Genomic DNA, 69,174 nt, shown 5'->3' with positions numbered 1-69,174 from the left:
ACGGACGGACGGACGGACGGACGGACGGACGGACGGACGGACGGACGGACGGACGGACGTTATGAGCTTCCCCTTTGGAGCGGGGCGGTGGGTTGCGCCACCAAGCTCTTGCTATTATACTGCCTAATGTCCTACCTAAGTTAAACAATAAAAAATTTAAAAACCCAAACCCAAACACCACGTGTTAACGGCACGTGGCGTCAATGAAGTACTACCGTCAATGAGGTACTGCAGGGTAGATTAGAACGCGGTTCTCGCGCAGGATGAAGCTGTTCCAGCGACCGTATTGGTGTCCGTCCTGAGCCGCGTTATCGCCGAGGGCGTATCCGCCTCCCAATGCTTGAAGGTTCGATGTGGAAGAGACAAAGTACCCGCCGATTGTGGTAAATTTCGCGATGAATCTTGCGGGCAGAAACACGCGCCCATTGTCGCTCATGGAGTGGGCGCGGTCGTCGAGGGGGGTCGTCGCGGTCAGCCAGCGCCGCCATAGAACGAGCTACTTCTGAGCGCAACGGGTGTAAATCACCCGCCGTGAGAGCGCTTATCGCACACCTGTAAAGCGGCGGGCGCACCTGCTAAGCGCTAAGATTCGCGGTCGGACACAAGGCTACGCCCCGCAGCGTCCCCTGCAAGCCGCCACTATGTGCAGTAATCAAGCGTGTTGGCGCGGCTCAGTGCAGAATCCAACTGTAGTTGTCAGTTGTCGGCGCCAATCTAGGGAGAAGCGGCTTCACATGCCTCTCCAGGACCTCCTATCTGCGCGCTAGCGACATTCTGGCCGCAAACGTTGAACTTGAGAGCGGCGGCTAGTCCGCCAAGCCGGTGTACCTTTGATCGTCAGGCTTCGTGTAGGCGCGTTTGGCAGGCATCGTGGATGCAGGTTCCTCGCCGTAAGGCGGCGCAACACACGAGGTTGAATTCGCGTCGCCGGCGCTCGATCACGACGCGCTGATCCACGCGAAGAACAGCCAGGATGCCGCAATCAACGACGGTGAGACCCCGAACCCGTTGGCAGATGTGTATACAGCCCACCCATCGGACTCTCGACAGTGGACGTCCACCGTCGCATCATCGCCCTGCTCACGGTACGTTGAATTAAGCACACACACGCGGATAGTGGCGCGTATGTGGGCGATATTGGTCGTGGCGCGTTGGGCAGCTTGCATGCCGTCGCATGAAACGGCAGCAGAAGGTGACAGACGGCACAGAGATACGCAGCTAGGTTGGCGGCGGTGCATTTTACAAAGGACCGGCGCAACGCTTAACTAGCCAAAGCGCATATATATATATATATATATATATATATATATATATATATATATATATATATATATATATATATATATATATATATATATATATATATATATATATGAACGCACAGCCGATGCTGCTCTGGTGCCGTTTGTTCACCCGCTAAACTGCTCTAGCGTGACTCATACCCAAAGCGCCGAAGCTGCTATGTAAGCACCTGCCGCCGCAACCGATACCCGCACGGGCTGCACAACCCGCAGTATAAACATGTGTGACTCCATTTGTGACATCGCATCAATGATCTCGTGCTCAATTTTCTGCCTATGCGATGCAAAACCGCAGGACGTCGCAGACTCCTTGAATGCACCATCCATCTATGTCAGCGAGTGTAACGTGACGTTCAGGAATCGCTTCAGAAGCAAAGAAACCACGCAAACGTTTCATCATATCTCGAACCCCTCTTGAGAAAGGACCTGCGTGTTGGCGCGATCACGCTTGTCGGCATACACACCCTCATCGTGGCCCAAAGAGATCATGCCAGGGTCCCACGTGTCATTTATCTCCCGCTCCTCGCTGTATGGCTGGCGCTCAACGCATTCGCCAAAATGATCATGAAGCGGATACGCAACTCACGAGTCTCGGAAAGGTTAAGGACATACTCAACTCCTTCAGAAGTGACATCGGAGCCTCGGTGCACGTCAAATTAGAGCAGAAGAGGTTCGAATTCGGCCCGCCCAAATCGGTGCTCATACCCGTCTACCGAAATGGAGAGTGGAAGCAGCTACCCACTAACGTAAGGGTCTCAGGCGACGTATTCAAGATGAAAACGGGAGAGGTATTCCTCTGTACTCAGCTGTCATATACCGGGGGTAACGTCGCACTTGGAGACGAGATATTCAAGTTCGGAAGCTTTTGCGCAAGCGTAGGGGAACCGAAACCGAACGTGGAGATTATAGGCAGAACGTTCGTTGCTCAGAGCGATGCGATGCCTCCCCAACTTAAGGCCTTCTTTGGCTGCAAGATGCACGGCAATCCGTTCGTTGACCGCGCCAGCGAACGGAACGTCTTCGAGCCACCCTTCGAAACCAACGCAGAAACGTGCAAAAACTCGGTATATGGGACCTGACCGACAGCACCCACTTCTCCAAATTGCACGTTAACAATGTTGCAATACCAATCTACCTCATACTCACCGCACTCGTCGCACTCGCACACGGGTGGTCAGACGGGGTCAGCGAGTGGAAGAGCTTACTGTTCGTTGTCTCCACGTTCCTCATTTGTTTCGTGTTGCCAGGTTTTGAAGAGCTTGTACAACTGGCAGATATCTGGGGCAACGTCAAACCAACTGGCACAACAAAAAGAGGCTCACCATTGATATTTGCCCACAGCTATCGAGCTCAAGCTCATCCACATTTATCGGCGACTCAAAGACCGGATCAGTTGACAGTGATATGGACGCCAACCAGGTACCGCTGGTCAACCATCTCAAGGAACTTAGTAAGGTGCTCAGGCGCGGCTTAGATAGTGCTGGTAGTCTGCTGCACGTAATCTCATCAGTCACGCTACTATGCTTTGTAGACGACGTTGGGCTACTCACAGAGGTATGTGCAACGCTACAGGAAATCGCAATTATCAAGGAAAATGATATCGAACATGCCGCCGGGTCCCATCAGGTCGGCAGGGGCTTCACCTGTGGAAAATATGAATGGAACGAACCCTTTCCGGGGAAAGCAATCAACAGTAAGTGATGACGCAGCTGATGCCAACGTCAAAGAAGAAGACAGCTACGGAGAAGCTGCCACCTGTGGAATAGCAAGCACGGGTTCAAAATACAAAATGTGGCAACTGCGAGGAAAATATTAGAGCCGACAGAGCCAGGTCGATCTTGGCTGGAGTATTCTTGTGAAAAAAAACCGTTTATTCAGTGGCTTTCAGTATGCTCTCATGGGTGACAATTCTTATATTGGTGCCGTTCAAGCTGGCCTTACCTCAGACCTAAACTTGGGGCTTTACATGAGGATTAAGGCCAGCCGATGAAATAAGAAAACTCAGGCGATATTTCGCAGTCAGTCAGTAAGCATAGATCTTACGTAGGATGTAGCTGTATGCTGGAACTGAACAGCAGCGGCGCGAGCCAACGGCTGTTCAACAGCGCCGCAATGAAGTTCCAGAAATGGCCGGACCATCTACATTTTCTTTATATGGGATATCACAGAACAATTTTGCACCGGAAGTAACTGCGGCTTGTTGGCGTTGCGAAGCGGGATTTCAATGCCCTAGTAATTTGGCTTGTGTGCGTCAATGACTTGGCAACCTTTTGATGTCTTGATTAGACTGCCTCTCATAATTTGCATGAATGCGACGAAGAAAAGCCTGTGCCAGAAGCCAATGATTCCTGTTTGCGTTTGGCTGAGTTTCGTTTACGGCAAAACTGCTGTTTCACATAGAGCCGACCTATAAAAAACCAGGAATAAGTAATTTATCCGTGTTGTTTCCGCATTTTAGTAATACGTAGCAGATAGGTAAGCGACATCATTTTAACCAACACCTAAGCTGCAATTAAAGCATTGTTTAATCCCCAATTTGAATATAGTGTCGCATACCATTTGCCGATAATATTCAGGTGGCCATTGGCGGAGGTCAAGGTCAAGCAAACACCTATGCATGACAAGAACGAAGCCAGGGCGGTGAATATCGAGGAATCCAAGTCCCTCTTGGAAAATATTATTGTGAATTACCTGAATCAATTTGAATTCTCAATTATCATCTCAATTGCGTTAAGCTTAACCGTCAGAGCCTGATATCGAGAAAAATTAAGGGCGCTTGTGATACACACATTCCACATGCTGCACGCCGCATGCATTATTTTTTAATGAAAAATACCAGTGGGCGAGTAAAAAATAAGAACGCCAATAAACCTGTGTGAGGAAGGAAGCATGGCACCCAAAAAAAAAAACCACGACAGGAACTGACTCCGAAACAAACAACCACAGCATACCTCAAAACTCATATCTGTTCAATTTACGTATTCTTTTGTCTCTCTTTGTTCGTTTGTATGTCTGAAAACACCATTTCATTTGCACGGAGAATTTGTTTTATGACCTGTTCGCTGAATTACTCATTGTGTTATCCTGCTTTATTTTTTAAATTTTTTTCTCCCTATATATGTGATGCTAGCCCGTTCTCTCTAATGCATTGTATGTATGACCTGGGTACAATAAATAAATAAATAAATATAGTCTTCCTATTCGAACCAGAACAACTCAGAAGGGCGAATACCAGCAAACGGTAGTAACATGGCGAGGTTGCTTGGTGGCTATGATGTTGGGTTCTAAGCATGAGGTCATGGGATCGAATCCCGACATCGGCGGCCGCATTTAGATGGCGACGCCACGCGAGAACACACATGTACTTAGATTGAGGCGCACGTTAAAGAACCCCAGGTGGTCCAAATTATTTCGGAGCCCCCCCCCCCCCCCACTACGGCGTGCCTCAAAATCAAATTATGTGCTTGGCACGCAAAACCCCTTATTTTACAATTAACTGGTAGCCTAAAAAGGTGTCTAGTGTGTACTAAGCAAAAAGAAGCAATAGATTAGATGCATTTGCATGCATAAATATTTCACAACATGAGCGACTAGACTATTTCGCATTTAAAATAATTTTCGCGAGAGAAACATTGCAGGTTTCATTTGCTAACAAACACTTCCATCACTGAAGCGCCCAGGTAAATCACACTTCCACACTCGTAGGTCCTGAGGCTGACATTCAGTTTTAGATCGGCTGAAACATTTCCCAAAGCTGTCCCAAGAACATTGTGCACTAAGATCACCTAAATATTTTTCTACACCGTCAGAAAGGTGTCAGTACATGAATATTGTACGCGTGGCAACGCCAAAACATCTTTACAGATAGCATTTGGCAGACTTGAAATTATCGACGTATGTATAGCCTAACCAAATACATTGTGCAGTACTCTCGTATGAATTATTAATAGATTACGCAGATGTATTAACCGCATTCAATTGTAGCAGTACAGTTGTAGAAATACAGGCTCCTCCGTAGAGCAAACTGCTTGATAGGTATCGCAAAGGACCATTGTACAAATTGTGACAAATGCACACGATACAGATGCAGGAAACGGCATTATTTCCTAGGGTACGTTAGTTTTCTTTAAAAATTTCGCAGAGGATCTATGCAACACAAAGCACAAGCACATCAACGCGCAATATGCCACGCGATGTGCGAGCACAACGTAAATTGCGCAGAGCACATAAACATCATCGCAGGCACAGCATCTGAATAAACACTGTGCAGTGCATTGTGCTGTTGTACGGGGTGATATTTTCTGACATCGTAGAGTGGCAGATATTCCCAGTGGTGCATACCTATTCACCAAAGTTGGCGTTGAATACGTTCATTGAAGAGCGGCACACATCTACTGGCACATACCCTGTGACCCCAAGTTGGCATCGAAGAGTTTCATTGCAGACTAACTAGCACGGACCGAGTGACACATTCCCAATACTCCAAGTCGGCGTCAAAGATGTTCGTTGAAGAGCGACACATAAGTACACATTTCCACATACTCAGTCACCCAAGTTGGCCCAAAGGTTAGTTTCGAGCCGTGTTGCCTCAGCACCGCTGCCCGATGTGCTACGCATTCCGCCAATGACTACCCAGGTATAGACGGGAAAACGGCTAGATACAAATGTGCATAGAAACATAGATAGCTGTGGAAAGTCAGTGAAGTCCCCTAAGAATGCTAACGCATTACAAGTTTATAAAGCAGGCTCCAAATATGTGCATGGTTATTCAACCAGCAAGATGCACAAATTTTACTCTTATTCCCAAGATCAACAATACCTGCCAGTACCTCTTTCCATGTCGAGGAGTCGCAATCACATGAAGCCAACAGACAATGAAACTAAAAATTAGATGGGTAGACTGCTTGCTTTTATTTGAAATTTAAAAATGATGAAGTAAAGGAAATGTGAAAGTGGACAAGAAAAATTGGAGGACGCTTAAGCTTCGCCTTCAAGAGTGGAACGCGACAGCGTTCCCGTCGACCCGCCAAGGAGTGTAAGACAATGGGCTACAGGGCAGCCATCACTTACGAGGCGCCCCGCATCGGACGCGGTGAGCGTCGAGCCATATGGTCGAGCAACGCGACGTTCGGCGCAGCAACGAAATGTGTGCCTGAGCAAGCGGAACGAACCGAAGAACTCGGTGTCTCGGAGGGGGAAATGATGCACGCCAGCCAAACGTCGTGATCGGCACGGGCAGAGAGATAGACAGATAGTGATCTAAAGAAAGGAAGGACGCTTGATTCTGCGGAGGGAGCAAGGCGAAGCGTTGTCAGGGGAGAGAGAGTCCGGGCAACGACCCCCCTCGCACCGGTCCTTCCACAGCTCCAATGCGCGCGTGGCGCGCCATCTGTCGAGGCAGCGCCCTACATGGAGAGGAGGGGGTCTTCTGTGTTTGCCGCAAGATGGCTCTGCGTGTGCGGAAAGCGCAGAAGAAATGCTGCGGAAACGCACTTCGCTACTCGTGTAATTGCGACTTCTGTAAGTTACATGTTCATAATTACCGATATACACTGCAGTATAACTTTCCACGGCTCGTTTCGAAGGTAACACCGCATTCAGTAGAGGCGCGTTTGTACCGCTTGGAAGCATCAAACTCGTGGCTGAGTGGTAGCGTCTCCGTCTCACACTCCGGAGACCCTGGTTCGATTCCCACTCAGCCCATCTTGGAAGTTGCTTTTTATTTATGAAGTGCCTGCCGTGATTTATCGCACACGGTCAACGTCACGGACGCCGACACCAGACGCCGACGACACCGGCTTTTCTGCGACACGAGCTCCTTAAAGGGAAGCTGAAAGGTTTACCAGAAAAAATGAGTGAACATCCGTACATAATGGTTTTCAACCCTCCGAATTCGAATATCGTATCCAAATTGAGCGAAAGAAAGCGCAAATATATTTTATTTTGACGAAAAGTGCAGCAGCGGACACGCCCAGCTCGTGCGTCTCGTTTCTGCCTGTGACGTCAACTCTGCGTCGTGACGTCAACTCTGCCGCTGCCGACCGCTGCCGCTACACATGAAGCGCGGTGCCAGGTAGTTTGGTGCTGTTTTCTGAGACGGTAATGGAAAATTTAGAGAGGCTGCGTCTTTCTGAGGAGTTCGGCGTTACTCCCTACATGTACGAGCCGATTGCGAAGAGCCGGCCTCTCGAAGAAGCAAACGATGCTGGTGCGAGCAGTGCTTTAGACGCGAACGAAAGCAAAGCCTTGTGATCTCCTCGTGTTGGAAATGCTCTTTAGTGAGTGTGTTTTTTCCAAAGCGATCTAGTGATCTCGGCGATCTTTCGGTGATCTAGTGAGCTAGTTTCCGGTCAAACAACTGTAGTGTTGTGTTCCTGCATGCCTCCTCGTGGAACGTAAGCGGGGATGCGATCGTCGGCATTTGTGCGCTGTCCAAAGCTGTCGGCAATCTACAAAGACGGTTTAAACGCGCGAAAAGCTTCCCGGTTCATGCGGTACGTGTAGCGACCTTCATCTGTTGACTACCACTCACGTTGACTACCACTCACGTTGATTACCACTCACGTTGACTACCACGCACGTTGACTACCACTCTACATACACGCAGACGCACCAACAAAGGAATGCAGGGTCGATCGAAGCAGATACACGATGGCACGCACGCAGAAACAAGCGCGGTCAGGCACGGTCGCGGACGCTGCGAAGGAACGAAGCAGAGTTGACGTCACAACACCGCGGTTTCCGGTCTCCGCTCCGCTCGCTCACTCAAAGGGGGGCGGAGCTACAGCGCAATTTCAACCGACGATTACGTCGCTCCTAATTGAAAAAAAAAACCCAAATTTTACCGACATGGTTTATAAGGTTCCCGCATCCGTATATGAGCGTCTTATTGAATTCGACAGACTCTTCAGCTTCCCTTTAACGCTATCGCGTTAAAACTGCCTACCGCTGTTGGGATCCAAGCCCACGCTTTCGCATTACTTGTGCGATGCCCTTACCAATTGAGCTTCTGCGGCGCCATTTTTTCATCTGCTTTCTTGGCCATGATATGTGTACTAGCCGTAGCTGGTACAGTTCAAAACTAGTGGTCTTACGGTAGAAAACACCCTTTCTACCGTACGCTAAGCGCAAAGCGAAGATGTGGGTTCGGATCGCACCAGCGGCAAGGCGTTTCTCGCACACTTTCATTTTTAGTTTTCCTTAGCACATCTATGTTTAAATTATAGCAAGTAATTTAACGTATGCTTTCCTGGTTCCTTGGACTGTTGGCTTTGTATTATTGTAACTTGCAAACATCGGGCATGGATAAGCTTCTTGAATTCGTTGCCACATAGATGTAGCGATATGATCTCCAAGCACGTTACACTCTTAAAAAAGTTCGCACCTCCTATAGGGCTTATCTCGTCCCACAAATAATAATCACCATCGTTCTTACCGCCATTTCCTTTAATGCTGTGCGCCCGGTACTTCCATGTCACGAACGGCATGCGCGCTATTAGCGTGACGTAGCATTTTAGACAGGAAAGTAGCGAGCGCGGAATTTTCTAGAAAGGAAACGCAAGCAAAGCAGATGACGATTACTGTTGTGGGACAAAATAAGCCCCAAAGGGAGCAAACTTCTTTGAGAGCGCACCCCCGATTCCTTTGTTGTAACCAACTACAACATGTTGGTTACATGCATAGGTAGCATAGCAATGAATAAATGTCGTTAAATACAAGGTTTTCATGTCTTGGTAACGACTTGGAAGTGATTGCAAAGACACAAAAGTGTCGTAAAAGCAATAAAGATTGCTTTTACGGAACTGACTTCGCAAATAAAATTACCTTTTGTAATTTTAATTTCATTGAGTTTTACTGCGGACAATATTGCATAGGGGTCAGCAGTAAGAATACATGTTTCCAGGTGCAAACAGCAATACTGTTACGAGAAGGACGGAGCGACTACAGCATAGGAAACTCAAGCGTGCTACTTTGGTGCGCCAAATTCAGTACAACTGCACTTCGCCTAAAGCTCTAGGGAGCGCATACGATTGTGTATCTCTGAAGCGTTCTTCGTGACTTCTGCAAACGATGTGTCACATTCTACCAGCTGCCACTACCACGGTGGCGGCAGCTTCGCTGGAGTCATCAGGTGCTGTTCAAGCACTGAGACACCTATTTCTTCACTGAGTTACGACACATGAAATTACAAAGGAAGCTTCGTTGTAGGTCAGTGACGGAAGAGCAGTACATGTGGTAATGGCGGAATAGGAAGGATGCGCACAGTTTGAAGTTATTTTCAGGAAATATTGTGAAACTGGAATATGAGCTTTGAAGACGCAGTAGACTACACATATATGATTCCACGTAAAGGATTTGTACAAGGCTTATCCTAAAGTCTCCTGTCGCGAGGCGTCAAGACGTGAGCCGATGGGGCGTCTATAAAAGTTCAAAAAGGCATTTTGTGTCAATGCCCCATGTTGAATGTAATAGAAATTTCAATAACTTCATTGTCTTCAGGCGTTTAGCTTTCAAGTATTTATTGTGGGGAATGAATGTCAGTTTTGAGACTAAAATGATGCCGAAAAAGTTGTGTGCTTACAGATAGTGTACTTCCACAGAGTCCAATAGCAGGCTCTCGTACAATTCCTCTCTTATTTGTGAAAAAAAAAAATGCATGCACTTTTCTGCAGACTCAGCCCAAAACCATTTTTATCAGATTATTTAGCCACAATTTGTAGCTCAAACTGGACGCATAATTTCACCATGAAAAGTGTATCATTGACCCGCCGTATTGTGGAACGCCAGTTTCTCGGCTGATAGACGTGGACAACACCTGGTCATTCTTTACACGGAAGGTACGGTTCGACAAGTAGCTTTCGGTTGCATTAACAGGGTGTCCAATCAACAAGTTGGATAAGTATGGGAGAGGCCTTTGCCCTGCAGTGGACGTAGCCAGGCTGATGATTATGATGATAATAATTACCCCAAACCGAAAACCGTACCTGAATTCTAGCCGCAACTGATCCCGAACCCATATTCTCAGAATGTACGTAAACCCGAACCGAAAAAATAAGCTGTTACAGTTTCGGCAGGAAACGGTTCAACCACACAGGGCACAAACGGGCGCTCAATGAATCAGCGATTTATCAAAACAACTTTTTTAGTCGCTGCACGCCACGAGCAGATCGTTACGACTAACTAGTTGGGTTATGTGCGAGAATTGGCGTGTGTGTGTGTGTGTGTTGGCAACTGTACGACCACCTAGCTAGAGATGCTTGCACTCAACCATATGCGGCCAGTGTTCCGCCGCTGAAATTTTTTTTTTTTTCAAGGGCAATGTAGATTCACCGTTTCTGATCAATATCCCAATCCGGCCGTTAAACCAGCTCGCTATAATTACGGCTACATTTAAAACGCGGACGCGAGCACACACACAAAGCAAGAAAGAAGGTGTGATGTAGAAGAGAAAAAACCAAAACCAACCAGTTCGTCAGCACGTTTTCTTGTAAAAACACCTCGGTCGTTAATAAATGTCCTCACATTATATTCTAGGTTCTTACGTGGCAAAACCACGATATGATTATGAGGCACGCCGTAGTTCGGGACTCGGGATTAATCTTCGCCACCTAGGGTTCTTTATAGCGCGCGTTAAAGAACCCCAGGTTTTGTTGCCTGTTGGCGTCAAAAACGCAAACAGGCGTTTTTTGCATTTCGCCCTCATCGAAATGCGGCCCCACGGCCGGAATTCGATCCCGCACCCCCGGGCTTAGCAGCGAAACGCCCAAGTGCACCATACGCCACCACGGCGGATGTACTCACCGTTTCAATGCGCGTTAACCACTGTGAACGGCACAAGATTTTTTTGTTCTTAGGAGCTTTCAGACGGTTCAACTATCGTTTGGCGCACACAAGCAGAGTATACCACGCTCTTAAATTTCTGCAAATCATTCCGGGGCACGATATGCGCGATCTAATTTTTTTCTTCTTTATCTGCGCCTAGTAAGCGGCGCAAGCCTATGCGTCGCGTGCAGTTGTCTAAGAGAGATCGTCGCACAATATTTTAGACAAGGAAGAATTCTTTCTGGCGCGCAAAACGTGGAAGGGAGTGGTCACAGCACGCACAAACAGTGCAATTTATTGCTCAGATGGCGGGTATATAAGCGCAATGACGGGAAAGGATAGGGAAAAAGAAAGGAATGGGTGAAAGTGCGTATGGACATGTACAAGACCATGCATCATCTCTAAAAATAGTGATATTCATTGTCTAGTAAGTTAACAGGCTGCGCTCTTCAACATTTCTTCCTGCCACCCGAGCAAGAACCGTCCACAAAAACTGTGTGGAGAGCTCTTGTGGGCAGCTGTGTTTAGCACCCCCTGTCGTTGCTCATAGCTTAGAGGCATCGATGTCCTCAGCTGCTTTTATATTTAAAGACGCAGCAGAAACCCGAGCAATGTATCACTCGCTGTTTTTTTTTCTTACTAGAAGTTTCGAGTTGCAATTTACGTAATACAATGCTATCCTGCGCATTACCATATGCCAGTTTGCTCACCACCAATGCAGTAGTAATTACTTGAAAGCAAAGGAAAAGTGAAGTGACGACACTGCTGGCGAGGTGCGGCAGCTAAGCCCACCCCATGCAGACACAGGCAATCGCACTACTTCGCTATGCGACGGGTAAACATGAAAATTTCTCCGTATCGAATCTTAAGCTGCCCATTGCAGAGAAAGTACGCCTGCTCATTCGTATCAAGCCGTCTCACCTGCTTTACCAACAGCTCGCCTTCGAAGAAAAACAACAACATCGCTAAGATCGCAGCGCTGGCTCTCGTTCCAAGCACGATGCGGGCAGCTGGGATAAACGTTTCGCGCCGCCGCCATCAGTGCGACTCTAGCGACGGCGGCAGCGCGAGCAGTTCATCCAATTGCGGCGCGCGTCGTGCTTAGACCGAGTGCACCCAGCACCCTAATTAGATTGCGACAATCCGTGCTTATAAACCCAGGCGCTTATACTATAGGGTTGTGCAAGTGTTCCAACACGCATTGAATAGTTTTTTGCCAGTCTATTCCTACTTGATTCGAGAATCCACTATCAAAGTAGGCAACTCTGTCTGCTGCAATGCCAAGAGGGACAGCAACAGTCCTTGCTGTGTGCAAGGAGAAAAACCGCTGCAAATGGAGACTCGCTCGAATTACTCTGCTTTAGCAGGAGACTTGTGCATATACGATCGAGTTTCTGAACAAATACTCTTGAGCAGCTCACTTATGAACAGCAGCAGCCAGCCGCTGGCAAGCATGTCTCGTCTTGGGCAGCCCATGTATTTGCGGTTTCGATTTAGACAGACCCATTTATTATTTGAGCTACCTCACCATGTTTGGATTCCTTCAAAATCATGCGCGGCACTTTAGCATTGCACTCAGCTTTCTAAATGAGCGTTAAACTCTACTAAAAGCGTTTGGCAGCGCCCTTTTCTTTTTCATTACTTTTATTGGTCATCGCTAACCTATATGATACTGCATCATCGTGTACCTGCACGAAATAATGTAAGCAAGTTTTTTGTTGCTCAACACAATCCACAGAATGTTTCATTTCACTTTTATTTGAAATTACAAATGTTCAATGTTCGATTCGATTTTCAACGGTCATTTTTCTCAAGCACTTGGAACGTCCATGTTATCTTTATTCCAGGAATAAATTCGCAATACATAAATAAATAAAATATAAAATTAACATAAAAGGGAATAGATTAATATCTCTTTTTTAAGCAACAATTTAAAGAAGTACAAGTTGCCAAGGTGAAATTGCGGCATGCAATCTTTCAAATAAATATATATATATATATATATATATATATATATATATATATATATATATATATATATATATATATATATATATCGCTCAGCACGGTGCATCGGCGTCGCGTTCGGGGTGTGGAAGGACCGTGTGGGTGGAAGACAGGATCACGTCCATACGGGCGACTAGTTGGTGGAGAGAAGTGGACGGCCCAAGACCTCCGCGACCTGCTTTGTCTTTGGGAAATTCTGGAACTTCGTCAGCAAGTAATGAAGCCACAGCTAGTTGGTAAGCGGCCGAAAGGCTTCCCAATTATCGCTGCGAGAAAAACAAGAAGCAACAGAGCGTGTAAGGTGCATGTCATATATTCATTTACTAAACTTGAAAATGGTAGGTCTGCAAATAAGTTTAAGTGCAGCACAAAAAAAAGATAAAAAAAGAGAAGGCGGCAGGCAGACTAATAAACACACCGACGTGGACTACCTTCAAGTTAGCGCGTTTGCCTTCTGCTTTTACAGTTCGTGTTTATTTGCGCTATATATATTCCTTGCATCGCCATTTATCACTTTTCTGACGCCTGAGAGGATGCAAGTTAAAATTTTTATTTTTATTTATTTCAGTGCCTATCAGTACAATTTCCTTTCTTTTTTGAGTCATTTTCATCAGTGTTTCAGCCCATGCAAAAGTGAAATGAAGGAGCCGGAAATGAAATGCTTTCAATCTACCTACCGAGCTAAACGTTATACATTCATTCATTGATGGAGCTACCGACCTAATAATCAAATTCGCTGATCGACGTCCATGCCTGTTAAAATTTGTGCTATGATGGTTGAAGGGCGCCACGGTGTTATCCATGGCCAAAAAATGAAGCACATGCTGTTGCGCTTATTGAGAACGGGTTGACGATTCAAGCAAAACCAAAGAAAAGCGCAGTTCCGGTGGTGCTTTATCTGTGCTTAGTGTGTTCTCACAACCATATGTACTCGCACAATTATGCAACCTGGGCACGACCGTACACGCTATGCATCCGGGTCGTGTAACTGCGGCTGTCTACGACGAGCGCGAATCGAGATCAAGTCGCGATGGGACAGCGAACGCGGAGACCGCCGCAACTAACGTTAATCAAGTTGCGCGCCTTTCTTTTTGTCCACTTCTACGCGAGCCCGACATGCGTGTGAACACCTTACGGCGGCATATACAGGGCTAACGTTGGCCAAGCTCTTAAATACAAAATGTAGAATATACAAGGACGCAACCAGTGACGTACTGCAACAAGGCGATTCTTTTTTTTCATAACTATTGATAACTACGTTATAATTAACGAACCTTTTTTACTGAACTGAGGGCGCGAATTTTTATAGAAAAGCAATAATTGCGTTTTAAGGAACACCCGATTCGGTTGTTTTCAGTGCGCTATGTCTCCCGTAATTATTTTTTAATAAAGGTATTTTTTCGCGTTATAAAGAAAACGCACGAAATACGAAAATAGCCGGACGATTACACGTCCACGCACCGCAGCACCAGCGGTGCCAGGCTTTGCCCGGAGGAATTAACTCTGCTCAATGCCTGGCTTGCCTGCCACGTGAAAGTGGCGAGGCACCGGTATTGGCGTTGGCCACCGCGAACTGCAAGTTGCCTTTTCAGTGCGCAGCGGCAATGACCAGAGTTCATTGACCTGTCTTGGTGGATCAGCACGTGTCCTTCCACCCCTCCATGCTATGGTGGCCACAATATTCATGCCCCTTAAGCTGATGAGAACACTATCATCGAGCAGAGAACGATGGTCGCCTGCAAAAAGATTGGATTCCGGCTTCGGCGTGACTTCAACATCTCGGGAGATTTAACAGGGTTCTTCAATGTGCACCTAAATTTAAGTACGCGGGTGTTTTCGCATTTCGCCACCATCGGATTCGATCCCGCGACCCCATACTTAACAGCCCAACACGTGTGCTTTTATGTTGCTATGATATCGGCGAAGTGGTTTGTTTGCTGCGAAACCTCAGTGATGGCGGTGAGTAAAACCCAGGCCCTGACGATGAGATACACAATGATATTCCGAGCACTTTTAAAGAAATTAAAGACGCCCAACTTGGCCCGCAGACTAGGATTGAAGGCATTCAACTGAGGTTTTCCGACATTGAAAACTCGCTTGACTCTCTTAAACAGCGCCAAGCGAAAATTCAGACTTGCGACAGTTCTATCAATGCCATGCAAAAAGGACTTTCACGCATGACCGAGAAAGTAAAAAATAGGGGACCTTGCAACAACGTTAAGTTCGGGCTAAAGGAAGAGGGAAGCGAAACCGCCACTCGTCGCGAAAGTTTCGAACGATATGTTACGGGGATGCTCAGGGCCCTATGAGAACGGCGTGTTCATTGGATCTGTCAAAGGCCGAGCAACGTCGGCGAAGTTTTTCACGAAATGGCGAAAGTAAGAACACAGGCCGACGAAGCAGAGCGTGGCACGGGAAACTGCGTACGGCGTGAACTTTTTCCGGATCTGGTTGGACACCGGATGCGTCAACGAGGTGTCCCAGCACGGTAATCTGATGGCGCCCGAGTTGACACTTCGTGAAGTTCAGTTGGAGGCCGGCTTTTCGGAAGACCGCAAGAATGGCAGCTAGTCGGCTACGGTGGCTGCCGAACGTGGGAGAAAAAACAATAACGTCGCCAAGGTAACAGAGACAGGTGGTCCATATGTAGCCTCGCAGGAGAGAGTCCATCATACGTTCAAATATCGCAGGAGCATTGCACAGGCCAAAGGACATTGAACCGATTTGAACTGGCATGATAAAGGCCATCTTCTCGCGGTACATTTCATCAACTGAAACCTGCCAGTAGCCGTATCGAAGATCGATGGATGAGAAGTATTTAGCTCTGTGCAAGCAGACCAAGGCATCATCAATGCGTGATAGCGGGTAGAAGTGTTTTCGAATGATCTCGTTTAAATGGCGATAATCGATGCAAAAACGCCAGGTACCATTTTTTTTTTTTGTTTCACGAGGATGACATGCGAAGCACAAGGGCTGGCTGATGGCTCGATGACGGCATTGCGGAGCATTTTGTCCAGTTCCGATTGGATGACTCGACGTTCAGAATGCAATACACGATAGGGATGCCGACGAATAGGATTCGTGGCTCCATGGTAGTGTTGATACGGTGATGAACAACGGATGTTTGTCCTAAAGTCTTGTCGCCGAAATCAAAGGTGTCAAGGTACGATTCAAGGGGGAGACGTATGTCCATGGCCTGTGCAGAGGTGAGATCAGGTGCAATCATCTTCGCCAAGTCATCCGTTAGGGAAACAGAGCTGTGAGCTGCCATTGTTGCTAAGAAACCGCTCTCGACATTCAGAATTGCAATGCCAAATTCGGAAGTATTAGAAATGCTGGCCAAGAACATGCCGGCTGGAAGCACTTGAGGGCACAGGCCGAAATTCAGAAGTGGAAGAACGACATTGTTAGTAGTAATAGTCACCAGCGTATGTGGAAGAGCAACATTCCGGTTTAAAAGCACGTCTTTACCGTCGGGAATCTGTGGCTGTGCGCTCAAAGCCACGCGAGTGACTGCCTCAGGTGACAGACGCACATCTTGAAGTGAACACAAGTGCAGTGAAGCGGTGCTCGCAGCATCGGCGACTTGAAGCAGTTCCAACTGATGAACGCCGGTTGCTGAGAGCTGAAGTCCATGAGAGTTGAATGATGGGATAAAAAGTCCAATCCAAGGATAATGTCGTGAGGGCAGTTGTCGATCATAGCAAAGAGAACAGAAGTAGGGCAGCCGGCTATACTTATGCGCGCAGTACACATTCCATGTACAACCAGCACGCCGCCGTCGGCCACACGAAGCACTCTGGGAGCTGCTGGGGTGAGGCCCTTCTTTAAACATCTACGTAGGCTAGCACTCATCACATATACGTGGGCCCCAATGTCGACGAGTGCTTGGACATGTAAGCCGTCTATTTTAACGTCAATTACACTTCTCATTGTGGGCACAGACAGAGGATTTGCTGCAGTAGCGGGCAATGCAGCATCACCTCTGAGGGCTGCATTTGTTAGTTTTCCGAAAGGGTGCGGCCAAAAGCCACAGGGGATGAAAGGCGATGCAGCTGCGGCGAATGGGAAGATGGGCGACATGTTTACGGTGAACGAGACTGATGTCCGCACAGTGATGGTGAGCGACTGTACCACGTGTTCCTAGCAGAGTTGTCAGTGCTGTTAGACTTTGCGATGATCGAAACATTGCGGGCATTTCCATTAAAACGGCTCAGGTTGATCGGCGTGCGAGGTGTCGAGGGCCACGAGTTGCGACAGTATCTGGCGACATGACCAATGCGGCGACAGGTGAAACATATCGGCTGGTCGTCCGCGGTTCTCCACTTATTGGAGTTGCGATAACGCGGAGCGAAGCGCCAGGGCGGAGCGAAAATAGTAGGAGGGCGTTCGTTGGCTCTGGGGTTGGTGACAGCACAGACAGAATGTAGGCCAAAGTTTTCAAGTTTCTGTTGAACAATGGCTTGCACGAGGGTAATTGAAAAAGGGGTAGCCTCAAGGCCATACAAACAGAAAGCTGCGGGCGCCATCGCATGCAGTTCACGTCGAACGATTTGCACCACGTCCTCTGATGGCGATGCCTGCTGCTGTGCAGGCTGATCTTCACACGTCGACGCTGCGGCAGTATTGGGAAGTTTGGTGAATGGGGGCATGAGGCGTCGGCTTTCGGCCTCCTCTAACTGTCAGCACTCCGATCATAGCATCAACTGTAGAGCAGCTTTTGCACGTGGGCAGATTAAAGGCGTCGTCAGCAATTCCCTTGAGCACATGCCCCACCTTCTCAGCTTCAGTCATGTCGTGATCAGCTTTACGACAAAGTGCCAGCACGTCCTGGATATACCAAACAAAGGACTCCGTAGGGGATTGGGCACGAGAGGCCAGTTCTTGCTTTGCGGCAATTTCACAGCCCACAGGTTTGCAAAAAACTGTTAACTTCTCTTTGCATTGATCCCAACTGGTCAGCTCCTCTACATGGTTTTCGAACCACACCTTTGCCGTACCTCTTAGGTAGAACAACAGGTTAGCTAGCATAAGCGTAGGGTCCCATCTGGTGATTCCACTCTTGCGTTCAACGTCGGCACCATCAGTCCCGCAGAAAGTTCCGAGATCCTTCGGTTGCACAACCACAACCGAAGGGGACAGCGACATAGTAGGCGATGGTGACGTTGGAGGCGGCAACGACGTTGATCCCGAGTGGTCACAGTCATTCATGGCGAGGACAGTGACGAGACGTCCACTGCGGAGCTCCTTTTCCAGCCGTGGTACCCCGCACCTCCCACCAATGTGTTACGGGGATGTTGGGAGTATAAGACTGTATTTACAATGTATATACAAGCAGAGTCAATGGGGTTAAAATGGCTGACTAGTAACAAGACGCAGCAGCCAGTGTCTCGCGATCTTCCTCTCACTCTTTCATCCTTGAGTACCGGTAGCACGTTTGTCCAGCAATCGGTGTATTATAGTTGCCGTCGACCACTTAACATGCTATGCAGACGGCGGCACTCCCAGTTGCTACAGCGTGGGAAATCGCCACTTTTATACTGCGCCGTTCTATGCTTGGTCATGGAGGGCTTCGTGAACTCTTCAGTGACCAAGGCTGTGCCTTCCTGTCTGAAGTCGTTGAAATATTGCTTGCTGAATGCGCTATTCATCGCACATGCACTGCCTATCGCCTGTCAGCCAATGGTGCCACGGAACACTTTAATCGCACCCTTGGTGAAATGCTCACTATGTACATTGCATCCAACCACTCCCATTGGGATGTAGTTCTTCCGTTCGTCACCTATGCCTACAATACCGCGACGCAGGCCACTACCGGTTTCTGCCCCTTCTATTTTCTTTATGGCCGTGATCCTTCTCATACAATCAATACCATTCTGCCCTACCGACGAGACCCATGAGAATGCTTGCCAATCTTGGACGCCACAAGACAAGCTGAAGAATCTTTTGTCAGTTGGCCCGTCACTTCACATGATCAGAAATGCCGAAATCAAAACACAATGCCCGCAACTCGACTCCAACTTTCCTACCAGGAACCCTCATTTGGTTGCTCGTACTGACCCGCACACCAGGACCTGCTTCAAAACTTCTTCCTAAATACGACGGACCATACCGCATTCTGCAGTGAACTCCCGTCAACTACCTCAGAGAGCCCCTCGCACCATGGTCTGGCATGCATCATCGTACTGCGAAGTCGTTCACGTTCAACGGCTCAAGCCCTATCGTGATTCTGCGGCCTCATCTTCAGACTAAGAAGAATGCCTGGACGTAGGCAGCAGGATTGCCAACAGCATCACGTGCCACAGATACTCAAGCTTAGAGATTGTACTCGATGTAGTGCTCTACCCGTCATCGGCCCGTCATGTAATAAAATACTTTATAATATGTTGTGAATTTCTTAATGTTTAAGAGGGTTTAGCAAAAGTCCTAGTTGCGCAGCAGTATAATTGAAAGCCATGTGTAATACATAAATTTTGTCCGCTTTATATATGTACTGTCAGATGCTGTGTACTAACTGACTTTTTTTCATTGCTGAGTTGATTGATATTTTGGATAGTTTTGATTTCTGAAAATTTCCCATTCTCAAAAAGATTTTACTCAGAAATTGCTGGAAGAAATCGAAATTTCTCTTCCAAAGGTTGCTAGATTTAAACTTTTTCTTTGGTGCAGTGGTTGTGGAGAAAAACTATTTCTCTGTTCCAATGTATTTAGGTAGGAGCCCTGTCAAGTTTTCCTTTTAATGGCAGTATGATGTAAAAAAATACAATATGGCTGTCTCGCCTGCACATAAATATTGAACTTCTATTATTTGGTTAGGAGTCCAAATAGTGCACAAGTCGGTAAATATTCCAAAGCTGAATAGCATATAAAACAGGAGGAAGGGTGGGCTTCTAGACAATCTAAAGCCTTCCACCAGAAATTCCAGGCTGGTCCCTGCTGCCTTTCGAGGGAAAAAGCCGAACAGGGTACTTAAAAGGTGAATACACCACTCACAATGATATGGTTAAATCGTGTGCGTCCAGTGGTTTGAGAAATGAAAGGCGTGTCTCACCAGCACAGACGTAATGCCAATAGAGTGCAACTGTCAAAACACTGTTTTGACGAATAGGAAGAAACAAGCGGCGCAAGTGCATAAGCCTACACAAATGCTGCAAATTTGTACTATATCAGCACAAGTGCTCCAGATTCAGCCTCACTGCAACTGCCATGATGACCTTTGTATATCAATATGAAGAATATGCCCACTACTGTGAAGAGATGATGAGCAATTATGTTGAGAGTTTGAGGGTGTGCTTCTGAAAAAAACTGAAAGGCAAGCAACTTTACTATTTGGTGTATGGTAACAGATTGTTATGCTCATTTCCTTGTCTCACTTTGCACAGCGAATATGACACCCTCAAATTAATGTTCAGGTCGTGAGGTACAAAAGCTTCCCTATCTCTAGAGATGCTTACCTAAGCTGTTGTCGCAGCTACCTGAAACCTGTGCAAAGCTTCAGAACAGATGCTTTCACAGTGCAAAACCCCCCATAGCGATACAGTCACATGAAAGCTATAATTTTATGGTGGCAATTGTTTGAAAGGGGATCGAGTTGCAGAGGATGCAGGGCTGAAACCATTTTCACCAGAAAAATGCATTTTCTAGTTTAGTTTATTCTGGGATCTTGGACATATAAAGAAGCTCGTTAGCTAGTTTGGTTGCAATCTGCATTGCAGAAATGAAGAAAATGAACTGTTCTTGTGGCTCTGTTCATGGATCGCTGTTGAGAGTGCCTATAAACGCTGTAATCAAGACCTGGCTACAGAGTGGGCAAGAATCCAAACACTGAGTGAATGCCCACATTAGAAAGATTGTTTTTCGTGTGTTTTTAATCGCAGGAAACCTTCAATTGAGAGTTCCATTATCGGTTAAAAATGTAATGTGCGAATTATGTTTGCACGATATTGCAAGTACTACAGCAAAAGCTATGGCATTATGTTTACCAACCACTTTAAGTAATTGAATCTCTAGAATTCGTTGTAATTAAAGGAAGCTCACCGAATGGAGTGCTTATGTGCAGTGCATGTGCTGCACACTGTCACTGAGCTAACTCGTCACTGAGCTAACATGTGACGAGTTGCAGAAGTGTGGCTTTAGGGCAGCATGGTGTGTGCTGCCATGAAGCCGCAGCTGAAGGCAAAACTTGCAACTTGCACCCTAACTTTGCAGTAGATTCTACTGTATTGCACAGCCACGGGCAATGTGTTGCAGCCATGGGAGAGAAGCATCACATGCCGATCACTTTGACGCCAGTGGCCACCTCGCAGAAGCTGTTGTTATAAAGGTGATGCCACGACCTTGGAGATTAAACCACGCGCTACCTGATCATGAATGCCTCGGGAGCACTATCAACAAGCTAAGCAGGCTTAGCAGTCATTGGCACACCGACTTCAACTGATGCCTTGCTGCTATTGGTGTCGTAAAGTTTCACACAGTAATTACTAAAAAAATTATGAGGTTTTACATGCAAAAACCACGATGTGATTATGAGGCGTGCCAGAGCGGGGGACTCCGGAAATTTTGACTACCTGGAGTTCTTTAATGTGCACCTAAATATAAGTAAGTAGGTGTTTTTGCATTTTGTCCCCATCGAAACACGGTTGCCGTGGCTGGGATACGATCCCACAACCTCGTGCTTAGCAGCCCAACACCATAGCCACTACGTAACCATGATGGGCTACAATTATTACTAGAAGGAACTGTGGTGCTAGCTATTGTGTGAGGGAGCTTCAGGTGAGGCTCGTTCAAGTTCAGCCATCATGGGAATGATGGGTAGTAGGGTAGCACATTAATTTGCCTGAACTTCGTCCTGGCTTCAAATGGATTCATGAATTTGTAAACATAAGTCATTTTCAAGAGTGTATCTCGTGGTAAATAATTAAACAGTAATAACATCCAATGACAGTAGCTGAACACAGGACCTGTTGCACAGAAGCCAGATATTGATATCATTACACCACAGACCCATGCTTCGACAGTGGCATAAAACAGCCATATGAATTCCTTGCGGGCAAGCCACGCACATTCAGGCATTTAGCACGTTTTGATTTGCTCACCTCAACCAGCCAAACAGCTGCAATTAGTATCCTGTGTGTGTTCAGTCTTCTGCCCTTAGAAAAGTAAAAATCGATCTCAAATTTACGACAAGGGAAGCAGATAAAGCATAATAAATGAAGCCCCAAGAACGTCCGAATCTACAAGCACAAAGAACAGAAAAATCCATGTACTATTCACAATTCCCATGGTGGCTGAATGTTTGCAGTGCCAGAGTTCCATCTAGTAATTGAATAAATGTCTGACTGACATCACCACATGTCATGGGGGAGTAAAGTGTGGCACCTAGACCTACAAACAGTCAAGTATATGGTTGGTTACTCCATTCCCTCCCCCTCCCCCCCCAAAAAAAAGAATGCTGCATAAATGAGAAAATGTCATGTTAGATTTGGTAAGGTTCAATGACATGAACAGTGTGTCAGACCAAGCTGTGATTGAATTTAGGTAATTCTGAAGGGTCATGTCATCATTGTTCGTGACAGGACAGTAAAGAATGCAATCACTTGTGAATAGTCCCACTTTTTTCAACATCATTTAGCAGATGTATAGTAGACTTCCGTTGATTCAACTCTGGTTAATTCGATCCCTACAAAGATCAGCCATGTTATGCGGAGAAGTATAGCAAGAGTGAAAAGGGGGCCACAGTCATAGGACATGGTACACACTCCTCAAGTATACAGGTGCACACTCCATTTCTGGTGACAGTATGAGCACCCTGATGCCCAATTAGCACACAGGCAGCCGTTCGAAATTGTGAGGTTGCAGTCCCGATTGCATCCCTCGATTTGCCTCCCATGTGTCTCCAATACAAGACCATTAATGGGGCCTTGTACGAGTTCCAATTATACGCATGCACACAGAGAAGTGGAGAACACCACCTGCGTCTTAAAAAAATTGGAAAGAACAAGGGGGTAAGACAAAAAAACAAAGTCGAGAGGACGTTTCCAACAAGCAGGGGTTAGTCCGAAATTCTAAAGGCTTGTTGGTAAAGTTATTAGGCGTCTCTGTGCTCGTAATGCATACCTAACCTGGCGAGATAAAAAATCTGGACTTTATTTGCGCCAACGGGGGTGGGGGAGGAGCATTCACTGTGTTTCAATTTCCGGTGCACCGCACACACATGGCCTAGCCAACACTAATCATACACACAAGCAGCAGCAACAAGATGCACCTCGGAGGAAGGCATGCATGAAATGCAGGAGCTACATTGGCTCTGGCTTTAGTCGGCTTACTGGGCACCGTAGTCAGCTGTTTAGTCGATGATACCAATGGTGCTAGTGCGGCCGTTGTTGGCGATGCTGGCGATTACAATGTGGCTGTAGATTGCATGGTGCCAGTTTCGCAAAAACCATTATTGCACAAACAGAGACCACTTTTTGGCAGTGATCGTACAATCGGAAAGTTCATTAAAAAATCTGGAGTCTCCCGGGCAAATTGGGAGGGTTGGCAGGTATGCATAATGTGACCAGACAGCATGGCATATGTATAAATTAAGGAACACATGCTATGTGCTATAAGTGTGGCACCTATTCTCGCTTAGTGTTTCACTGCAGAGCACATATGTACTGTGGCGAAGCTAAGTAATACTGGCAAACAGCGAGTCAATGTTTCTTCTGCCATTTGCTTCATTTGAACAGCCAGATAGTTCAACCAGTCTCACCAGGACCGTATCAACAAAAGACTACGAACTATTTTCCCACCTCCACACACACACAATAAAATGTGCAGTATTCCCTGCTGCCATGGAAATTCCAAGCCAAGATTAAAGGTAAACAAGCATGTTCAGGTTTCCTCAGGATGACAAGCTGCAAAGAAAGTGGATATGCTAAATACTACGAGTAAACTTCATTCCTCACCACTCAAAGTTGAGTAATATCAAACCCCTTTTAATCATTGTTGGCGCACTTGCTTTTCATTATTTATCATGTATGAAGAGCATTTATTCAGTACTCAAAATAACCTCTAGCTAACAATATATATTGTGTGTCTTGCAGAAAGCTGTTACTTGCATGCAGGTAACAGTCTTTAGTATGCCCGCAAGCAAAATATTTTCTACGAAGACATTCAGAAAACAGTCAGCAAGGTGCACAATAACTACACCATTTCCCTGTGTTAGTAAAAAAACGAATGGCAACTCTTCCAATTATAACACCTGTGATGATGGGCATACGTATGAACTTGTTCTCAAACATGCTGTGGTTAAAATCTACGGCAATGTGACCCAATCTATGGCAATGTGACCGGCGCCGATGTTTGCCTTAGCGGCTCTGCATACGGAGTCTAGTGGAGGCTCAGAAGCTCACAATGCCCGTGTTGCATTTATATAAATATGCACGCAATATTTACGATATCATCTGCTAAAGACAAAAATGATCATGTCGTCCTCATACTTCGGTTGTATTATTTCTTTTTTTAAAGAAATGTTCACTAAAATATTTTATACATCAAAAAATGTGTGAATACACAACTTAGAGAAGTTACTGCAACCGTAGATTCACGTATTTCGTGCAGCACAGCACTAAACCATTGGCATGCGCTCACCGCTACCTGGTGACATCAAGGTGGCACTGCTCATGCCTTAAGAGTGCACGAACCACCCCTAAGGCTTGGCGACATTTAGAAGGCAGAGCATTGTGGGCATGCCCTGCTCCGTCGTAGGCTTCGCAGTGCAAAGCATTGAAGGAGTCGAAGCACTAAGAAGTCTGATTGCCAATAACTCTGCTTCTGCCAAACGCATTGAAGTGCTTTTTGAGACGAAGAATTAAAGCGAAGCTTTCGTTGAGCCTTCCTTCAACTTTCCCACTGCTGCAGCTGTGGCTGCTGCTGTTTGGCACACCGCATCGGGAGGGGGAGGGGGGGGGAGGTTCAGTGTGTGTTTATGCATGACAGGAGCAAGACAGAGAGGAAAGGCCGCCTGACAAACTCGTTAGGACCCTACTGCATCGAATGTGCACAATGCCCCCTGGAGTTCCCTGGGCGTCGCCACATTAGCCTCCCGACAACTGTAATTATCCATTACTCCCCTGAAAAGCATCCCAGAAACTGCAGTTCTCCCCTTTCTACTAACACGCGAGTCCACCAGTCCACAAGGGACATAGATATAACTGTAGAGAGGAGCGGGCAGTTTCCATAGAAGGGATGGGGGAAGGGGAGGATGAGGAAACGGTCCTGTGAGAAGGAAAGAAAATGCTGCTAGTATAACATGACAGCAGTTGCGGGGAAGCTGTATAAACTTAAGTTCAAGGTACAGTAGAGTAAGTTTCTATTTCTGAAAGATAAGCACCACGCAAATATGTCAAGCAGACAACTTACGCAGGGCATGCAGAAGCAGAGCCACATTAATTAAACTGCACCGCAAGGTCCAGGCAACATTACGGAAGGGGTCGCACGTCAAATCAACACTTCTGAGCCCGCCGAGGTAGCTCTGCGGCTATAGCATTTATAGAGGTGGCAGATTTGCTGCCGACTGTGGCAGCCACATTTCGACGGGGGCAAAATAGAAAACGCACGTGCACTTCGATTTTGGGACACGTTAAAGAACATCACGGTGTCAAAATTCAGAAGCCGCCACTACGGCATGCCTAATGTAAATAATGGCTTGTATTAAAATATAGGGGATAGTCTTCTTGTAATGAGTTGCTTTTATCCATTAGTGCTTTGACAGCTTATAAAACTCATTGAAAATCGTCCCCCCCCCCCCCCCTTGTGTGCAATTCTTACTAAGAAGTACTTGACTAGCACTCTGATCTCTTCCATTTTAACATGCCCATGTAAATGCCTTTAGTTATGAATGTTCAACACAGTACAAATACTGTACAAAAGACCACACATTTTCAACCTCTTATTCATCTTGATCACACTCTCGCATCCACGTTGCACATGTGTGCTTCCTGGATGGAGCTGTTGTACAGGACGAGAGACCTGCTGCCCGTACATCAGAAGTATCAGGAAAAACTGCACAATACTGTCTCTTCCTGGAAATGCCTTAAGACAGCAGATTTTCCATGCCAGAGAAGATGCATTTGTCTCCGACAACGACAAGATCGTCTGGCTGTAAGTTAGGTGTCCTATGGTGAGGAGTGTGCAGAAACGGAAGACATTCTTTCTGCCTCCGAAGTAGCTCTTCCCGATGTTGAGCTCACAGTTGAAGTTGCAGTGTGCTGACACTGAGAGTAAGTTTTCTCACTCTGTTGGCATAATGACGAGACGCTCACTGACTAAAAAGTGCCAAGGCATCAGGACTTTTGTGGATGCAACGTCATCCTCAAAATAACTGAACGGACGGCAAGCACAGGGAGTAGCTCATACCTGAAGCTGCTCCATCCCAGGCAACACTTTAGTGCATTCTTAACTGTACTGATTACACACTCCCAACAGCTTCCCCACCGTGGTGCACATTCAATGAAGTGCCATTGGATTCGGTGAGCGCTGGCGTAGTCCTGCATGTTGTTTTTGAAACAGGAGAACTGTTGCTCGGCACTGCATGAAACGCTTTTACGTTGTCCAAGTGCATGACAGCAGAAATCCCATCACATGCTGCGAAGTAACTGAAGGCAAGTAAAAATGCTTGCACTGTTAAGTCTGGTTAACTACAGGTGTACTGCTCTTGTCACAGCACAAGAAAAGACATTGATGTATACTTTTGCATTCAAGGGTGTTTCAGTACAGCAGTAGATTGGCCCACAGAAAATTCCTACCACTTCTAGTGGTGCTGCAATTGCCGGTATTGTCAGTGGCATGTAGCTCTGCAGGTCGATGAAGGTGAGCTTGGTTGGAGATGTCCTAGGGTCGCAAATATGACAGTGGTCAGGGTTGTGACGTCCACTATACAATAGCAGTCATGTTGCAACAACCCGAACCAGGGTGGCTGTACATAGCGGTATTAATGGCAAAGCTGCCATTCTTGTGGTACTTGCTGTGGTAGCTTGCCTTGTTCTTTGTTGAAGGTCTCAGAATGCCTTGACTCAATATTCTGATGTTGGGGCTACAGTTCCGAGCATTGTTCACCAGTGTGGTGTTGTCTGTGCGCCACCATGGTGGTAAGAGGTGCAAAAGTTAGGGAGATTTTCTCAGCTGTGGTTGCAGCGGTGCTAGGGCAGGCTCCCAGTTGCTCTGACTGTGCAGTAAGTAGCGCAAGCAGGCACACGCGCATGGGTCATCGTCCAAGTCGATTTCTACGACACGGCTGGTCACAGACACCTGTTCCACGCACATTGACTGGCGACAGGTTTGGCATTGCAGAAAATAAAATATTTGATGGCGGTTGAGCAACTTGCAGTTCTAACCAGTCGTCGTTGGGGATTAGTTGACCCTGTGCCATGCCTCGGTCTTGACACTTCTGTGGCTCCATGCGCTGCATGTTTCATTGAAAATGTGTTGTATTTTTCAATTAAACCTGTGCGGATATAACATCAACACTGTTCAGAAGTGGGATTCACTTACAAATTGGACTGAGGTTCGTCTGTAGACATGATGCAAGAAGGTTTGGATAATCGTGGAGTTGGCAGGGCTTAGTGCAACCTATGGGAAAAGAAGAAGAAAAGTGACATCCAATTTGTATGCTGTGTGACACTTGCAAGGTGAACACTCCGATGTTCTCTGAACAGTTGAAAGATGTCCAGCATGGAGGCTTCACTCAAATAGAACAGAAAACTGTTTGAATTAATAGAAAAGAAGCATACTTTCTACATGATGTCTGATCTAATAAAGGCCGCTGCAGACTTCAACAGCGAAGACACCACGCAAAAGACAGACGGTTGTCTAAAATGTGTTGACACAACAGCGCTGTTGCATGGCTGGCCAGATAGCTTCAGGTTGGAGATGGCTAAGCTCCACACAAAAGGACCAGTTCAATTTTGGCTGCAAGCTCCTGTTGAAAACCTGAAGTCATTGAGCGAGTTCAAGATTGAATTTAGGAAGGCCTTTGTTGGCAAGACCAGCACAGCCGAGAAATAGAAGCAAATGTGCACCCAGATGAAATGTGAATTCACAACAACATATTTCACGAAGACAAGTTGACTATGCCTGTGCATGCGGACACGAAGGAACAGATCTGCATAGGTCCACGCACGGCCAGAGACACCTCTTGCACAAATATGATGCCGATCCCTTGGCTGATTTACAATGAAATGAAAGAATACAAGCCAGGGTCCAGAAGGCATTGCAAAGGGACAAGCCAGACAATTTGAATGCCACGAAGCCTCATTTCAAGCAATCATGCTCAAGACCTTGGGCTAGTTCACGCTTACCACAGCAACCAGCTACTGAGCCCATGAAAACCTGAGCAACATTCATGCAGGATTGCCATGCGAAGGAAACAACACTAAATAGCAAACAGACCAAACTAGTGGGAACAAAGCTGCTGAAAGCCATCAGCAAGATAGAGGAAACACAAACTGCGACAGGCGTCGAATTTATCCAAGAGACTGCACAACAACAAACACTGTTGGTAACAGCGTAGAAGAGGACCACCAGCAAGAGTGATGGTGGGCTAGCTAAGTTTCTCAACATAGTGACAGTCAATGGCTCTCTCAAAATATCGTTGAGCTATCCAGGAAGCTCAGACTGCAATATGCACCATCCAGCTGTTTTGAGGCAGCAGCAATTATGAGGCTGTGCACTCCACTGGAACTAAGAAAGGCTGACACAGAATGATGACATTATGTGCAAACGAGTGAAAGTGATAGTTGTTGACAAGATATTGCTTGTTGCCATGTTGGTTGACAGTACATGGAGAGATCAAGATCGCAATGTACCTCCACATAGGGAATGAACTGAGGATTCGTTAAGGCAGATGAACTACCCTGTTGCAATATCAACTAGGCTCAGAACAAAACGGCTGAGGAACCGCTATCATTTTAAAGGAAGAGCTGTACTGCAGAAGATGCGTGTTGGATGAAGGAGGCAACTGGCTACTGAAGATGGGAGACATCAAGCATAGCGGGGCTGATACAGGAGTACTGCTTTGCATTGAAGGCTGATAGGTTAAAGTACTGTAGAGATTAAAGTAATTACAAGCATGAAGACCAAAAGCTGATGAAGGGCAGTTTTTTCGCATGGCAAACTGTTGCATGAGGACAACTTAGTTTCTCTAAAAGAAGCACCTCAGCAGAAACGCATTGACAACAGCATGATGAACACTGGGAAAGACATCAATGTAGAACAAAGAGAGGTACTGCTGAAACAGATGAATGAGTACGTACCAGGATTGCTTTGTATTGAATCTATCAGAGCTTGGTTGTACCAATGAACTCGAAATGTCCATTACAGAGGAACCAGTGAGTAGCAGATCATACAAGTCAAATGCAGCGGAAAGTGAAGCAATCCAAGAGATTGTCAAGGAATGCAAGGCTACTGGCATTGCAACAGAGAACAAACCTATGCTAGTCCTGTTCTGCTAGTTGGCGAGAAAAATGGAGAAAGACGTCGAGTGGTAGACTATCAACAGCTCAACAGTGTTAGTGCGCCAGAATAATTGATGACCAGCTGCAACAATTCTCAGGCGCAGGAATGTTATACGTGTTGGACTATGCAAACATCTACCTCCAAATTCCTCGGAGAGGAATCAAACAGGACTGCAATCATAATTCCAGATGAAACTGGGCACTTTGAGCATACGGTATTTGGACTAAGAAATCCTCGAGGTACACTTCAGCAACTCATTAACAAGGTTTTCGGTTCTTCATGGCACACAGTGGCACTGTGATACATGGATGACTTGTTGATCCCGGATAACAACTGGGAAAACCTAGATCACTTTAACCTCGTGCTCACGTACTGCGAGTTGCCAAGTTGACCCTTATGCTGTGTGTCAACAGGTGTTTGAGCGTTTGCACCGGCGTTCGACCACTAACCAGGTGGACGGCCTGGGTGTACCAACTGCTGTCCTCGCGAAGTGCCGGCTGCACTGTGCAGTGATCCAATGTCGGCGCAGCAAATTCTCTTGTGTAACTGTTGAGCCCCGGTGAATTTGGCTTTGTATTTGTCGTCAATCATGAGCTTTTCGATCTTGGCGATGATTTCAGTGAAGAACGGTCCTTGTCATGGAGTGAGAACTTGCAAGTCAGTAGACGTCGCTTTGGTCTCCTGCAAGGCTTCCATTGTGGCGGCGACGACAAGGGTAGCGGCGCTTCGAACTAACCTTTCTTTGCGCGGGGTGCAGCCATCGTTTTTTGTCGCCGATGCAAGCACTGCATAAACGCCTGTTGGAAATTACGGTTGCAAAGTTGCACTGCATAATTTCTAACAGGACACACAAGTTGAAAACGCAACACACGCTTGTGTGTGAGATGGTCTTCTGTTTGTGTGTCCTGTCAAATATACAGCACAACTTCGCCTTCATGACTAACAAGCAACAAGCCTAAAACAGAGAGATTTAGATTATGGGGTGCAAGCCACTGGGCACAATGAAAAATCCAAAGCAAACTCAATAGAATGCGAAGGACCCACAATGGAATTTACGTCCCTAAATCGATAAGGTAAGCGCGAAAATCTCTTATCAAACATTAACACACCACTGTCTTCCGTTTTCGTGGTGCATAAGCTGCCAGCCCGCAATTTTATCCACAAAAGCTCAAAAAGGAAAAACGCGTCTCACCAGCGCCTCAACCTGCATTACCATCTTCGCGATCACAAATCAAAATAACGAATTTCGCTGCCGCAACAATGCATTGAGCAAGAATGTCCGAGTACCTTTCTCAGAAAAGTAAAAAAACAAGTGTGTGTATGCGTCACCTCCGGTAAAAACAAGTCCGCCTCCTTTCACCTTACGCATGCGCAGCGACCTCGGAGCACTCGGGGGCGATGTTCAGGTGCCACACGGGCCCAATGTTGAAAGCAATCTGGGATGAGTATGGAGTCTAGGTGATCTGAGGGCTCATAGCTTCGCGTGCACTGCGTTCTCACCACGTAGTTCACACTGAAGCCAAGAGGCAGCACGATGGTTAATTCACTCGCTGCTGCTGCCACAGCTGCTCCTCCCGTCAGCATTTTGACAGCGAGTGTTCTCGCTCATCGTTTAGGCGAGTTTCTATTTGTCTGTATGTGCGTGGCACCATGCTTGTTAATTTAGTTAGTAAGGGAATGTTTAAGAGTTTATACGGCTGATACAACAACCATCCTTACTTCGGATAGCTGTCTACTAAATTACAATTGCAATTGATGCTTCGCCTTTCGGGGAAACTGCAACTTTCTTATTAAAAAATCTGGTGCACTTTAGTCGTATTTTTTTAGCTACGTTTCCATCTCTACATGCAGTTTCTGCTTTGAACACACGAAAACTGCATGCGTGTTAGATACTGGCATGTGTTTGGTTGTTTTTTCTCCTTCTTTAATTTGACCAGCTGGGTAATTCTATACATTTTGTTGGTCCCGTCAAGGTCTAACAGAAGTCTACTGTATTCTGTTTAAACTTTATTTCTACAATTTCTCGCTTAATGTAACTCTTACCTATGCAAGAGCCTTTAACCATAGGCTTCTTTGCTGATATCCATTACGGCATCAGCCACACAGGCCCATCAGAGGCGAGTGAATGACTGCCAAGCTGCTCCAGTGCTAAGCATTCTATTTCATAACCGATAATTGCAATAAATGGGTTGCATGAATAAATCAATGGCGGGATGGCAGAGCTTATGCGAGAAAACTAACGGCTGGAAGGCCCAGTGCTCCTCCCCACCACCTTCCTCCACTGGGCTGCTGATTGCGTTCACTCGTTTAACACCTTCCTAGATGCTCCAATCCCATGTAACAAGCCGTGGCTGTCAGCGTTAAAAAACGGCACTGCTATAATAACTGCGAAGAGGTGCCATGGGTGGCAAGCAATATGTGAGCACCGCAGAAGCATTGCTTCGGAGGCCCTAGAGGGGGCCTTTTAAAAAATGCGAGACGGTTGCTGCAGTAGCCTGTGAGCTTGAGAAATCCTGAAGAAGCACTGAAGAGAGATTGCCACCCCAAGCATCTCGCCACACACTTTTCATTGACTTGCACGAGAAAACTATGTCCGCCAGCCCTGCACCCTTTATGCGACGCTTGCCGACAGCTTTCTCCTGGGTATCCAGGTGCTCCACGTAGTGCAGGAAAAGGTTCCTCACAGAAATCAAGCCCCGGAGGTACTGAATTATCTGCCAGGCCCCATTTTCTCGTTTTCAAGGATTTCATATTTCACTACCTTTCAGCTCGGACATCCAGTAGCCAGACTTCACCATTATAAACTGTAATGTGTCCTCGGGGCATTGTAGTAAGCAGATTACTTCACCATGGAAAACATACAAAAGTTGACGGTGCAGCAGCTTCTCATTGTTATAATCAATACATTGTTAAAACCGATATCATTATAAGTAGGTTCAACTGTACAACTTTATGAATAACATTCATTTGGGCTACATGGCGCATAATTAAACTAGGAAAGAACAGCGCCAAGAGCACTTGTCCTGTGTCATTCTGCCGTTCACGATAGTCTTAGTTGGCACTGTTCTTTCCTAGTTCAACTTAACGAATTTTTACCTGAGCAATGCTCAAGAAGCCTCTTTGCTTCTAACATTACATTAGTTGTTCCAATGAAGAAATGCATGGCTGTAATGCTCCATCACCATGTAAAATTTAACAATTCTGAGGTTTTACATACGACAACCATGATCTGATTATGAGGCACACCGTAGTGGGGAACTCTGAAAATTTGGAGCACTTGGAGTTTTTTAATGTGCCATTTCTGACACTGGTGTTTTTGCATTTTGCCCCCATCAAAATGCGGCTGCCACAGCTGGGATTCGATCCTGCAACATCGTGCTTAGCAGCGCAACACCATAGCCACCAAGCAACCGCGGCGGGTCACCACCATGTTATGGCGCAGTCTAAAAAAACTACTTTTCTGCATAATCACTTTAATTGAAATTAGGCCCGCAAGGAAGCTCGAAATGAGCCAATGAGCTATGCTTTTGGATGGAGTGCAGAAGAGAACATCAGCTAACTCTAGAGCTTCCAAGGATTACGCCGGTGAGCTGTAAGTTGCCTCTATATTCATCTCCGAGCTCAAGCCTACCTGATGCATAGTCCCACTGCATGCCTCTATAGAAACGGAAGTCAAAACACAAAAATTTGAGGGCATCGCACTGGTACCGCCTGCTTGTTCCATTGTCAAGGGGTACATGTTTGGAGTTGCTTCTGACTCATGCTTATGATGGGCCAAGGAACTACAAATTTTGCAATGCCACCAATAACCCAAACTGCCACATAGGATGAATTTGCTTGCTTGCAGCACAAAGTGACAATAATTACTGAGCTGTGCACAGTAGCATTGGGACACACTGCAGTGGAATTTGCTTAGAGTAAAGGGCTGCTGAGCCTGCACCTTTTTATTAAAGCCATGTAAGACATAAGGAAGACAAAATAGAACAAGACAGGCCGGAGCAAACATAGCACTGCACTAGCTTACACATTCAACACACCTAAACTAATAAATGTAGACAGCATCGACAATGAAAACACAATGACAACAAAACAGAACATCTGAAGTCAGCATCTTATATAAGAGAGCCCTGTGCAGCAGTTTTTTTTACCAACTGTCATTGCAGCAGGCAAGCTCAGTTCTTCAGGTCTACGAACTGCTAGTTATCTTTCCTGGTAAGGGGAATGCCTTAATCAGGCAATGCAACATCTCCTGGCCCTCTTGATTTGTGATCCACGAACTGAAATGAACCGTCTTAATGGCATTGATGTGAAGCATTTCCAGTGTCGTCATCCTGTTTCAGTTTTTAGGTCAATGTAGTGCTGTAGAGATGCAACAGAAGTGCAATCAGAATATCCATTCTCTTTCATTCTGTCTGCATCAGAAACACTAATCACAACAATAACGAAGGCGGACAAAGACGAGAATGTCACTGTGCACTTAAAGTGCACGCTATTAGAGTACGTGCCAAATGAACATGAAAAGTGCTTCCGGAACACAGGAGCCAATGCATATTATACATTAAATGAGAACAATTCCTGAATCCCATTGCTAACTGACCCAATCAAGAGAGAGAAATTTAGTTACAGAAAGGCAGAGAGGTCGGCCTGAGCTATAACTTGCTCTTGCCTGCTACTCTACACTGGGGAAGAGGGACAGGGAGGGAAGGGCTGATGAATGATGATGGTATAAGGAAGAGATGCGTATATACGAATTCACAGAGTTGTGGACTCTCTAAAGCCATGCGTCCAGCCCAGTGGTTTGGAGAAAAGCTATAGCGGCTCTTGTTACCAGGGCTGCGCTGTTTGCATTAGGCCAAGGACCTAAAATAAACTCGTCTGTTAGCAGTCTCTCGTGGATCTTTGCAATAGAAGAGACAAGTTGCTGTCGTTCATGCGCGTAGGCGGGACACACAAAATGTGGACTACATTCTATATTGTGGGCGCATCTCTGCTGGCGAGCGGCAAAAGAAGTATTGCCAGTGGAGACAATAAAGGCAAAATATTTCACCTTTTTAAATGCTGTGCCAGAGAAGCGGTAATACTAACTCTTTCCCCATCTGCTTTTATACCAATGTAGGTGCCTGACGATAGTCTCACATTCACCCACCAACTGAAGTGACATATGATACAGATTGTAAACTGTCATGCTCTTAGTGTGGGAAGTCCCTAAAAGTTACCAGGTGGCGCCGTTGCTCATTTTAAGATGTAACCTAGACTGACTAAAAATTACCAATTACCTAGCTTTGGCCGAACATTTTCCAAAATCTACAACTCTCTTTCAGAATTGCTCGACCACCCATATTTCATTTCAATGTTTTCCAGCCAAACAACCTCTGCACATAGTAAAAGTCCCTCATTAGCTATTCCAGACTGTATCTTCATGCCTTCATATTCTTCAGTTTAAACTTGAGGGCAGATGCAGTACATTCAAGAAGCCAAGATATTTACCATCCTACTGTGGCAGCATTAGGTTTATTCATTATTCAATGTTCTGTTAGTGAAATTCTGTTAACGTCAACACTCCAGGAAACCAGGTTATTACACGTTCACTAGCACACTGACATCACATATTCAGCCTTGGTGAAAGCAACCAAAGCGATTAATAGGACCCCGCAAAGTCAGAAACAAACCTAGTGCAGTGTTTATACAATAACTGAAAAGCCATTTTATCAAACATATTATAGTGTGGGGTTTAACGTACTGAAAGTGGCGCAGTGGGTTACAAGCGACACTGTAGTGGAGAGCTCGGGATTAAATTTTGAATGGCAGGTATTGAATGCACAAATACAAGTACATGAGGGTCTTTATATTTCATCCCTGTGAAAGTGAACTCAATGGAAGATGTTGCCAGAAAATTATGCTCATTCATGTCTTGATAGGAGAGTTTGGGCCTTTTCATAACACCAAGACAAAGGTGGATGAGTGGCTGTTATGATCGGATGGCAGGGGCAGCGACCTGCAGGCCTCCCCTGCTTTCCCGGGACAAAGCAGCTTTGTGAAGCTCACAATACGTCCCACCAGCATTGCCCAGATGACGAGGCCCAACATAAACTGCGATGGGTCAACAAAGAAGCTCCGTTCAAGGTGACAACGACCACCGGATTCTCTGAACGTGATAACCACCAGCAAGGCCATCACCAGACAATTACTTTAAAAGCGGACGCCTGTGATGCAAGGTGTGTCTGCTAACGTGTCCAGACATGCTCTGCCAGAAAAATTAGTCTGGTCTGACCTGTAGCTCATGCTACAAGAACGATGTACTGCGCTCCATGCTCCGGCCAGTATGAGTACCCCTTGTTCTGTAAATAAGCTTGACTCTCCTATGTAAATTACTCCCCGTTCCATTCCTCTAACCTCTCGACCTCATCACTAAAGATGAAACCCTTGTCAAGAAAGCTCGGACAACAGCGTAGGCCTGCTCAGCTTCCATGTGATGCCCAGTAGCGCAGGCCGGCTATCCGTTACGAGACGCACCAGTGGAGTAGGCAAGAGAGCGATCCTCAGTTCACGCCAGGCTCCGAGGCCACAACTCCGAAATCCTACATTGTACAACTTAATAAAAATTCGATATCTTACTAAAGTAGCCTGCATTATAATCTATGCCTGCCCAAACTTTTGGTATGGCCACTACTGAGAGGCCACCGAACAACTGCTAGCTTACCTGTTGCATTCCTGGTGGTGCTGGACTTCACCTTGGCAGCCTTACGTCTTTTTGATCTGTAGCACAGCACAAAAGACAGGTTTCACTCAACAAGTACTATGAGACAACCTAAAAACATGTCATCATCTAGTTTGCAAAGTTGACTTGCAGCAATTATACTGACTATTGCTTGAATTGCAAGTACGAATCCCTTTACTGTGACTAAAAGTTCGGCAGCATGTTACATTCCTGTAACATGTGAAGATGAAAGCCTTATGCATGCTTGGTAATGCCCTAAGTTATACAACTGGAGGAGTCCGACTTCTTGCAAGACATGACGAGGCGCAGCGTGAAGTAAACATGTGGCAGGCCATTGTCTGTAAGCTTCAGCCACCTCTTTACGTTGCCGTCCCACATTGCTGCGTTGCTGCTTTCAACGTTCGGCTTCTTCCGCTTGTTTTCGACATTTCTCCTTTACGTTGCATCCTCTCAGTAGGGGAAAGCAGTACTTGTGCTCGAACGCCTTGCTCCCGCTGCTTCACATGTCACACCTCGTTTCTCGCTTCTCGAGCATATTCAGCTGTAGCGTATACTTCTGAGGGGGGTATGCAATGCATTATTGATGGCTCGAATGCTTGTTTTCAGCTGGTTCTTTATTGAAATGTGTGCTGTTCTGCTTGTTGTATGGATGGTTTCAATGAATGTATGCACTGTTCGCGTCACTTTGCCGAGTGCTTGTCGCCTCTGCCTTCAGGGAGGTATAAGCCATTGCATCGTTTGCTTGCTTTCGTGTGTATGAGCCATTAAAAATTGGGGGATTTTACGTGCCAAAACCACGATCCGATTATGAGACGTGCGATAGTGGGGCACTCCAGAATAACTTGGACTGCCTGGGGTTCTTAAATGTGCACCTTAATCAAAGTATACACAGCCGTTTTCACATTTTGCCCCCATCGAAATGTGGTCGCCGTGGGTATAAGCCAATGCTGGCAATGGTATTTTTGGTACCACTCGATTAGATGCCACGTTTTTAGTCATGAGCCATTGCAACGAGCCACGTAAGGCTTTCACCTTAAAAATGACCTAGAACAGAATTAGGAGTTAGCATATGAATGGATACATGCATAAAACAATTTTATCCCCTTGAAGTGCTCTGGCCACATTTGTGGACACTTGATTTCAAGCACCTCCTAGGTAAAAATGCACAACAATAACGCAATTTGGAATGTTTTGGGAAACACCCCCTAGGTTTGTCAAAATGAACCAGTAGTGGCAACTTAACAAAGCATACAAATTGTTTTGGAAACACCACAGGAAAATGGGCACTGCAACATTCTAGAGTGTTCATGTTTAAATAGTAAAATAGGGCTCTGTGAATAGAAAATAACGGCTTATATTCATGTCATGAATGTAGCACCATCACACGTAACACCTAAAGTTGGTGTCCACGTTTGCAGACAAAGGGGCCTCAAACGCACAGCGCTGCTGAATTTGCTCTCAAATGTGCAGTCTTTTCCCGTGCTTGCAGGTTCAAAATGATTCATTTTGCCTGCTTTACACAATGTAGAGTGTAATGTGCATGTGTTACTAAATGAAGTACAAATGTCAGAAATAACATCACCAGTAAAGACGAGCAAAATGAAAACAAGGTGAAAGCGGGAGCCATCATTTTGACAAGTGGACTTGTCTTTTTGAAGGCAACATATGCTTTCCTCGGCACAGTGTGTGTGTGTGTGTATATATATATATACATATTATAAAGGGGAGAGAGGGTAAAGCGGGTGGGTTAAGCAACGAGCTAAGGTGTGTTAACAGCGAAGGTGTAGAGTTGAGAATAAAGGAGTACTGTGCACAAGGCCAGTGACACGGCCGTCTGTCAGTCACACGTCAACGGCTGTGTGTAATTCAGCCTGTGAATGGCGTGCACAGCACTCCTCAATTACCTGCTTCACTGGTGGTCAGAGGCTATCCTGTCTGTGAAAGAGAAAGTAGGAGTGGCAAAAAAGCCGGTGGTCTTAAAAAAAAATTATATAGAAAAATGGAATAAATAAAAGGAAAGGCGAAGAAAACAAAGAAGAAACAGAGCAGCCAAACGAAGTTGTTGACTACAGCTTGAAATTTAGCATAGCGAATAGATTGTTAAGTTCCCTTTGAAACGTTTATGCCTATTGGTTGCAATGTGTTCAGCTTATGGCTAAGGTACGATTCTCTGCATTTTCTTTCTTGTTCAGAATGGAAATTCGGCTGTAAAATGTAGAGTTTAAGTTCTTCAAAGTGACGACCTGATTGGTTGAAATGCTTGGGGACGGCTCTGGGAAGCTTTTTAGCTGTATCCACGCAATGTCCGTTTAATCTGACATTCATTGATTGTCTGACATTCATTGATTGATTGTTTCGCCTATATATTGTTTCTTACAGTAAAGGACACTTGTGAAGGTTTCCTTACTTGCATGCAATACATTTTCTTTTTCTGGCTTGAGGCACCGTGCTGATAAATGGGGACACCACAGAAAACTTAAAAATCAATTTTTTTTTCTACCTTTTGAAGGCCATTTACCTGAAGTGCAGAGAGCACAAACTGGCACTAGTGCCTGGAGGGGTTATACAAAGCAAAAAGAAATCGTTTACATTCACATTGTCGACGTCAGGGCAATGGATATTGAACCAGGTAAGCAGCAGCATTTTGTAGTGGCACTAATAAATGCATGCAGCAGTTCACTCCACTCCTTTGTTCACATACACATGTATGCACTGAACTTGCACCACTGCAGCTGTAGCCTGTTAGGCCTAACCAAACCTAAGGTGTGCATCAATACATTCTGCTTATTAGCTTGCAGCTGCATGGCTATCAGCAGTAAATACAAACAAAAGGCAGCGAAAATGAGCTTCCAATACCAATATATTATGTTTGTGACAAAAAACTTGCGTTTGGCAATAGCACGCCCCTTCCACAACCCTAATGTACTTACAAACTGTGTTCGTAAATATTGGCACTCATTCAATTTGTGCACAAAAATGATACATGGGGATACTGGAGGTCTGTTCAGTTCGACTGTAGGCAGTGCTGGACTAATGCTCCTTTCATTGGTGCAAGCATGGCATCCTCTGCCTGCTGCAAATAAAGTACAGGCCCAGTTCGTGAACTTCCTGCACCGCTGTGCATGTCAGTGCCAATGCAATGCAGCGTTGAAGCAGCATATAATTTCTCCAGTGCCACAATAGCAGATGACACTGAAAGAAATATGACAGTTACTGAATGGCACGCTGGCAGAGATTGTGCCACTAATATGCAACAGCAGCAGCAATGCCCACGAGAGAAGCTGGTATTTGTATGCGGTTTCCAATGTGTGAGATAGACCGAAAAGGCACGTGAACTTTAAAGGTGCCCTGAACGACTGTACTTAGAAGTGGAGAAAGGCACCTGAAGTGAAAATAGGCTGTCTCAGAAATACTTTGCCGCAAAACGTACTTTGGTGCGTGCAGCAGAAGCGGAGCTATTGGCAATCAAACACAGTCCCTACTGTGCTCCCATTACTTTTCAATAGAGACTTGCAGCGCGTCCGGTATTCCGGCAAGCGCGGGCGATTTGCCGGTTTAGGGGGGGCGTAAACGTGAGCGGCCAGATTGGTGGCGCCAGCTCATGACGCAAAGCTCAACCACACAAACACAAAGCTAATTACTATATTCTGCCTAGCTGCTGGTGTATATATTTGACAACAGCGTAATCGTGTTCCCAATTACGCTGTTGCCAAGAATTTGCACCAGTAGCGAAGCAGGATACAGTGGGTTACTGCAGTTTTAGCTCTGTGTTTGTCTGGTTGAACTCTACCTTACCAGGCGGCTGCACCGCTCTGGCCACTCACGTTTACGCCCCCACAAATCCGGCAATCCGCCCAAAGCGCTCCCGTTTACCGGAATAGCAGACAGGCTAAAAGTCTCTAATGTCTTGCACTGCGAAGCCTATGGCGAAATGGGGCGTGCCCACGATGCTCCGCATTGTAATTTCACGGTGATGTGGCGCACAGTTCAAATCTTATTTTGGATGTTATAGTAGGTGCTACGACTTTCGATTTTGGTGCCTGCGATGTGCTAAAGTGAGTCAAATGCGGTTATCCTCAGCGAGCCACAGTGCACTTAGCCAGTGAACTGATGGTGGTACCTCGCAACGGTCGTGCTATCTACGCTACGTAATAGACCGCAGCTACCAATAGCAGCCGCATACGGGAATCTGCTTTATTACCAAATAAAGCGTCCAGAAGAGAATGAAAAGTGGGCTTTTGTTGAAAAGAGAGCATCTGAGAGAAAGGTGACCTCGCACTCTGATTGCGAGCTCCACGCGTTGTGTACGACAGCAAAACTTGACCGAGATATTCACAGCAGCAAATGCTACCCGCAGACTATGTTAGTTCACCAAGCCTCAGGACTCCTTTATATGAAAGTAATAGCCACTCATGTCTTCACAATAGTGAGGTATCCGATTTCTGTTCTCTCAGCAGCATACATGCCAGCACTGCAACTAGACCATCATACTCATTTTCGTCGCTGGATACCCGATGATGATGCGTGGTGTTTCATGACGCAAGCCCCAGGTATGGCCAAAGAGCGCCATGACAAGTGGTAATGTTAACGATGTATTGTGAATGGCGTGGACAATGAATTCCTCATGGTACAGTATGTGTGACATGGCTGTAAAAGGGCCTCAAACCTGTCGCTGTAAGGGACAAAATATATAGGTGACAAAATAATGACACTGACTAGGTAGTGATGTGGGCTATGGCAATGGGGTTTCGTTAAAAACATGATGCAACAAACCATAACGACACTTTAGCTTCAAGAAAGCCCTTGAGTACAAGGGCTGTTATACGTACTCTAAAGATTACCTTGCCGAATGATTTTCAGAGTATTTGTTTCAGCTAAAGACTAAGGACTAATTTCAGATTAAAAAGCGGTTCATTGCCAAGAAAAAATGTTGGGTGAAGAGGTATATTTTCGCGATATGCAGAAGTGAAATACTTTTTCCTCTGCGCTTCTATTGGAGAGCGTTAAAGAAGAACGTGCAGGACTGTACAATTTTTGCTGTACTTACTACAAGTCGGAGAATACCCCTCAGTCAAGAGGAAAGAGTGAGTGCCGTAAGTATCTATACTATCTACACTACACAGTGATGTGGCCTCCGAGATTGCACAGTTACACCATTGCGATCTCGGAGGCCATGCCTAGGAGCCGCACTTAAGTCACGCATCACTTTCAGTGAGCGGTAATTGCAGCATTTATTTCAGTTTCAGTAACAAAATTGCTTTTTTTTTTGCGAGCTTCTCTCGATGCTCCCCCCTATACTTTAAAAGACGGATTTTGGATGAAGGCTTCTCTATTTGGACAGAAGCTTAAACTAGGCTCTTTATGTGGTGCAGAATTTTGTTGCAGTTGGCCATTAAGGGTATAACGCCAAAAAAAGCAACTCTGCAGCCAGTTGACTCCTTTACCAAGACAAAAAAAGTCACAAAAGTTTATATGTGAAGATGATCATCTTTTTCCTTCGACTTTTTGGAATTATGCAGCTAGAATTTGTTCTTTGTGGACCAACTGACAATCAGCAATGTTACTTGGAGGTATTAAGGTGATTATCTCTTTCAGTGTTGGGGTTATTGTAGGTGACGCAACCCCAGCTTCACTGAAAGCAATGAAACGTAATACCCAACCACCAAATTACCGATCGAAAAAAGTCATAGGAAAGCTAATCTAAGAAAAATATAATCCCTGAAAAATCTTGTACTGTGAAAGTGTAAATCAAAAAGGGAGAAACACCTGCTGAAACCTATGCATAGGCACACAACTTTGCACTAGAGACGATAAAGTGACTCTGAAGTGAAAGAAACAGTGAGGTTCCTGTGCAGAAATTGTGAAAGAACAGTTACCTAGTGTTCACAAATGGACATGCAGTGCAAATGAACATAGTGGTTTTCAGATTCACCTCGGTGCTCAGCATTCTCGTCTATTTAATGAAAACTTTCAGGCATGCATGGGGCTGGAAAGATTAGGAAACTGGATGTAAACACCATTGACAAAGCTGTGCAATGCAATGCATGCAATAGATATCCTAAGCTGCAAGCCCACAAGAAGTACACATCCCTTTTTGACATGACACAAGGCTTGTTTCAACAATGCTTTTAGACTTTTCCACTAGACTCAACCAGACAGCAGGGATGTGGTTGTACAGGGCTTTCAGGCAATTTCAGGCATGCATGGGGCTGGAAAGATTAGGAAACTGGATGTAAACACCATTGACAAAGCTGTGCAATGCAATGCATGCAATAGATATCCTAAGCTGCAAGCCCACAAGAAGTACACATCCCTTTTTGACATGACACAAGGCTTGTTTCAACAATGCTTTTAGACTTTTCCACTAGACTCAACCAGACAGCAGGGATGTGGTTGTACAGGGCTCAGCAATTCAAATGCAATTCTTGAAGCGCATGGCTGCTGGAGCTTTTTATGCCTGCAGTGGGTGCTGAGGACACCGTGCCACATGCTGATTGACTGTGGCATATGATGAAAGCAAGATCCTTTGTTAGGCATTTTAACTTCATTTGGCCGTATGATCCCGCAGCCCTCACCTTTGGCGCTAAAAGCACGAGCCGCCATGCAGTCCAATTATCGAGTTTCCATTGCTGAGCACAGTACATGCAGACGCTGCAGCTGATTCTTCAGTATTATGTAAAATTGTGCCAAGAAGATTGCGCATCGTGTGAAATTGGTATCAGTAATTGATCTGGTGCACTGAAGCTGAAGACCTGTCTATCTAAAAAAGCTAGTTGCACTTGGAGGTCAACATAGAATGGAAAAATGTGATGAAAAGTGTTGCCAGGCCAGTAGAGCCTGTAAATGCATTGTCTCAATCGGGATGTCTGGACAGTAGAAACTGTTTTAGATGTGCATGGAGACAACTGAAATTGCATGCCATGGAGCTACTCTTGCCATCAGCATGAAATGCATCAGGAAAACTGACCAACGATGTACCAAATTAAATTTAATTATGGGGTTTCACATGCTAAAATAAAGAACTGATTATGAGGCATGCTGCAGTGGGGGACTCCGGAAATTTGGACAACCTGGGGTTCTTTAACATGCACCTAAATCTAAGTACACAGGTGTTTTCGTATTTCGTCCCCATGGAAATGCGGCCGTCGTGGCCGGGAGACTGACGATGCACTAAGCACCAAGAGCAGTAAATTGGGCATCTGCACAACCGCTTACAATGAGCCCTTCCAGCAAGAGATTATAATGCATGTTTGTTTGTGCTTGAGAGGCAGAAGAAACATATGAAGTAAATGAAGAACACAGTCAACATGGCAATGAAAGGGGCCAGTTGTTTCTATGCTGTGGAGAATCGCGCAGAGCTCAAAGTCGTTGCGGTGATCAGGGCTGGGCTAAGATACTTTGCAATTGTATGATATGATACAAGATACTCGGGCAACAAGTATTTGAGATACATGTACAAGATACTACCACAATTGTATCCCATATGATACTTTCCATTGGTACCTTAAGATACTTCGATACATTCATAAGTTTCTTATTATAGATTGATATAATGTTGCAGCAAATGTGTATGCACAAAAATGTTTGCTTCGAAATTTTTCAACTCCGACAAACCTTGTTGCATCAGAATGAAATGTCTGTTAGTATCTCTACATTTGTGTTTATTGCTCAAAGTTTAATATTTTCATTCCAAAACAATCTACAATTTATTGTGGTTACTTTAGCTGCTTAGCAACAAACCTGTTTATACGCTGCGCTGTCAGATTTTTGCTCATTACTATTGCAGTTGATAGGAGTCACTGCTCTGCTTGCCGACCACCTAGCGGGTTGCCATCTAATTGCAAGAACATTAATAAGAACCCTCTGCACTGTATCCAAATAATGCTATCGAGGTTTACTTTGTCCGTAAACGTATTGCCGTTTACACATGTAACATAGTCCAAGAAGTAGCTTTGGCGCTTGCGAGCAACAATCACGTACAAAAAATAGCCGCCTTATACACAAGTCTTCTGGAAGCAGCACCATCCACATTTTGGTTCACAACAGTCAAACTTACATCCATGAGATCCTTCAAATCGCCGATGTGTGAAAGCTACTTGATGCAAGGCAACCCCATTCTTACATTCTTCATAACAAAGCACCCCGCAAGAGAAACTTCATAACTACACTACAGCAGCATCAATATTTGCGCAAAAGAAGCTGCACGCATTGACATACATAGTACAGTATGGTGGCTATCAACAAGTGCTACGGCACTGATGCAACTAAAAACAAGAAAACAAAAGGTCGGGTGCTCGCAGACGTTCGCACGCTTGTTTTTGTCGAGATGAGAGTGCCACCACGCAACTCCGCTCCACCAATACAGACGTGCAAACATAGTCCCCTTCCCCCCATAGACTGCTCTGGTGGAAACGTAAATGAATGTCACTGCCTTTAGTGTTTTGTGGTAATTTAGTGGTAACTGTATCAGGGGACGTATTCTGCGATAATCCAATTTGGCCACATTATCGCCTTGACCACGCCGTGGCCATCAGGCATGCCACGATTGGCTGCTTGAGCAAAATAGGATGAGCTGATTGGCTGGATGAACACTACGTCACCCGACTTTGCTCATCCAACCATTTAGCACAGGCCTAAAGATGACACTGTCACCGAAAGTGATCATCACAGAATGCGTCCCCAGCTTGAGAAATGGAGTTCAGGCAACGTCTATAGTTTCGCATGGTGATGTTGCAATAGTAATATCTTGTATCTTAAGAAACAGGGTACATTCATTAACGTATCGGAAATACGATACTGATACAGGTCTTGCCAGACTTATCATGATACTGCCCAGCACTGCATGGCGGTGATAGAAAGCTGTGATATGGCAGCATAAAAAATAAAACAATGCGAATTTAACAAGCAAGCAGTACTGCAAAGAAACAATGTGTTTCACATGATGGCAGCATTTTTGTGAACTCTAATGGGTGGTGATAGACACAGAAGTAGAGTTTGTCTGCAGATGTTTCTTTAAAGCAAATCCTTCTTTGTCCCTTGTCCACACTTTGCGGGTGCCGGCTGTTGCTGTCTTGCCAACTACCCAACAACTTGGGTCACTGGGTATTTGCATGAATAAACAACTTAGTCCAATGGGTATGCACAACTTGGCATGTGCCACCAGCCATGTTTCCAAATAGATACGCTTCCAAATAGACAACGTAGGTCACCCAGTGCGTACCCGAACTGACATACCGAACAAGAGACAAAAAGTGAGGAAGCTGGCAACAAGAGCAGGGTGTGGAGAAACAAGGGAACAAAATTAGAGCATGCACCGAGCGAGGAGCGTTGAGCTGCCGAGCAGTGGAGTTCGCAACAAAAAAATTTTTAATCAGCTACAAAGAAACTGAAGTGGTCGGCACCACAAGCAGCCGAGTGCGAAGGAAGGAGTAAACTAAATGTTATTTGCACTTGCTTGGCTAATGCTACAGAGGAACTCACGTCACCATAGTCCCGCCCCCTGTTTCAGGACGCTGTACGTGGGCTGTAGCAATCTACTGATACGAGAGGCTGTACGGGTGCTAGCAGAAGTATTTGGAACACCGGAGCTGAGAGTGATGTGCCTCCCAATGGCCTCAAGCAGCCTCAAAGCGAAACAAGAAATCGAATCACGCTTGCGCGCAGGCAGGCGATTGAGAAGTTCAATCACAATGCCCCCTTGAGACTGCAAGACGGCACTGGGACGCAGTTTGGCCGCAGCTCGCGTGTTCCAAATATTCTTGTCCGCACCTGTACCAAAGAAATAACCATGCCCAGCGCTAAGAAGAAGCTAATGAAATTCTCTAACCTTCATTGTCGTTGTGCTCGTCCTCAGCAGTTCCATTTGCTTGGGGCTCATCGGCGCAGCTGATAGCACGCGCCTTCGCGCTTCTGCTGGCAGCGTTCGCCGGTCGTGAAAAAAGCCTTCCGGGAAGGTTGTAGGCTTTGGAGGTGGAACCACGGTGTAAGAAGTATAATCGTACACCGTGGGTAGAACTCATGAGCCCCGAATGCGACCGTAGGGCATCGCATTTCCAAGCGCATGCGATGCGACGCCTTAGCACAGAACACATAGGCCGTAGGTCGTGGCTTACAAAATCGCGCTCATGGGGTTTAGCCTTAAAGGCTAATAAACCCCATGAGCGCGATTTTGTGCGCGACAGCGACGAGCGACGGGTTCGCGCGACGGATCGGGCCGTCGCTTGAACACATCGCTCGGTCTTGTCGCGCGACCGCTCGGTTTTGCAAATTAGAATCCGTCGCTCGTCGCCCGGAAGTGCTATGAGCGACTAGCCAGTAGTAGACAGCCGGAACAGGATGTACATTAGTGACGTACTACCGGTTTGCTTTTGCGCGCTTTTCGGTACACGAAACAACGAGCTGAGCAGACAGCCTCCCTGAGTCGAGCGTACTGTGCGTACTGCAGCATCCACGTTCAGCATGGCGAACGGGGACAACAAGAACGAATTCAGTGAGCGTCTGATAGACGCTGTTGAGCGAGAGCGCTGCCTGTGGGATTTGCAGCATAAAGACTACAAGTCCCGTGGCGTATGCGAGGCAGCGTGGCGGCGTGTAGCAGCGGAACTCGGAGCGGCCGGTGAGTTGTGCTTTGTCGCTGTGTACATTGTGTGCTTGGCTTCGAATTTGACTAACCCTTCTGCTGAATTCTATGCTGCTGATCCAGCCCTTTCATAAAACGTGGGCGAAGCGCTGCTTGATCACCACATTTAACCAAGCGCGAAAAAGAATAGCGAGGGAAAAGGCACCACTGCGAAATTGCGGCCCTGTAATTGCTAAAAAGAAGTGCGACCATGTGACAACCGCAGGCATGCATGTATAGAGCGAATGCTGCATTCATCGTGGCATGTGCGCGAACTGCGCACATGCCATGTACTCATTCTTTTTATACGCAGTTTCTGTCGTGAGAGCCCGGTGGAAAAACTTGCGGGACACTTTCCGCCGTGTCCTCAAAGGTCGCAACGAGGCAAAGAGCGGCGCGGCCGCAGACGACAGCCTCGACGAGGACAAACAGTGGATGTTTTTCGTGGGGCTCCTTTTTCTCAAGGACAGCATGATAGGAAGACCGTAAGTTCATAATAGAAAGTTGCAGTACATATAGTGGTATTTTTTCTCTGCCATCATGCCAGCATTACAACGAATGTTGTGCCTGACAGCAAAAATATGTGCATGTATAAACCAGCTAATTATGAACAAAAAAGTTCACAGAAATAAAAGAAATGCACAGACAATCATATTTACAGTGACCTTGTGTGTGGAATTTTTAACAAGTCACACATGACAACTGAGCTTTTTCTGATGAAAGCAGTGCTTAGTAGACCTTAATAAAACATACCACATTGTTTTCTCCAGGACATAGGGAAACCTCACGGCTCCACCTGCACAGGATTGGCAAAGTGCCAGTGCAAATGGCCACGAGTCAGCGCAACAAATTTTTACTGCAATGTACGTACAGGGATGAGGCTAATGACGAGGTCAGTGCACGTGACGAAACAGAGCCTTGTTGAGGTGTGTGTTGAAGTGCCGAAGCCGCAGCCTCCAAAAAAAAAAAATAAGAAAGATAAATATGATGAACAAATTGATAACATCAGCAAAATTCTGGAGGAGGAGTACGATGAAATTGATCACTTTGCTGCATTCCTGGCAGCAAAAATGAAGCGTGTACCTCAGAGGCTGCATGAGGACATGCAGATGGAGTTAATGCGAGTTGTTAATAAGTACATTAATAGCGCTTGAAATTTAATTTCAAGTTTTCTTTTTCATTGCATACTTCACTGTTTAGCCAAGGAAAGTATCCTTTTTAGTACACAATTCTCACAGTTTTTTCTTTTTTTCAGTTTTCTCAGCCTCGGGTTCTTTAACATGTACCTAAATCCAAGTGCGTGAAGTTTTTGCATTCCACCCCCCTTATAACATGCGGCCAGTGCAAACGGTAATCAAAGCCGCAACATCATGCTTAGCAGCACAACTCCACGACCACTAAGTAACTACAGCAAGTTGCGATATCTATATATATATATATATTAGAGCCATTGCCTAACATTTCCATGCCAAAAATTGTCATCAGTGAATCTGGTATTCTTGCCCTGTTGAATAACCTCAACATTACTACTAGTTCTGATCACCTTGGTTTCAATAATAAGAAACTTAAAAACGCTTCTCTAAACATTTTTCAAATGTTATCAGCCCTGTTTTCACAATCATTATCATCTGACATTATTCCTCATGACTGGCGAATAGCCAAAGTAATACCAATTTTAAACCGGGTGATCGCTCTGTTACACTTAACTGTCGTCCTATCTCATGAACTAGCAACATATGTAAACTTCTTGAGCACATCATACATACACAAGTCATCAACTACCTAGAAGACCATGATATCATTTTCAAATACCAGCACGGTTTTCGCAGGGGTTATTCATGTGACACTCAACTCGCTGGATTTACTAACTCTATATTTTCCGAAGTTAACGAAGGATTCCAAGTTGACGCAGTGTTTCTTGACTTCTCTAAAGCTTTTGATCGCATTCCTCATCACAGGCTTCTAATCAAATTACCACACTTGATTCACCCAAACGTTCTTGCATGGATTAAAGATTTCCTCTCCAACCGACAATTCATCTGTGCTAATGGCTGTAACTCTTCTTCTGTTCCTTTAACATCTGGAGTCCCCCAGGGCAGTGTACTTGGTCCCCTACTTTTCTTAATTTTTATTAATGATCTATCCAAGTGTGTCTCATCTCGAATTCAATTGATTGTGTTATATATCGTAATATTAGTAATGACGCTGACCGACTTTCCCTACAAACTGATCTTGATGTGGTGACCGCTTGGTGCTCCTCGTGGCTAATGTCTTCAAATACATCTAAAACCAAGCTAATGTCATTTACCAACCATTTCACTCGACTTCCTACCACCTACTTTCTCAATAATGCTAGCGTAGAACTTGTGCCAAGTTACAAGTCTCTTGGCTTTCATCTTCAATCTGATTTCACTTGGCATTACCATATTAACACCGTCTTAGCATCAGCTAATTGAGCACTCGGTCTTCTTAAGGGTAACATCAACCATGCACATTCACACTTAAAAAAACTTGCTTATATCACGCTGATGTGCCCAAAAATTGAATATGCTTGTGCCATACGAGATCCCGATCAAGCATACATTATCAACAACATTGAATCTCTGTAAAACCGTGCTGTTCGCTTCATCTTTTCCGATTATTCACGCTTCACCAGCGCCACATCATTAAAACAACGTACCAAGTTGGAACCACTATCACGTCAACGCCGTCAACCTAACCGTATTTCATAAACTTTATCACCATACCACGCCTGACGATGACTTCTTTTCACCACCCCCTGCAATCCTCCCACGCCGTGACCACGCTAACAAAGTAAAACGCAAAACGTGCCGCTCATCGCTCTACACAAAATCATTTATTCCTCGCACAATAATAGAATAACCTACCATCACGCATAGCTACTGAAGTTAACTTACCATCTTTCCAAACCTTGTTGCAAGAAAGTGGTTAGCGGTAGCAGATGAGTTATTACTTAATGTTATATGTACATATTAACATATTGTGGAAAAAAGTTCTTGTGATTTCATGAATTAGTACATATACCCCTTGTTCATATCTATTTCGTGTTCCTTGTGTGTGTGTCTATTTCATGTAGTTTTATTTCGTATATCTCATGTCTGTGTTCCCCCCCCCCCCCCTATGTAGTACCCTCGCATGAGGGCCCTTAGGGGTAATGTAAATACAAAAATAAATAATCCTTGCAAGCACTGCATAAACAGAGGTGACAATGGACATCCCTGCCTAAGCCCTCGCCGAATCATTACAGGCTCCAAAACCTGCTTTTCCCATTGTGTAATCACCCGGTAACGTTTATAGATATCTTTTGAGAAATTGGTTACTCCATCTTGCACTCCTAATGTTTCCAGAATGCCCCACAAGCCCTCTTGAAGTACACTGTCATAGGCTCTCTTAATATCCAAAAAACCCTGCTATAGCAGTCTGTGTTCCTTTTCAGCTATTTCAATGCACTGTGTCGGGGTGAACAGATTGTCTTCTAGCCTCCTATGCTTCCAGAACCCATTTTGTAGCTCTCCAAGCACCCCTTCGTTCTCTACCCATGCCTGCAGTCTGTCCTTTATAATCTGCATAACCACCCTGTAAATCACTGACGTCACTGTGATAGGTCGGTAGTTATTTATGTCAGGTTTGTTCCCCTTTCCCTTATATATCATTCTCATCCTACTTAGCCTCCATTGGTCAGGTACTTTACCATCCATTAACATCTTGCTCACCACTTCCCTTAATGCTTTCTTAGAGTTCAGCCCCAATTTCTTTATTAACATAATTGGAATACCATCCGGGCCTGCCGATGTGCTACTTGATACCCTCTTCTCAGCTCTTTCCCACTCTCTTTGTCCAAGAGAAAGCAGTGGATTGACCGGGCTATCCCTCTCCGACATACTGCGTATAACAGTTCTCTGTTCTGTCAATTTTTCCCTCATCATGGTTCCTATATGCTCCATAGCCTCCTCTCCTTCTAACCGAGCGAGCTGTTATTATATACCTCTGCTCTAGGCTTGTCCTATTACCCAAGGAGTTCAGATGTTGCCAGAATTTCCTAGCTGCCTGTTTATCTTTTTTACTGCTTACTTCTGACAGCCATTGGGACCCTTCTGTCTTAATTTTCTTGTTGATCAAATAGGATGCTTCCCTTCTGCATTTTATGTAGTTTTGCCATTTTCTCTCTACTTGTGCTTCAGGTTCTCCCCTACTTTTGGAATACCTGTGTTACCTGGAGGCTTCCTGATGTTTTTTTATGGCCTTCTTAACCTCTTCATCCCACCAGCTCTTCAGTTTTCGTATCCCTTGCCCTGTTCTCCTGACTCGCACCTTACCTAGCGCAAGCTCAAATAGTCTCGTTAACTTTGGGTCAGTCCAATCAGTTTCAGTACCCTCTGATATTTCCTCTTCAGTCTGTTTGGCTGCTACTTCCACTGGCTCTTCTGAGTCAAAACTCCCATCTGGCTGTTCCTCGTGCCTCGTTCCTGGTTTAGTTTACCTCCTAAAACTCAACTTGATACGTTTGTAGTCGCTACCTATACTTGTGGAGCCCTGTTCATCTATATTCATGGCTCCTAATCTATTGTACATCCTATGTGACTGTAACGCATAATCTACTGCCGAGTGTCGACCCCCTGCCTCCCCTGTTATGATCCCATTACACTTCTCAGTAGAGTTACAGACAACTAAGTTATGCCTCTCACACATATCTAGCATCATGTTACGTGTGAAGTCTGTGTACCCATCCATATCTTCAACATGCTCATTCATGTCTCCTATAACAATTATCTCATAACCTTTTCCTAGTTCATTCATGTCTGCTGCTATAAAGTCCAACATTTTTTTTTGTTTTCCTCTTTAGCATATGATCCTGTCCAAAGGTATACAAAGCCTAGAAGTGTTTTCTCCCCCACTACTTTTCCTTTCAGCCATAAATGCTCCTTGCTTTCCTGGTTGACCCTTGGCCAATTTGTATTTTTATGGATGAGTGCTCCGCTTCCTCCGTGCTTTCTGCTACCCTGCGCTCTGTTGCAGTATTCCCATGCATAATCAGGGTTACTGGGCGGTTGTTCCATGTCCCTAAGATGTGTCTCTACAAACCCATAAACCATTAAGTTCCCCTGCCTTAGTTCGCGACTCTCGCGAGAACGTACACTCTCGCGCATAGAGTATCTCACTATATACCTAGAGCGAAATCTGGCGCCACCGTCTATGGAAGCTTCTTAAAGGGCACCGTGCTGTCATGGGAGTAACAATTTATGTGTCTCTTAGGCTTGTGTTGGCTGGTGTTGTAAGAGGCTTCGTCTAAAACGTTGATATGGCTACAAAAACCAAGATTTATAGAACAATTTCTGCGCAAAAGGCCTGAAATCATCATCATCAGCCTGGTTACGCCCACTGCAGAGCAAAGGCCTCTCCCATACTTCTCCAACAACCCCGGTCACATACTAATTGTGGCCATGTCATCCCTGCAAACTTCTTAATCTCATGCGCCCACCTAAGGGCTGAAATATTTCATTATAAATATTATGTAGATTTTCTATGCTTACCGACAATTCGAAATGAAGACAACACGAGAAGTTAGTACAACAAAAATTTGACCTACGCTTTGCTGGAGTACGACTTATGGTTTCTCTTCCAGATTTAGCCATGCGCCAGTAAAGTTTTTTGCCACTTAATAATTATACCTCCTGTTCCTTGTGTTTGTCATACTATTAATCAGCATTTGAAATAATGCAAAGTAGTTGATTTGATACGATGTATTGTTTGTGCAAGAAGAAATTTGCGTTTCTGTCGTCTGCTTCAGTATGTGCCCGCGCAAAGTGCCGGTACTTGAACCGCCGTAACGATGTCCTGGCGTTGCGCTTACTTGTTCTGCTTACAAAAGTACGACCCTGGAAGTGGAAAGGTGTCGTACCACAGGTGAGGGACAGAGGATACCTCATTGGGCAGCTTGCCTCAGACATCAAAAAGAAAACAGAGCAAAATGCTCAATGTGATGAAGGAGCGAAAGTGTTAATCACTCATTGTTCCCGTGTCATTAGTTTACGCAGTTTTATTTTTGTTAAGTAAGTCAAGGTGTTCCTGTTGCATTAACGAAACTTTAAACAAATATTTTCCCACGCAATCAGAAGCGCTACAAGATAAATGTCAGACAGAAAATCAAGCATTCTTCGAAACAATTTGCCGAATGTTGAGCAAAGTCACTCCCTTAACCAGCATTCGCAGAACCCGTGGGTCGGCCCAGGATTGCATTATCTTCAAGATCGGCCCACGCTTGGGGAGTGCTTAATGCCTACTTCACCTCCGCCGCGGGTTGGCCCGGCATTGCACTGTCTCCGGGATCGGCCCACGTAGGCAATTTTTTTCTTGCCACAACACGAAAATTTCCTTGGACGATAGAGGTACAACTTCGCTGTAAAAGCAGCGAAGAGGAAGGAGAATCACAGTGCATAACATCTGTTCTGTTGTGGCTTTATTTGGATTTTTTTTTCCTTGCTTTAACTTGTGCAGGCTCCCTCTAGAAAACCCAGCTCTCTTGCACAAGTGGCTTGAAGCAATGGGACAACCAGATTTCAAACCTTCAAGTCACCACCTGCTGTGCTCCACACACTTCAAGCCAGCTGACTTCAGGAGCAGCCTGCGTAAACGCCTGCTGCTTGAAGGCGCTGTTCCATCGCAGTTTGAACATCCAAGCGCCACTGAAAGCACACATGTATGCTCACATATGTAATAATTTTATTGAAACCCAGGAGCAGGCATTTTAGATTAACAATACTGGCCTAATTTTAATGTTACACAATTATTGCAAAGCAACATAAGGATAGAAGTATGTGTGTAACATGTGTAAAGACATGAAGAATGGCATAAACAAAACGATGCAGAATGCTCATCATTTTCAATATCATAATTTCCATGGCAAGGGTGGTAGCCTGAGCTCGTTGACAGGTTAGTATGTTCACAGCATAGACGAAATGGACACAATATGAATGCCACTTTTGCCAAATGGGAAAGAGGACTCATTCAGAGAGACTGTACAGTGCTGAAAGCAAAGCAGCCAGGTGGAAGTGGGACATCATTTAGGAAAGATGTTTTTTTCTGGCAGGGACATAATGTGCCCGGACAGCATACCCATTCTTTTTACCTATCTATCCTTCAGTGATCAGCCACGTAAGATTTTCTTCACGCCTGGATAGAATGAGGCATTCTTGAAACGGGGGCTTGTATCCACATGTCACAGTGGAGGGGCAGCCATTCAGCACGCACCTATGTTTGTGAATTGTTGCAATGTATACCAGTTCTGTCATTTCAACAGGGAAAAAAAATGCATAAGTTCACCATCTGACATGTGCTGTGCATGTCAGAAAAAAGAATTATATTTCCTGAATAATGTGCAGCTAACTTGCACACCCATGGCTTGAAGCAGTGTTTCTGAATGGATATGCTTGTGTGTTCCAATTAAACTATCTATTGTTGTGGTAAGATTCTGGTACTGCACGTCTGTGTTCGTGCTAACAACATTAAAGTGTATTGGTATGGTTTTGATGTAGCCTTTGTGTCTAGTGTAAAGTATGTTCATGAATTTGAAGGTAGAATGTGTAATGTGTCTAGGCTGCAACGTGCTCCCTTGCACACATAACGTCAGTTTTATCATCCCTTCTAGGATGTGCCACTGTCCAGCAGTCGTGCAGTCCTGGCCAAGCAACCGTTCCCAACAAGCACTGACCATTCACCAAAGCTATCAAGCAGTGCTCCAGCTACAGCATCCAGCACTTTGGACCATGAGTGCTGCTCGCGCGATTGTCTGGAAACCAAAGCGAAGAGGTTGGGAGACATGCTGACAACCGCTAGAAAAAAGATAAAGGCACTTGGAATGAGGACAGCTCGAGTCAAAGAGAAAAATGAGAGCCTGCAGGGTATCATAGCAAACATGAAAGAAAGGAACATTCTCTCAGATGAAGCAGAAAGGAAACTGAAAGAATTTGGAAACCTGCCGTTATAAACTATACAGAGCTGGAGTAAAAATGCCAGACAAAAGCCTCGTGGGAGAAGGTACAGTGATGAGCTGAAGAAGTTTGCATCAACAGTGCATTACTGCTCTCCACGAGCATACGAGTACCTGAGCACATTGTTTCCCATGCCAAGTGTACAGGCCATCAGGAAGTGGCTCAGGGTCCTGCAAGGGTGGCCGGGCTTCGCTGCTGAAGTTTTGGAAGACTTGCAGGTTTGTCACAATAATGATGCCCCAAGGGAGCGCCTGTGTAGCATTGTGCTCGATGGTATGAGTATACAGAAAGCTTGCGAGCTTGACACTGCAACTGGCTGCCTCATTGCATTTGTTTAGCTGGGTCATAGCCAAGAGCCCAGTGATGCAGATGATGTGCCATTGGCCACTGACGCACTTGTCTTCATAGTGGTCGGACTTGCAGCACCCTGGAAGAAGCCATTTGGTTATGTTCTGACTGCTGGTCTCTCTGGAGAGGTGCTCAAGAACCTGTTAATTGAAGCAATCCACTGCATCAGTGAATGTGCGCTGCAAGTTGTGGCTGTTGAATGCGACGGCCTTGCTGCCAATGTGACTATGGCTAAGCTACTTGGCTGCCGTGTGCACAAGCAGTCATTCGAGGCACTCAAGGCTTTTTTCCCACATCCAAGCAACGCAGAGGACATCATCTTCATGATTTTTGATGCCTGCCATGGGCTAACGCTTCTGCGGAACCTGCTTGGCGACAAAGGTGCTCTCTTGAGCAGCACCTACGGGGTAAGAAATGTCACTTTTCACATATGTGCTGTAAAAAAATGCACTCATCGATGAAAGGCTCCATTTCACTGATAAATCTTACCCGCCGTGATTGCTTAGTGGCTATGGTGTTGGGCTGCTAAGCGCGAAGTCACGGGATCAAATCTCGGTCGCGGCAGCCGCATTTCGATGGGGGCGAAATGCAAAAACACCTGTGTACTTAGATTTAGGTGCAGATTCAAGAATCCCAGGCGGTCCAAATTTCCAGGGTTCCCTACAACGGCGTGCCTGATAATCAGAAGGTGGTTTTGGCACGTAAAACCCCATAATGTGATAAATCTTGTTTTTTCCGTGCCTGTTGTGTTTAAATGAGGTTTATGCAGGTTCAAAATTTCTATCTTGGGAGCGGCATAATCCATGCTGCATTGACACTGCGGTTTCTCTTAACACATGCTTTTCAAAAATCTCCTGGCTCGGCATTCATGCTTTTTAAAATGCAGCTAGTTTTTTTATTAGTAGTTTAGGAACTACTCTACTCACAGTAAGTAACCATAATGACATACACAGGCAAGCCATTATTTTATATCTTTTAGACAAACAACTAATTTTTCTGAAGTGTTGGCTATTCTGCTATTGCTGGCTGTAGTTATAGACTTTATTAATACCTAACTAGTTTCTTATGTTAAATTCAAAAGCCATTTAGACAAATTACCTCATAGACAGATGCGGTGCAGTTTTAAAAACTACTAAGCAGTAGTTGTGTACACTCAGTTTGTCCAATATTACTATTAGTCTTTTTTCACTGTTCATCACTGTTGAAGCGCTGATAACTCGTTGAGACAACCAACGGGATACCTCCTTAAACTGTTTAGTAACCTAGCGCAGCATCAAGAAAGTGGGTGATAATGATCGTTAGGGGCGGAGGATTTTTGCTGGCGTCACTAAAGGCCTCCCTTCCTACTCTCGGGAACCAGAGGCTGAGGCAGCATCCCACTTTTGGAGCAGCACTGAAGGGAACAAGTGTAGTAACACCACAATGCTTGTTGGGAGCTTAATTGCATATTGCATATGGTTGCTTACCTAGTTCTGCAAATATTAGACAATGTTAAAAAGAACGAAGTGCACTTGGTGCCAATGCTACAAACAAGGTGGTAGGTTGTATGTAACTGTACAGCACAATTATAGAAGGAACTCCAAATGTGATAGGATTCACACAATGATGATACCAACAGCATCAAGTCTGGCTTTCAATTAAGTCTATCGATTTCAATATGCACAGGAGACAACATATCAGAAGAGACACATGGATTTCTAATAATAAATACACTGGCACCAAACAAAACACTCAAGTGGGTGAAGACAAAAAGGCACTGTACTATCAGAATAAGGATGAGCTTTTATTATGCATCAGATATGTTACATCTACATGGTATTTACAGTTATCTATCACTTGCAGCATCTGTGGTCCCAATAAACTAGCAATAAGAACATGTCAATGGTACTTAATTACAGAATTACACAAGTCACACAAAAACAAGAAGCTTGTGTTAAAACATGTTAATAGTGCTGGGTTCATTAAGGTTAGGTGGCAACAAAATCCAAAACTTACAGAAAACTTAGCAGAAGAGTTCCTGCTGTTAGTCTTGGCCGTAGGAAGCAAACAGTTACTATAGGAAGCAAGTTGCATGCATCCAGAATGGGGAAGGTGCCTTTCCTGTAATAATTTAAGATGGACCTTTTCATTGTAGAATCTGTTCACCGAGTGAGCATTTGTGGAGCTTTTTGCACAGATATACTGTGAATATGTAGATGTAAGCAGACATATTTAGTTGTAGAGTAATGTCTTAGGGTTAGCAAAGAAGCAATTGCATTGCTGCGTCCTTTTATATCACAAAGAGTGCCGTGGAAGCATGTCGAGGTGCTGCGAGAGCTGCAGGAGAAGGAAGGCCTGCGCGCAGCTAACAAGCTGTCAAAGACGCACAGTATTTACTACCAACAGGTGAGGCAACCCTAAAATAATGCATGTATAACTTCTGCCGATCTTCCTTCCCCGCCTCCAACAGGTCATGAAAGTGCAGTTGGCAGCGCAGACGTTCAGCAGCTCCGTCAGCAAGGCGCTGGAGTTTGCTTCTTTGCTGAAGCTGCCAGGCTTTGGCAACAGCATGGGCACTGCCAACTTCATAACCATGGTGGACCGGTAAGGGTACTAATGAAGCATTTTCCATGCATGCTATGTCCATTTCAGTAAATATGCTGTCCTAACATTAGCTAGAGTGAATGTGCTAGGCAAGCATTTCATACAAATCGCATGTGGATTTCTAATGGCATAGGTTCTGGTTTTCACAAGCTATACAACGTTTTATGAAGCGATGCATGCAGCTCATTACAGAAATAACTCCTTAGGTGCTATTTTCTCTCGATATGAAAACCTGGCTTATGCACACGGCCAAACATAGAAATATTAATAGCTGAAACAATGGTGCAGTAGGCCATGTAAGCGTAGCGTGCAACACCAAGCAAGGCCTTGAGTATATAATGCTGCCTTCAGTGGGGGGGGGCTTCAGCTTTCATGCGAGTGCATGCTAGAATAATATCACGTGACCGTTTCTATGAAATTAATGTTAGCATTTAACTGCGCTAGCAGTTTTTTTCATGAACTACAATTTCAAACATGGTGTCACAACATAAGCACACTTATAGGCACAGAAAAGAGAGGCCAGGTTCGAAGTGTAAGTAGAGATGAAATGTGGAAGGCTTTGCAAGATAAGTTGGGGAGAAGAGAATGGAACAACAGTGGACTCGATGGACCAGCTGAGATACTGTACATAAAATACTAGTAATCATGAACATGCACACTGCGAAATTTCAAATGCACCAGAAATCTAAAGGGACACTTACTTAGTACTACACCATTATCAATAATGTTGGTTGTCCATAATTTGAAAAAAGAGAAAAAAAAATAATGACACATTAATTTGCTGTCTGTATTACACAGAAAAATCACTATGATGATAAGAAAGAAGCAGAGAGACATGCTAAGTAAGATGCACAGTGCTGACCAAGGCAATATGTATTAAATGAAAAGATGTTTCAGTTCCCTCATGAGAGCCTTGTACACAATCACTGGCTGTTCACAATGACTCGCTTATGACCTTGTTAAAGATGACCTAGTCAATGTGAACAAGGCACCCGTGGGAGAGTCGAAGCGAATCTTGTTTCAGTACATATTGCCTTGGTCGTCACTGTGCTTATTATGTAGCGTTCTGTCTCCCTGCTTCTGTCTTATCACCATAGTGATTGTTATGTGTACAGACAGCAAACTGATGCGTCATTAGTAGTATACTTTAATTATGGACAGCCAACATTACTGATGGATAAGAAAAGTATTAAACAACCAATGTAAGTTGGAAATGTGTTGTCCTATTGCTTGAAGGAGGATAGCACATGTACCTCTTAATTTTATGTACATTTATTGTTACTTTATTTATGTTGCAGCATGACCGAATTTTACTGATGGTTTCCTTGCTTCTATGTATCCATTCCCTCACTCAATAACAGGCATTTGATATAATGTCCACTTCATCATTAATGTTGCAACATTAATCAGATTAAGCTCAGGACCTGGGCATTTCTTAAACAAATGTAATGCACAACTTGGTGACTCATTAGAAACAATAAGTGTCTACTGACACATGTCTGAAGTTAGTGCCTTGGCATCACCCATTAGACACATCCCAGCATTCATGTGTCTGCACTGTCTCTGTCTCCCTGAAAGGTTGTGCCAGTTCTTTTCCCCTGAGGTATCTATACCAACTTGCCGAAATGTCAGCCATTTTTTACAGAACTGAGAAGACATGTTGGGCCGATACAGAAAAAGGGCAATGTAAGGTGTCTTGTAGAAGCTGAATTCCTGTAGCAGTATGTTCTCATGATGCTGAAAACAACACTGTCTTGAATAATGCCAGCATGCCATAAGGTAATCATTAAGAATGTTGCTCATATTTTGTCAGCCATTTCAATGTGAAACAAATGGTAGCTAGCAATAGAATTTGGATGGATTGCAATTGTTAGGTCTGCTGGTCCACTGCAGTCATAGTCATAGACGTATTCCTGCTAATAATTATCAAAAACACTGCGTGGGTTTACCTGCAAGTGCTGTATGATTGAAATTATCCACCTCTGATGCGTACGAAATTCATCATTCCCCTGTAAGCATTTGTATGAAACCTTGTAAAAGAATGGAAAACAGTTTTTAAACCATGCACCAACCATGCATTAACAGAAAAGAAAATGTGCACATTTATGTTTACGCCTTTCCATGCAAGTAGCTATAAATGTACATTGTCAGCGAAGCACACAAATGTATACTCATACATATACACATAATGCACTGGAATGTGTACGAATAAGAAGGAAAGTGAGGGCCCAATTCTTATGTCTTATAGTAAGAAGCGAACAAAGACGCCAAGGACTGCATATGGGAAATTACATGTACTTAATTGAATTAAAGAAATGATTTCATGGAAATGAAAAGGGTGTTCCACATCCCCCATCAAGGCTGTGAGGTGTGGCACTGGCTAACACTCCCAGCTTTTGTTCTAGTAGATAAACATAAATACCCTAGAAAATGGACGGCAAAACGTCGCCATAGTAGCTGAGTTGGTAATAGTATTGCAGGCGCAATATTGAGATGTGGATTCGTGCACCACTTGCAGCCAGTTCTTTTTTTTTTTTTCCACTTTCATTTCCATTAATTTATCATTTCTTTTATTTCATCAATAAGTACATGTAATTTCCCCTATGCTGCAGTTGGTCTCCTTGTTTGTTGGCTTCTCGTGTCATATGAATGTCTGTGTAACCCTGAGATTTATTCATGAGAAAAACTACTCATGTGCTGTGTATGCTGCATTACAGGTGTAAGCACATGCAATGTTTCTATTGTTTTCAGTATATGGAGATATCATCCAAGCAATAAGTGCAGCAACAATGTTTCATTTAAATGATTAGAAAAGTGCTTCATTTTGATGCTTATAAAAAAAAATTATGAACAAATAAAAAGAGCAGCAATCTTATCCTTTCAAGGACTTGTTTGTGTTTCGTACCTGAGCCTGGTGCTTATATGTCTGTTAGGGACACCACAACAGCAAGTGCATTTTTGCAAACTAACCCGTACAGGTAAAATATGTTGTAGGCATCATGGACACTTTACTTTGCTGACAATGTGCATGTGTAGGAAGCATCTTTCAGAAATTGCTGGGTCGCGTAATCTGGTGCTACAGTTACCATTTCCTTTCCAGTGCATTCGACCTGCTGAGCTCCAGCAATCCTGTCGCCACTGGCTTCAAGGCTCCACTGCGGCCATCAGCGTTCGCTTCTGCGACTGGCCAATGAAAGGATCGTCGCCCAGGATGGCAGGCGAATGTCTGTGATTGCACTGGCATTCACACTCAAGGGTGTCTACCAGCTGGCAGAAAGGCTCTTTGGTGCTGACCTGTGCAAGTAAGTGCATAGGTAGATGTAGCGCACAGGTGGCAACATAAGGTGGTAAAAAGACAAAAAGTTTGCCATGACGTGAAATAACGAAAAATAATTTCAAGACAGACTGAACATTTCAAACTGTCTTACGACGCGTTAAGGGTGTTCCGTGTACTGTTTTCAAGAAAGCGGAGGCTGCTTAACACGTGCAGAATGCAAATGCTCCGAGTATCTCGAAGTAACGGCAAACAACATTACATTGGCCCTGTCCAGCTACGTGGCATTTGCATCTTCTTAAATTTTGGTGCATGGTAGTTGGGACACTATATTTTGTGCACTCATACAGCAACTCATCTTGGGTCCCTTTACAGCCGTGTTACACTTATCCTTAGAATGTAACAGTTCCATTGCAGCTGATAACCACTTTAATGGTGCTGTTTGGTGATATGCACCTCTTGTGCCACAAAAGCACTGCATATTTATTTACACAGAAAAGATTTTACAAATGCTGTCATAGCCACTCGTAACAAATGGAAGATGGTACCAGATTTTATTCGATATACCAAGCATTTTATTGTATTTCAGGTTGACTATTCTCGCTTCTTGTTTAGTGTGAATTCCGACATCATTTTTAATGGTGCACTCACAAGCAACAGAAAAAGCCAATTGACCTGCTAGGTGCAAAAGGCAATCATTATAAAAAATGTGTTAGTAATGATTACTCTCAGTTGAAGACACCACATTGCTATATATTGCCATTTGAGAGGAAATTAATGTTTCATGAAAACATAAGGAGCACACTTACAAAACAACCCAGTCATATTTGCCTCATGTATACGTATTGCACACATGGGACCTGCTATAATGAAATGCATATATTTATCGCTTGCTGTCCTCAAATGTGAATGCTTTGCTTTGTTGCGACAAAAGCCTGACATAAAAAAAAAACTGCTTCACATGCACATTATTATGCCAGTTGCAGTTAAAGAAAGTACAAGGAAGTACAGGCAAGGGAAAGCGTTTGTACAAGATCAAGAAGTGCTGCTTTGCCCAGGTGCCAACTCAACATGTATCAGAACCGTAAGCACAATGCCAAAAGAAATGAAAGAATGAATACTTTGGGTTGTGGTGAAGATACGAGTTGGCAGCACAAAAGCAAGTGGCAGTTCAGAATATGTGTCGTTGAAAAAAAATATAAAGAACACATTTTGCAATTTCAACGCATGTATTCGGTGGCTCATAAAATTACGAACAAATGTTTTCCTGACTAGTTTTAAGTGTGCAACATAAAGCGGCAAGGCCCTAACTTGCCTGTTGTTTGCAGGTACATCTGCACGAGAAACCTGAACCAGGACCCCCTGGAAATGTGCTTTAGTTGCATAAGCGAGCGAGGTGGCTGGAATAACAACCCTTCAGCGACGCAATTCCGGCATGCCTACAGGCAGACCATAGTACATGCAGCTGTTCTCGGCTCAAAGAATGCCAACGTCACTGCACAGACTGAGGGGATATGCCTTTCAAGAAGCCAGGGGCAACACAGCAGCAATTTGAGCAACAGCTATGAAGAGCAGTCAGCTGCAATGGTGGATGCTCTGCTCGAGCACGACTATTTTGCTCTGAGCGAATATGCCAGTGAAGTAGTCTGCTACATCGGTGGCTTCGTGGTTAGTGCAACCAGCAAACACCTTCACTGTGCAGCAGTGCTCACCAATGACACTGTGACTATCTTGCTCACGTTCATAAAGGACAATGGTGGTCTCATAGAACCATCGCACTTTGTGCATGCAGCAATGTGTGCAGCAGAGACAGTGCTACGCCAAGGCACCACAACAGGAGACAACATTCACAAGCTAACTCTTGAGGCCTTCCAACAATTCGTGAAGCAACATGAAGTCGTGCTTCGCGATTGCACACACTACTCTGAAGACCCGCGGCATGTGATAAACCTCACAAAAGTGCTCCAAAAAAGTATATCACTCTCCGAATGAAAGAAATCTGGTAGGCACCGCCCTGAGCAGAAGCACGGTGCATACCTCAGGCATGTGCTCACAAAGCGTGTACTATTTGCTCACCAGTGATTGACCAAGCAAGTCAACCTGAGTGGAGAGATCCTACATTGTGCACACAAGTCATATAATCTTTTGTGACGAGACAACTTCTGCAAGGACTGCAAGAGTTGTTGTTCATGTGTAGTGACGATACCTGACTTCTGTGATGAGCCAAGTGACGCAAAGGCAGCAGAAGAGCTGTCACTTTTGTGTATTTGCATGACACTGAACTCATGGCTCTGCCAATTCTGATGCAAATGACCCAGTGGCTGCATTATGGGGCCATTACAAAAATTATGGGGGGAGGGGCAAGATTTGTTCAGCCCCACCACTCTCGCCTCCTCGTGGTTCCCCTGGGAAATGCTGGGACTCTGACACTGGATTAACCCCAGTAGGCTAAAGAGAGTGGAAAGCAATAGTTAAATAGACACTAGAGCTAAAGCCTCTTTGTTGTTGCAATGCCTCGTGGAGCAGGCAAGTACAATTTCCACATAAAATTTTATAATGCAAGAACAATGCTTTGTGAAACACACACTGTTCTAAAAGAAGGAAAGCAAAGTATGAGGTTATATTACATGAGGAGCTGCTTTAGGTATTCTGGCATAGCAAATTTGTCTAATAAGTAACCACACAAAGCTCTTGGAGTCCCATTTATGGACATTGAGCCGAAGCAGCCTACCTGCTAGAGCCTCACAGCAAATTTAATCAAATTGCTGTGGCTACCAAATGTAATTAGAAATTACTGATTTTGGCAATGCCCACTTCCTTCCTCTTTACCTCACCAATGTAAGGCTAATAATTTGCGTTAGTTTTAGGTACCTACCGATGATGCAAACTGTGCTAGGCCACTCGCGACAACATGAACTATTCTTACCACGACAGAACGCGATTGCTTATTGGCACGGCATGATGGAACAGTACAGCATTAAACAACACAGTAAACGTGACAATCGAATCATGCAGCAATTCCATTTTGTTTATCAGCAGTGGTGCAGCACGAAATCATGTGCAGTTCCTCTGAGTCACAAAGCTATAACAGGCCCAACCAGAGTCAGTGCGATCCATTTCAAGCTGGCAATGCTTTTCGGATATCCCTAACTGCACTAGTTAGGTTCAATAAAAACAGTGGATTTTCCTTTTTCGTGTTGTAACATTTGCCTCTGGACTCTCCGCCCTTTTAATTAACACAGCTAGTCGCCCGAAGAATTCATTTTTCTTTTTCAGGGTTTGCCTGTCAAACACGTTGACAGGGCCAGCGCCTCAAAACAATAAGCGCCTCTACACACTACATAAAAAGCGTACTGTACAAACTTCCACGGCTATGCAGAATACAATAATTTTGTGACATCTCTGCTGCATGATTGCTCACAACGCTTGTGTTTTGTGGGTCACCGAGGGCTTCATTTCTCGCAACAAATGTATGGGTGCAGCGCTATAAAGTCAGTACTCTGCCATTCTTTTGAAACAAAATCATTACAAAAAGAACCACTTCAGCTGTTTATGTGCACTGTCCCTGCAGGCTGCAGCCGAGGCAAGGTGGCCATGGCAAAGTGCCCGTCTCCAGTTTGACCAATAAACTCACGCACAATTGCTTGTACAGTACATTACTGCCACATTAGCGTATTTGTAACAATGGAATGATACACACCTTAAGCCGCTGCACCACAAAGTCAGCGGTCGCAGAGGCCGAGACACGCCAGGCAGCAACAAAGGAACGGCATGGAGAACGATAAACGAAAACAAAACTCGCCTCCAATGACCAGAGTGAGGTCCATCTCGTTGGCATCTTGCCACAGGTTGTGGACGTGGGCTGGGAGAACACCACCATGGAGTTCGGCAGCGACCACTACATTCTCGAGACCAACTTCAAGGTGTCTCGGAGTAGGGTCAGGGAATTCACGTTCATTGATTGGGACCGTTTTCGCACGATTCGCAAAGAACCCGGCAGAGCCATGGCATCTGTCACTCTCGAAGAATGGTGCGAAGCCGTCCGGAACGCCACTTCCGCTGCCACCAAGAAAGTGGAAACCGATCTCGATGTCGAGCGGATGGACAGCAGACTTGCCCACCTGATCGTTGCCAAAAATGCCCTGCTCCGCCGATGGAAGGGTCAAAGGCTCAATCGCAGACTCCGAAGGAAGATCTCGGAGCTCACCAAGGTCATCGATGACCACTGCGAGGCGCTATGCCAGCAGCAGTGGGACGAGCTCTGCGAATCCATCGACGGACAGATGCGCAACGGCAAATCCTGGGGTATGCTGAAGCACCTTCTCGACGAAAGTGGCTCGAAGTCAAATCGGAGGCATGCGTTGGCCCGGGTGCTTCAAAAAGCCACCAGGTCTCACACGGTCGATGAACTCTCAAAACTCATACAGATGTACTTGCCCATCCATCGTGATGGAGATCCAGCGACCCAACTTCCAGACTACCGAGGCCCTCCACGCCCCGAGCTGGACAAAGACTTCTCCGTTGCCGAGGTCAGACAGGCCATCTTTGCGCTCAACCGCAAGTCTGCGCAGGGTCCGAACGGAGTCACCAACAGAATGTTGAGCAACCTCGACGAAACGTCGGTCATCTTTCTGACCGACAAGGTCAAAGGGTCCTGGAAGAGCGGCGTTGTTACTACAGAATGGAAAATGGCCAGCACGGTGCTTGTTCCCAAGCCCAGCAAGGCCCTGAACATCGAGAACCTCGGGCCGATTTCTCTAACCTCTTGCGTCGGCAAGGTCATAGATCGCGTCGTCCTCAACAGGCTCAACGGGTACCTTGAATACAACGAGGTTTACTTGTACAACATGATCGGCTTCCGCGCTGGACTCTCCTTGCAGGATGCCATGAAACTAATCAGATTGTGGATGGCCGTTCCAGAGACGTCAAGGCTCTGCTCGGTCTGGACCTCAAGAAGGCTTTCGACAACATGCTCCACACCTTCATCATAAAGACAATTTTAGACCTGGGTCTCGGTTCCAGATTCCACAGCTACGTCTGCTCTTTTCTAATGGACAGGAAGGCCAAGCTTTGTATTGTGGACTTCCGCTCCGACAATGTGCCTCTCGGAGGGTGGGGCACTCCTCAGAGCTCTGTCATCTCCCCCCACACTTTTTAACATCTGTATGATTGGTCTTTCTGAGAGGTTGGCACCTATCGAGTACATCAAGCACCATCTACGCCGACGACATCACCTTATGGTGCATCGGCAGAGTCGAAGAAGCCATGCAGGAGGCGATCGACGTGATCGAGGAGTATCTCCGGCCCATGGACTTCCATGCTCCCCCGCCAAGTCGGAGCTTATGCTTTACAGAAAAGAGAAGGGAGGCAGACCCAAAGATTGGAAGCTATTCTCCGAAAGTGGCATCAGTCTTCACACTTGTGACGGGGGTGTGATACCCAGGGTCGACGTTATTCTGGTCCTGGGCATGTTCGTTGAATTCACAGCGGGAACGGAACGGCTCTCCGCAAGATCATCGCAAAGACGGACAACGCTTTCCGCCTTGTTCGCAGAATTGCAAACAGGCACCAAGGCATGAAGGAAAACAATTTCCTCAGGCTGATCAATGCCTTCATACTATGCCACTTCATGTACACGATTTCTATGCACAACTGGCTCAGAGCGCAGCGAGACAAGCTCAATGCTCTCATCCGCAAAGTAGTCAAGAGGGCTCTCAAGCTACCCATCGGGACCCATACCGAGGATCTCCTCAAGCTGGGGGTGCCTAACACAGCCGAGGAGATTGCTGAAACACAGGAACGCGCTCAACTCACTTGCCTGAGCACCACAGCAGCAGGTAAACGCATCCTCGAAGAGCTGAGTTACCACCCTGCGGGATCCACGATGGTCAATATCCCGATCCCTAGGTGCATTCGAGACAAGTTTTGAAGTGACCCCTGTGCCCCGAAACGTCCATCCTTTCCACAACGAGGGCAGACGCAAGGCCAGAGCAGCAGCCATCCTCAAACAGATCAAGCAACGAGACATTAGAGCAAGCTTCGTTGACACCGCGGAGTACAGCGATGGGAAGACCTTTGTCGTCGTTGTGGTCGACTTCAGCGGCAAGATTTCCAATAGCGCCTCCATTCGGCCCTCCAGACCCCGGAGTCGCCGAGCAAGCCGCGATCGCCCTCGCCCTGCTAGACAGTCGTGGGTCAGAGATTTATGGCGGTTCGAAAACGGCAGTTAGAGCTTTTCAAATAGGTTGCATCGCGAAGCAATCTGCTCGTCTTCTTAGCGGCTGGAGTCCATATGCTCTCACGCATAGTTCAATCCACTGGTTTCCCGCTCATCTAGGGTCGGTAGTGGGTGCTCCCCTGGACCTCAATGAGTCTGCTCACGAGGCTGCGCGTGACCTCACCGACCGCGCTTCCTCTGTAAGGAGCGTCAAGTCCCCTCCTCCTTACGGCAACAGGGACGCTCCCGCTACTCACAACGAGGTTATTAAATTCTGAGACGTATCTAGAAGGCAGTGGCATAGCCAGACATTTCGTTCGATGGGGGGGAGCTCACTTTGCAGCTCGGCCTCCTCCTTATAGAAATTGTCGAGAGATCAAATACATTAAACAATATTAATAACTGCGTTGCCATTGCCAAAGATGCTGCAAGTGAATTCTTGAATGCTAGGCACTGTCAAGACAAGTAAAATAAGTACTTTTTCATAAAAGATTAAACTCGTATGCCTAAAATATTGTGCCTGAAATAACTGATATCAATGCTTCCATGTTTTCTTTGTTTAATAGGTAAAGCAAGTATCACACGAACTTTAGAACTATATCAGTTCGAAACCAGGAAAGCGGTGCATGCCGCTGATATGAAAAACGTGTAAGTCATGAAATGAACAAGTTGATGCCCCTGATATGAAAAATGTTTAGGTAATGAAATGAACAAGTTGAGGACAAATATTTGAATAAAACTTTCTTAGCCTCCCTGCCTTTCTCTCATTTGCAGCTCTCTCTCTCTCTCTGTCATTCAAGAACCTTGTTTACATTTTTGTACATATGCAACGAGCAGGGAAAAATCTCAATGACGCTGTCCTTTGCTAGAATATATTGCGCAGGAGCAGCTGTCGTCGGTCGTGTATTGTAATTGCACCGAAACTATAGTCGCAACAGAGAGCGCATATAAAAAGCAAGACTTCTGCAAACTATACGAGGGCAAGTCAAATGAAAGTGAGCCAATGCAAATATATGACAAACTGGGTACTTTATTTAAAAGTATTTTCCGTGAGCATTTAGACATTTGTCCCACTGACTAACGAGTGGCGTACGTGATTTCTGTCTCGTAAAATGCCTTGGGTTGCTATTTCAAAAAGTCTGTTTCACACGAATCTGGTTCCCTTGAGGTGTTTTTTTGTTGTAAATGCTCCAAAATGTGTAAGTCACAAGGCGACAGCTCTGGGCTGTATGTCAGATGTTGCAGCATTTCCCACTTGAACTTTGCCATTTTTGTATTAACTACATCAGCGACATGGGGACGGGTATACCAACGTGAACGGTCATCCCTCGGATACAAAGCGCAGCTTTTTAAACCACCACAGCCAGCCACATAAATGAACACGGCCATGTATTCGACGAAGAAAGACTTTATATAGTATAACCAAATTCCCGTTCACAAAGTGAGAGGGAATTATGCACAATTACAACTCGTACACAAGTTTAAATGTGTATGCCCTAAGGGAATCAAGTTGGCACGTGGCAACATAGGATCACTAAAAGCTGTTACCACTGAAATTTTCAAATCATTAATAAAGGCACCAAACTATGTTACGCTACTAGCCAACGTACATTCTTCAGCTTACCTATGCCTCCTTTTCCAGCTCTTCCCTACCTCTCCCATACCACTACATTTATATTTCCGCGTCTTTCCATGCGTCTTCACGTATATCACTCTTGAAAAGCAAACGACACAATTATACGAGACCGTCTCAGATGTTCAATTCTCCCCTCACGCTTCC

The 69,174-nt window shown here is 45.3% G+C and overlaps 1 long non-coding RNA gene across 1 annotated transcript; it reads right to left on the bottom strand.

Annotated features, from left to right (window-relative positions):
* Positions 1-13,157: 13,157 nt before the first annotated feature.
* LOC139052200 (uncharacterized) lies at positions 13,158-46,633 on the bottom strand. Its single transcript, XR_011509770.1, has 3 exons — positions 46,172-46,633; positions 36,328-36,383; positions 13,158-13,396 (listed from the first exon to the last, which is right to left on the bottom strand). It is a non-coding gene; the product is annotated as an uncharacterized lncRNA (long non-coding RNA).
* Between the last annotated feature and the right edge of the window lie 22,541 nt (positions 46,634-69,174).

The sequence above is a fragment of the Dermacentor albipictus genome, unplaced genomic scaffold (genome assembly GCF_038994185.2).
Source record: "Dermacentor albipictus isolate Rhodes 1998 colony unplaced genomic scaffold, USDA_Dalb.pri_finalv2 scaffold_19, whole genome shotgun sequence".
Taxonomy (NCBI): Eukaryota; Metazoa; Arthropoda; class Arachnida; order Ixodida; family Ixodidae; genus Dermacentor; species Dermacentor albipictus.
The sequence above is the reverse complement of the archived record's forward strand: the minus strand, read 5'-3'. Positions and strand labels throughout refer to the sequence as shown.